The sequence below is a fragment of the Lontra canadensis genome, unplaced genomic scaffold, assembly GCF_010015895.1.
Source record: "Lontra canadensis isolate GAN:19392208 unplaced genomic scaffold, GSC_riverotter_1.0 scaffold12, whole genome shotgun sequence".
NCBI classification, from domain to species: domain Eukaryota; kingdom Metazoa; phylum Chordata; class Mammalia; order Carnivora; family Mustelidae; genus Lontra; species Lontra canadensis.
Window position 1 is genome coordinate 15830141 of NW_022631006.1, and position 71203 is coordinate 15901343.

At 42.6% G+C, this 71203-nt stretch overlaps 3 protein-coding genes and 1 pseudogene across 9 annotated transcripts in view; 2 read left to right on the top strand and 2 right to left on the bottom strand.

Annotated features, from left to right (window-relative positions):
* The first annotated feature begins 7823 nt into the window (after window positions 1–7823).
* LOC116867398 lies at window positions 7824–8456 on the top strand (annotated as a pseudogene).
* A 6203-nt stretch (window positions 8457–14659) lies between these two features.
* Window positions 14660–20246, bottom strand: CUNH15orf48 (chromosome unknown C15orf48 homolog). Its single transcript, XM_032856594.1, has 5 exons — window positions 20061–20246; window positions 18281–18342; window positions 18035–18120; window positions 16805–16865; window positions 14660–15068 (listed from the first exon to the last, which is right to left on the bottom strand). The coding sequence occupies exons 1-5, from the start codon at window positions 20128–20130 to the stop codon at window positions 15000–15002; spliced, it is 348 nt and encodes a 115-aa protein (XP_032712485.1). The 5' UTR covers window positions 20131–20246; the 3' UTR covers window positions 14660–14999.
* A 395-nt stretch (window positions 20247–20641) lies between these two features.
* SPATA5L1 (spermatogenesis associated 5 like 1) lies at window positions 20642–44379 on the bottom strand. 7 transcript variants are annotated; one of them, XM_032856600.1, is made up of 9 exons: window positions 43247–44376; window positions 41354–41539; window positions 33616–33774; window positions 31331–31540; window positions 30172–30396; window positions 27883–27886; window positions 25555–25685; window positions 23709–23834; window positions 20642–21049 (listed from the first exon to the last, which is right to left on the bottom strand). In XM_032856600.1, exons 1-9 carry the CDS (start codon window positions 44339–44341, stop codon window positions 20882–20884), a joined length of 2304 nt encoding a protein of 767 aa, XP_032712491.1. In that variant the 5' UTR covers window positions 44342–44376; the 3' UTR covers window positions 20642–20881. The 7 variants fall into 7 exon arrangements, 6 of the variants coding, with proteins under 6 accessions (XP_032712491.1, XP_032712486.1, XP_032712487.1 ...); XM_032856595.1 differs by lacking the exon at window positions 27883–27886 and having other exon boundaries at window positions 30204–30396; XM_032856596.1 differs by lacking the exons at window positions 23709–23834; window positions 27883–27886 and having other exon boundaries at window positions 30204–30396; window positions 43247–44377.
* A 26133-nt stretch (window positions 44380–70512) lies between these two features.
* The window catches only part of GATM (glycine amidinotransferase), a 16133-nt gene continuing 15442 nt past the window's right edge, over window positions 70513–71203 (top strand). The window contains exon 1 of the mRNA XM_032856602.1: window positions 70513–70680. Coding sequence (XP_032712493.1) covers window positions 70612–70680 — 69 coding nt within the window. The 5' untranslated portion in view covers window positions 70513–70611. The remainder of the gene's footprint in view (window positions 70681–71203) is intronic.

A 71203-nucleotide genomic window follows, 5' to 3' on the forward strand; every position in this document is an offset into this window, starting at 1 on the left:
GTGCGGGGCACGGGAATTCTGCAGAGAATATAACGCACACCATCCCCTCTCCTGGAGCTTGTGGTCTAGGGGGGTGGGGGTGGGGGAGAAATGGTAAACAGAGGCAAATATGGATAATTGAATGCAGGAGTTGTGAGGGCAGGAAAAGGAACATCTCCGTGTCAGCTGTCTGCTCCTGCCACAATCAGCATCTCTGGTGCCTGCCTTCTGCCTAGGCTGTTCCTTTTTCTGAACTGCCGCTCTCCCTCAGTTGGCCAAATCTCTCTAGCTGTCCAGGTCTCAGCTCAGGGTCCTCGCCTCATGAATCTTTCCTGAACCTTCCAGATGGTCCCATGGGATCCCGCTCTCACTCCCGTGAGAAGGCAGAGCCCAGAGTGAGCACGGGACCCAGTCCTGTCAACTCTCAGGCAGTGTTTGCTGTGTGAACGCCTGCCAGGTCTTTTCATCCACTCACATCTAAAAAGGTGTTTGCAATTTTAAAAAGTAATTATAAAATTTATCTTAGTATCTATCATATATTCAGAAAAATGGTAGCATTTTGTGCCAATAAAGGTATAAGGAAATATTTCTCAAAACAAGGATAGGTGAGAACCTGAGGACTCCACGATGACTATGACTAAGCAGGAGGCAAGGGCTGGTCCCAGGGAGGCCCAGTGAGGTGTCCCGAGGCCCAGCCTTGCTTTCCTCAGGCTCTCTCGCCTAGGGGCCCCGGCTGACGTTCCACCTCTCTGCCCCCTTGGAGCCTGGTATCTGCCCCTGGGCTTAACCCCCTGAGCTACACTTTGCTGGGGGACCAAAGGGCAGCTGAGAAAGGAGGGAACCCCCCATGGGGGCTGGAGCAGCTGGACCCCAGCTGCATTCTTGCACTTTACCCTAGGCAGTCTCACCAAGGCGTCTGGACTTCTGTCTGCTGGGCCTGGCCGTGAACTCCACTCCCTCACATCCAGTCCAGGCCTTGGGGCCAAGCCCAGGTCTCCCAGCCACTCTCAAAAGCCTCCTGCCCCTCCAGGAGGCCTCGTTCTGTCTGAAAGCCCCCACCTGCAGCTGCTTATCCTTCCAGTCCCAAGCAGCTCTCCTGTGCTTCCTCTTTCTCTGGAATCAGAGTTGGGAGATCAACTGGTCCATGGCCTGTGTTTTACAGCTGATGAAACTGAAGGGCATCGAGGGTTCAAGGTCCCAGAGCCGGCAAGGGCAGAGTCATGCTTTAAAACAAACAGTAAAGGCAGCGTCCTGACTCCCCAGCCACCCCAGGGTCCCTTCCACAAGGCCGCCCCAGCTTTTTCAGCAGGTCTGAACTCAAAAGTTTGCCTCCACCAAATAGAAACTCTCAGGAATCATCGCTGCCCCCACCCTACACTGTCTTGCACACCCACTCTCCTTCATCTGACCTTCTGACCCAGAAGTGGGGGAAAGCTTGCCTCCACCTGGCAGGCCTCTCTCAGGCTGGGACCAGGAGGAGGGGCAACAGGGACACCCAGCCTCAGGACTCACTGGAGGAAGGAGTGGCTACTGAATGGGTTTATGGAAGGAAACAAGCACAGGTGTGCTCTGTTTACCTCCCTGGCTCACAAACATGACTGGGTCCTCTCTTCCTGATGGGGTAAATCTCCGTGTCCTCTGAGCCCAGCCCTCAAGCCCTTGCCATTCGGGCCACAACCTGCTTGTCCAGCCTCATCTCCCACCACTCCCAACCCCAAGCTCTCTCCTCTCATAGCAAACCATCCTTAGACTGCACCACATCCTCCGGGCCTCTGGCTTTGTTGATGCTGTTCCCTCTGCCTGTAATGCTCTTCCCTGCATCTCCATAGAGCAAGCTCCTCCTTAGACCCAGCTCAAAGGTCCCCTCCCTGCCTCTGTGTGCTGGGAGTGCTTCTGTGTCACCTTCATAGCATAATAAAGAAAATACAAGGTCATGAATCTGTGTCCTCACTAGACTCTCAACTGCTCAGTGACAGCACTTGTGTCTTTATCTTCAAATTCTTAGAGGCTGGCACATAGTACACATGCAAAAAAAGGTGGAATAAGTGGCTAAACAAAATCTGTGTATGGATCCTGGATCTATTCCAGAGCTATATGAGGAAGCACGTCTCAATGCAAAACAAGAATCCCCCTTCCAGCTCACTGATTTATATTTATTGAGGACCGTTATGTGCAAAGCACTGAACAAAGTACTAGAAACTCAAAAGCTGGAGTAGGCTCAGGAATTTACAGTTTGGGGGTACAGAAAGGCAGAGCAGAGGACTAGTTGGAAGGAAATGACTGACCCGCTGGTGTAAGCTGGTGCATGCATTTATTCCTATGCCAGCCTACGACGTAGGCACTTTTATTATTATGCCCACTTTACAGATGAGGAGATTGAGGCTTTCATGAGCAGGGAGACTTGCGACGGCATAACTGATAAGCCATGGGGGAAGGATCTGAACCCAAACACCACATGCCCAAGCAGAAAGCTCTGGTACAAGTGTTTTATTTCCTTAATTCATGACCCTCAACACCGTCTGCATCCCACAAGCGCCTGGAGAGCTTTAAAGAGCACGGGTGCCCACCCTGGCTCCACCCAGAGATTGCGATGTAATTGCTGTGGGGTGCAGCCTGGGCACCGGGGGTTCTGGTGTGCAGCCAGGGCTGGGAATCCCTGATGAGATGAGGGAGTGCAGTGTCCAATGTGTAAGGGGAGACCCACCTGCAGCAGAGATGCTCCCGGTCGGGGTCAGGGTCCTGTGCGTCCAAACACAGAGCTTTCTTGTCTCCTTGGGAGGAGCCCCAGATGGTGCAGGCAGAGCTAGCACTTCCTCCCTGGCATTCTCTGACCTTCCTGTAGCATCGGAATTGCCAAAGACAATTTGCTGGGGAAATTCCATGTTTCCATGCAAAGGCGGCGGGGGGTGGGGGGGCGGTGCGTGGGTTCTCCAGGCCACTGGTCACCTGGCTTTCAGGATGGAGGAGCCAAGATCTGGCTCAAAGCCAGTGAAGACAGCTGATGGGAGCACGCTGGATGAATGGTGTGTGGGCTGCAGGCCAGAGGGATGGAAACACACCCTGACATGTCCCAGGAGATTGGGGAGAGGGCTCCTGGGCCCACTGTCTAGCGACTGTCAGACTCAGCAGCCACTGGATGCCCTGCACTTGTAGGCTCTGAGGGGCCGTGAGGATCCCCATGGCCAGTGTTGCCAGGTCATGTGGCTGCAAGCAGCAAGCCTGGGTTTTCCCTTCTCAAGCCCGTGACTCAGGGAATAGATACAAAAAGCAGACAGTGACCTCGGCATCCTTGCCCAATGGGAGCGTGACCTTGCCCCAGAACCCTCTTAGGAGCCCAGGGCCCAGTGGGATGGAAATTGGCAGCATGGTGTAGGTGTATGGAGTCCCCAGGACACTGTCCTCATTTGTTGGGTGCCCTGAGCCCCTTGTTCATCACAGAGGTGCTGGGAGCATAATTTCATCGATCTGCCCCATAGCAGTTGGGGTGCGGCTTTCAATGCAGTGAGCTTGGGACTTCCTGGAACCACACAGTGCCTTGGCCATCAGTGCTGGGCTCCTACCTGGAGGCTCCTGGGAGAATGGACTTAGACCATCTCTCCCGATGCCGAACTTTCGGCCTCTCTGGTTCTAAGTCATGATTCACGACGGCCTGACCATGAAAAGCCATCTCTTAGTGTCTGTTCTTCCAATCTTGGGGGCTAGAATGGGTCTCGTGGCTTCACCCCACTGTGACCACATGGGAAATAGCTTTCTGGACAGGAGAACAACAGAGGGAAGGCTCAGAGCCGCCACAGGATAAGGTAGGTCTCCCCACCCAGGCTGCAATTATTCTTAAGGGTAGAGATCCTGTTTTCTTCACGCTTGTGTAAGCGCCCTCCTCCTATTACCTAGCACAGGACACGGCACGTGGCAGATAAATACAAAAACCTCCTCAAAGGTTTTCCGAATGACAAAACCCAGTGATGAATCTTTTTGCAAAGACTCACGCCACAGTTGACCTCTGGCATACTTAACCTCAGGCATTTTAAAGTATTCATTTATTCAACAAGAATGTATTCAATGAGTTGCCTGCTGTGAGCCAGGCACACACCAGCTGCTAGCGATCCAATGGTAAGCCAAAAAAAAAAAAAAGCTCCTCATGGAGCTTTGTGTTTGTGGGGAAGGAATTTCGTTTCCCAAATCCACATAAAATGACACTGTGATAGTGTCATTTAATGACACTATTTAAAGGAAAGGGTCACAGGACTGTGGAAGTACAGGGAAGAGGGCCTGCAGAGGACTCAGAGAAGGTCTAAGGAAGAGGTTTGCACAATGATCCACCAACCATGATGGACCATGTTCCAGAGTTTGCTTAGCGAGATGCCCAGGCGTCCGGTGGCTGCTTGAGTGATTTCCCAGCCACGGTCCTGAAGAACAAGAGGAGAACCTGAGTCTTCTGACCACCCTGTCCTTACTCAATGCCACCTCAAGCTTTGCCGTTTTCTGGTCAAGAGGAAAGAGGATTTTTGTTTTTTTATGCAAAGCAGCTTAAACTGAAACTGACCTCACCATGGGCGGGCGTCTGAGGTAGTTTTCGGTGACCGAGGAGGAAATGAGCCAACTTTCCAGGAACCTCAGGGCACACCCCGATTGCCTAATAGTGCAGGGCCGTGCAGCCCAGACACCTCCCAGGCCTCTTCTCCAGCCACAGGGCCCTGAGGGGACCCCTGCCTCAGTGCCAGCTCCTCTAGAGCCAAACGTTCACAGGGGGCGACCCCAGACCAAAACTTCCCCAGGGGCAGCACAGGGTGAGGGCAAGGGCAGGTCTGGAGAAGTGACCCTCTCAGACCAGCTAGCGGAAGCTCAGAGGCCAGACTGTCAACCATCAGGAGATGGCTGATGACTCTATTCCCTCTGATGCTTTGCCTCTGAGGCGCTCTCATGCCTATTCAGGGCTCTTAGCTCATGCTTCTGATCCTACTGGCCCTCAAGGTGCTGTCCCGTCAGCAGAGCTTCTTTCTGGCTTTCTGCTCAGCTCGCTTTCTCTCTCCTGACTGGCTTCTCTCCATGTCTACTCCCTCAGTAACATGGGGTGCCATTGGCCCTACGATGGCTGCTCAGTCTCAACTTTTCTCCTCAGGTGTATGCCTCCTGTCTGTCTCAAATCCTTTTAACCTCTGGAGAGGGTCTGACTGACCTCATAAGCCTTTGCAATTCAGGCCCCCTGGGGTCTTTGAGAAGGGGGCTGGGAATACTTTGAGAACTGGGCCCTCGAAGATCTAATCTCACCCCTTCTCATGCTCTCTCCTTTCCACTGATTGAATTGGTTTTCCTTTTGGATGTATAGATAGCTATTACATCTTCACAAATTCTTCCTGACTCCATGGCTTAGAGCACAAGCTCCAGGCTGTTTCTCAAGCTTTGTCCCTCCAAAGAAACCCCCTTTTGTCTCCCAGCATGCTGTGTACATTTGCACCCTGGCTTTCAGGCTGCCGTCTGAACTATGGATTTTTTTAAAAAATTTTTCATCCATTCATTCATTTATTTATTGGGGGAGAAGGGGCAGAGAGAGAAGAAGAGAGAATCTCAAGCAGACTCCTCACTGAGCACAGATCCCAACCCAGGGCTTGATCTCATGCCGCAGAGATCACGACCTGAGCCAAAACCAAGAGGTGAAGGCTTAGCCAGCCTCGCCATCCAGGCGCCCCTCAGCTATGGATTTCGAAGCCTCTTCCTTGAAACTTCTTTCTTCTAGACAAGAACTTCTCTAGCTTTAGCCATGTGTACTAACCTGAAGAGGTTATGTGTTAAAACACAGAATCCTGGGCCTCCCCGACCCCAGATATTCAGAATGACTCGGCCTGGGGCATGGTCCCAGATGATGCCGTTCCTACCAGTGGAACCAACTGCCTGGACAGCGGGAGGGGGGTGTCGCACCTGCAGCCCCCACCCCGAGGTGAGGAATGCTCCCTACTTACTACTGGAGGAAAGTAGGGCAATGAGGAAATAATGCAGGCATGTAATATCACAGCAAATACATTTCTAAATATTAACCCACCCCACAGGCTGCCTCCTGAGATGAATCCTCCTTTGCAAGACAAGGTTCTGAGAAGTTAGGAAACTTGTCCCAGTCATGCAGCTCTTGGCTGGCAGAGCCCGGAGTCAGGTGCTGACCAGTCTCCTTGCTCCTGGCCCACTGTGTCCACTGGGAAGCTGCATTAACGTGTGGCCTGATGGTCCCTCACAGAACCGCTATCATCTGTCCCGATAAGGGTGGTCAGTTGTGTCACCTCTGCAGAGAGAGGAAGACGTTCTCAAGCGCACAAGCATCTACCCACATGCCTGATAAATCACTGCTTCCAGGTTAAGGGGCCCGACCAGGGTGACTGAGCAGGTGGCCCGACTGGGAGAGGCGTTTCTACCCAGGTCCTCAAGGTCTTGTCCAACCTGCTCTCCTGAGAGCAAACGTTCCACGGATGGCTCAGCACCGAGTGGAATTCCCCTCTAGTTACCGAATGTCACAAGGAGCAAAGAGCTTCAACACTATGCTCAGAGTGTGGCGCCCAGACCAGCATCATCAGCCTTGCCTGGGAACAGGTTAGACACCCAGATACTTGGGTCCCACCCCAGATATACCAAAGCAGAAATGTTGGGTTTGGGGCCCGGCAATCCACATTTTAACATGCCTTCCAGAAGGTTCTGAGGTATAGCTGAGAACTACTGTTCTACTGAATTAAGCAGACTGCTAGTGGAGGACTTGACCTGGTGACATGGCGGGTTCCGGGCTCCCTGGGTGAGTTCTCACATACACCAGTGGCAGAGCAGCTGGTAAAGCATATGTTAACCCAGCTGTGAAGTCAACTGTAACTTCTCCTGCTTCACTTGGTGACAGCCTTGCCCTGGAGAGGATTTACTGCTGGCAGAGCCTCGTTGCTATGGTAACTCTTGAACCCAGCCTGGGCCTTCCCTCTGTGGGGGGTAATATTTGTGTCGATTAGACACTAGGTAAACCCAGTGTCCAGACTCTGCTCCCAGGTCTCTGCACACAGGGAAGCCTCTTTGTTGTCACTGCAGCAACAGACTGAACTAGAAGCCCTGGTCCAAGGGACCTCGTTAGCGGGTTTCTTAACAATCTTCAGCAACTTCCAATTTCCTGTTTCCAGAAAAAAAGCAAATCAAGTGTAATATATAAGGTAGGGGATTACTTCATAGAGTGGTTAAAAAAAAAAAGTCAACCTGTCTTATTTCTTGAGGAAAGATCACAGGTAAATGTGGAACAGATTTTTTTTTTTGAAGGGGGCAATAATTCACATATCAAATTCACCCCTTTTAAGTGTACAGTTTGGTGGAGGGTTTCAAAATATTTAAATTATATATATATATAGCGAGAGAGAGAGCGAGCGAGCACGCAAGTGAGTGGAGGGGCAGAGGGAGAGGGAGAGAGAGAATCTCAAGCGACCTCCCTGCTGAACACGGAGCCTGATCCCATAACCTTGAGATCATGACCTAAGCCAAAATCAAGAGTCAGATGCTTTACCGACTGAGCCACCCAGATGCCTCAGTTAGGTGGTTTTTAACTTAAAAAGTGCCACAGGGGCTCCTGGGTGGCTCAGTTGTTAAGCATCTGCCTTTGTCTCAGGTCATGATCCCAGGGTCCCGGGACTGATCTCCACATTGGGCTCCCTGCTTGGCAGAGAGCCCGTTTCTCCCTTTCCCCCTGCTTGTGTTCCCTCTCTCACTGTATCTCTGTCAAATAAATAAATAAAATCTTTTAAAAAATAAACATAAAAAAATAAAACGTGCCACAAAAAAAAAAAAAAGTGCCACAAGAGAGTGGACTGGAAGGGTAACAAGATGGTGTGGAGATGGTGGAGCTCTGTCAGCTGAAGCTTGTTGAACTTAAAGCAGGAATGTCGTGCTCATGGTTTGGAGACCAAGGGAATAAAACAAGATCTCATCAACAGGCTCCAGGCATATCTTGAAGAGGAGGCAAATGAAGATGTACTGGAGAGGAAAACAGAGGAAGAAGAACCTATCAAGGAGGAAGAACCCCCTGAGGAAACTGTGGATGAGGCAGCAGAGAAGAAAGTGGTAAAAATTACTTCTGAGATACCACAGGCAGAGAGAATGTAGAAGAGAGCTGAATGAGTCCATGTATCCATGAGTTTGGAGAGTAAGAAAGCTGCTCAGGCAGCGAGATTTGGCATTTCTTCAGTTCCATCCAAAGGCCTGTCATCTGATGCCAAGACTATGGTTAACCTGGATAAACTAAAGAAAAGAGCTCAAGGATTTGGTATGAATAATCTCCAGAAAGTCTTGAAGATGATGAGAAGCTGATAGAGAGGAAGGAGTGATTTGGGATTGTCACAAGCTCAGCTGCAACGGGAGCCACAGAGGATACAGAGGCCAAGGGCAGAGCACTTTGCGATTGTCCGATGAAAAACTCTTCCTGCTTTCTGTTCTCCAGTGGTTTCCATCTCTCAGACTTGTCTTGGTGATATATACACCTAAATGCACAGTCACGTGCCTGGGTCCTTCCCTTGCAATGAGAGAGCATGGACCCTGGTACATCCAGAAACTTCAGCAGCAATTTGACTCATTGCTGTTCCAACAACTTTAAGGTAGTTGTTCTTATGTTGTTGTTTTTTTTATTATTATTTTGCTTGTAAATAAAAAAAAATAGAAAAGAAAATGATAAATAATACATACATGCATATATACATACAAATAAACAAATAAAAAGTGCCACAAGAGAACTTTCTGGGGTGATAGAAATGTTCAGTAGCTTGTTTTGCATGATGACGTCATGGATATATATATATACTTAACAAAACTCTTCTAACTGAACCATTAAGACCTATTCATTTTATTTTATCTAAACTATACCTTAGTTTAAAAAATAATTCTAAAAGTATATGGTGCCAGGACACCTGGGTGGCTCAGTGGTTAAGCCTCTGCCATTAGCTCAGGTCCTGATCCCGGGGTCCTGGGATCGAGCCCTGCTTCCCTGCTTAGTGGGGAGCCTGCTTCTCCCTCTGCCTGCTGCTCCCCCTGGCTTGTGCTCTCTTTCTGACAAATAAAATCTTAAAAAAAAAAAAAAAGTAAATGGTGCGACTTCAAAAAAATCTGGAACACTTAAAATCTGAGAAATGTTCAGTGGTTGACTCAATGAACTTGTCTCCAAACAAGAGGCAAAAACAGGTCACATTTCCCTTGTGGTACAGATCCATTTCTCGTTTGTTGATAAGGAAAATTCAGATAAGCTAAGGTATTATAAAATAAGGCTAACTTGCCAGAGGCAATATAGCCTTAACAGACACCAAGGACTAGTATCAACCTCACAATTACATGCAACTATGTAAAGGAAAAATCACATACATTTACTTAATGTAAATACAAAAAATCCAAGTTTAATTTTTTAAACAGCATGCCCACTCCCCAAATAAGCAGCACTTCATTATATATGTATTATAAGTCATGCCAAGGGAATGAGAAAGTAGGTTTTAGCATGTCTGCAAGAGTTTTAAAATTCAGAGTTTTCCTTAATTTTATTCTAATTTTTACTTTAAAGTGTAGTAGTATGCACATGGGCAAATGATGGAATAAAACATCCACAAAACGAAACACAAAAGCTTTAGTTTCTAGAGAAAAATGGCATAATCACCCAAGGCAACTTTCTAAGCATGGGGAAAAGACAATACAAGGGCCGATGACCAGAAAATCGAATTTGATTTTCATAGCTCTCCTGGGTACATGCACTCAGCTTCACCTGCCTTGTTATTCAAATCACATATCGTCACTTCTGAGTGGGAAAATATATGTAATGTACTTGTGTGAATATAGTGATTACTAAAATACACACATTTGTCTCTAAGGATGTGTCTTTATATAAATATTTTTGTTCTTATGTGTTTTCTGGATGTGAGGTCATCTATGTGGGCTTATATGTAGGGGTTTTTATCTCTAGCTAGGTATTTGTGTAGGAGAGAGCCGGGGTGAGATGTATTTATCTATGGGTGTGTTTGTGCTCTCACAAAGGTTTAGAATTGGGGCGTTGTACACTCAAAGTGGACCAGTAACTAGAGGTAGGGATGTGTGAATTTCAAACAGGCAACGTTCCCACTAACGGAAGAATATAATTTTATTATTTTTTTTTAAAGATTTTTATTTATCTGACACAGAGAGAGCACAAGCAGGGGGAGTGACAGAGGGAAAAGCAGGCTCCCTGCTTAGCAGGGAGCGCAATGTGGGGCTCCACCTGAGGACCCTGGGATCATGACCTGAGCTAAAGGCAGATGCTTAACCAACTGAGCCACCCAGGTGCCCCAAGGACACAATTTTAAATACATTAACACCCTTCTACTTTACAGGGAAAATAATTTTTTTAAAAAAGGGAACACTTTTTGAACAACTAGTGCTGTCCACACCCAGCTGGGTACCTTACTATCTCTTGTAATTTTCACAATCAACCTAAGCAGGTACAAATTGACCCAGCTTTATAGTTGAGGAATCTGAGGTTTGTCCAAAGCAACAATAAGTGGCCAAGCAGTCTGATCTCAGAGCCTGTAATTTCTCTTTCTGCCAGAAAGTCTCAGCTAAACTACGAGACAATCTTCTCAAGGAGGAGAAAATGTTGAATGAGTATTTCATTAGACCTCGCACCGGGTTTTAGTGATATGGAATGTGATTTCAACTTTATTCAGAAAAATTTCTTCACTTCTTATTTTCACATGAGAGAATTATAGATGTTTGCTTAAGGCTGAAGGTCATAAAGCTGAAAGGACTCTGGGCTTTAGTTTAATTGTAAACTATAAAGATCTGACCCAGAAGAGCACTCCTACCTCTCTCAACTCCAGGATGCATCTCCTGGGTCTCCTCCCCTAACTGTTTCTCTCAGGCCCCATCAGGGACCAGATCCTCCCCTTCTGCACCCCCCCAGCCCCCGCTTCCTGAGGATGTTCCTTTCTGCACGGTCTTCATCTCACCTCAATGCCCTCTGCCCTCTGTAGGCTGCCTCATCCACGCCCTTGGTCTCACCCGCCCCTGGGCTCACTCCAGCTCACACCCCCTTGCAGTTCTGCAGAAGTAATCTACCTAGATAGCTCACAGGACTTTCAAACCCAGCAATTCCAAAGTCTATCTCATTTTCTTCCTTATCTACCCCTCCCTGGAACATTCCCCTTTTTTCTCCTATATTTACCGTGGCACCACCACCCACCCACCTATCCAGGTGAGAAAGCAGAGAGTCATTTGGGACATCCTCCATCTACATTCAGTAAGCCTTGAGGTCTTCCCATCGACGGCTCTCAAATACATCCTCCTTTTCTCTATTCCCTCTGCCGTTGCTTTGGTTAGTTATGACCCTCACTACCTGTTCCCTGGACCACCCCCACAGCAGCTGGGCTCTGGCCTCCAAAAAGTCCCTGCCAGTATGCATGTCCTACCCTATTTGCTGTAGCCAACAGGAAACCAGATTCCCTTCTGCCATAACTTAAACCCTTTTCTGGTTCCTTTGTACCTGCAAGCTAACAGCATAAGAGGCCCTACTGAATACTTGACATACGTGATCAGATCTACATTTCAATATTCCAATCTATACTCCAACATTAAACTCCATGGTTTTTTTTTTTTTAAGATTTTGAGAGAGGGAGGGAGGGAGCACACGCAGGGGGAGAGGGAGAAGTAGGCTCCCCGTCGAGCAGGGGGCCTGATGCAGACTCCATCCCAGGACCCCGGGATCATTACCTGAGTCAAAGGCAGGCACCCAACTGAGCCACCCAGGTGCCCCTAAATTCCATGTATTAAACGACTTAAAGTTTCCAGAAGATACGCTATTTTAGCCCTCTATGCCCTGGCAAGTATGTACTTCTACCTCAATTGAACGGATTTCCAATTATTGGTTTTTCAAGAATCCACCTTCTTTGGGAAGTTTTTATACCTTGTGCTTATCTCTCTTCTAGCTCTATCATCTCTGTATTGCTCTGATTTGTTCATTGGTGCATCTGCCTTTCCTACGTCAGATTCTTGAAGACAGCACAATGCCTACCACATGGTGAGTGCTCTGTAATGGTACAATTTCTTAAATATTAAGTTATGAGATCTCAAATTTTAAAAATTCAAAGGCCACACCCAAGAGACTCTTATCCAGCTCGAACTCCATTGGGATAGCAGTTCTACACAAGCTCCTTCCAAGTCATGCTGATGACCACATATTTGTCAAGTATTCAGTACAGCAACCTAGCAACCAAATACAACAAGGGGCTCTTGGAATAGAAGTACAGCTATAAAGGACATTAATATTAGAGAGAATGGAAATGGGTTGTATGGCAGGTGATATTATTGAATTGTTAATCTTTTTAGGAATGATGGTATTACAATCGGCTACAATGTCCTTTCCCTAGGCATAAACTTTATGAGGTCTGTACTTAAGTTTGTATTTATTTTTGAGAGAGAACAAGTGAGCGAGCATGTGCACATGAGGGCTGATACAGGGGGCAGAGAGGAAGAGGGAGCAAGAGAATCTCAACCAAGCTCCATGCCCAGCATGGAGACTGACAAGGGCTTGATCTCATGATCCGTGCCAGAGTTGGGCACTTGAACCAACTGAGTCACCCAGGTGCCCCTCAAAGAGTTCATTTTAAAAGGAGCAAAATAATATAGAGAGCAAATGCAGCAAAATTTTCAATAAAAAGTAGTATTCTTTGTACTAATTTGCCAACTTCTCTGCATATCTGAAAGTTCTCAAAACACATTTGGGGCAAATGCTAAGAACATAACCAAAAATAAAATCTGTCTTTTGAAATTTAAGTATTAATACTGCTCTTGGGGTTTCTCCTGCCCAAACCCACTGCCTGGTACCTTCTATTGCCATGTTCACCCCTTAAAACCACTGCATTTCCATAATTTTGTGTTTTTAAGGTTGCAAGGTACAGCTACCCCTCACAAAACACTCGAGTTTGCTCTCCTAGTTGGCCAACCGTCGCAAGACCGTTTATTTCCCTAAACGGCAGCATATTGCATTTTATAAACCTAAGCAAATGAAACTGTGCTTTCTCACTGGTCCATGTACTATCTTGACATCAACTACTGGAGCTTTTCATACGGGAAGACTTGAGGTGATTAAGGAAATCACGTCTGAGGGATTAAAGTCTGGCAAGAGCTAGTTATTTCCAGGAGGGGAGAGGATAGCCCTTCTCTTAAATTTCTACTACATTCAGACCAGTTTTTAAAAGGCATTTATCACCTTTCTCTAAGAGTTGAATTTAGATATATGCCCCAAAGAAATGAAAATATATGGTTCCACAGAAACTTGGGACATGGTGGTCCCAGCGCTATTATTCATGTAACAGCCTAAGTGGAAACAGTCCAAATGTCCATCAAATGATGGGTAAGCAAAATGTGGAATATCCATACAGTGGAAAATTAATCATAAAAAGGAATAAAATATGCTTACGTGGCACATGGATGAATCTTGAAAACAATCAATGGAGCTCATACAAAGGTTATGTAACATTTCATTTATATGGAATATCCAGAATGGAAAATTAGTAAGACTAAGTTTATTAGTGTCTGACTGGGGCAGAGAACAGAGGGGTCAGGATGGGAGAATGACTGCCAAAGGTATGGGGGCGGGGGGGGGGGGATAGAAATATTCTGGAGTCAGATGGAGATGGTTGTAAAACTGTTGTGTGAATATACTAAAAACCAATGAAATGTGCACTGCACATCAATGAATACTATGGTATCTAGGTTATATTTCAATTTTTTTTAAAGGTAATGGAGGGGCACCTGGGTGGCTCAGTGGGTTGAGCCGCTGCTTTCCACTCAGGTCATGATCTCAGGGTCCTGGGATCGAGTTCCACATCGGGCTCTCTGCTCTGCAGGGAGCCTGCTTCCCTCTCTACTTGTGATCTTTGTTAAATAAAAAAAGTCTTAAAAAAAAAAAATGTAATGGAAAGCAGTACCTACTCAGTCCCATTTTTAAGAACAGTCAAGGGGGGAGCCCAGGGCATGCTGGGTTTGGTTGCCCTTTCAGTCTTCCAAGTCACCACTGGCCAGAGTGAAGTGTCCCCATCCTGCGAAGTGTGGCCAAAGCTCCCCATCACCCCCCCCAACCCTTGCAGGGTACCTATGTTAGCTTTGGTACCTGAAGGGCCCATCTGGGCATGCCCCACATTCCTACTCACCACTGTAATCCCAGCGCTTCCTTCCAAGACCAATTGTCATGGTGGTCTCATTCCCTTATCTTCATTTTCCTCATTGTGCTCACCATTTTTTATTCATCTTCTTCCTAAATTTGGTTTTGTTCATTGCTTTATCTCACCTGCACAAGCATGGTGTGCAGCTAACAGCAGTGGCTCAATAGTATAATTTCTGGTGAATGAGTACACTTGTCAAAAGCATTTACACAAAAATTCGCACCGTGTATTTTTTTTTTTTAAAGATTTTGACAGAGAAATCACACGTAAGCAGAGAGGCAGGCAGACAGGGGGGGAAGCAGGCTCCCTACTGAGCAGAGAGCCCAATGCGGGCCTTGATCCCAACATCTTGCCAATCATGACCTGAGCTATGGCAGAGCCAAGGCAGAGGCTTAACCCACTGAGCGACCCAGGTGCCCTGCACTATGTATTAATTTAAAAATGAAGCTCTATGCTGCAAAATGTGTTTTTCTCCCATAAAAGGACATTCTCCTTCATTTAAATATGTATCTTTAAAAAATCTCACACAAGTAGTATTTTATTATAGACAATTTAGGTTATAAATCTTTACACGCTTTTAGGAAAACATTCAGGCATCATAAACATAAAAACCTCAATATGCAAATTAAATTTACAACGAGAAAACAAACACAAACTTATTTTTGAACTACGTGGCTATTGCTACACTACCCTTATAACTCCTATCCAGAGTCCAAAAATGTAGTCAAGCCCTAAAAATGTAGCAGAAGCATTTCCGCACACTGGTATCCATAATCTAGTTTGTGCAGCAATGTTTCCACTAGATTCATAGAGTATTTTTTGGAAGAAAGAAGCAAAAGCTGGTCATTTGGTGGCTTTTCTGACTTTCTGCAATTCTTCAATGGGTTTCCACTCTTGGTTGATGGTTAGAAGCTTGGGAAAAAAAAAAAAAGAAAGAAAAAAGGAAATTTTTTATTTTATTTATTTTTTTTATTATTTTATGATCTGTCCTTCATCCTCCTGTCCCTTTTTTGGGATTCTCCACACTCCCTTGGAAAAAGCATCACCATAATAGGTATAAAAAAGAACCATCTCTAAAGACATACACAAAACAGTAATGTGGGCCCTAAAGAACTTGTGGGTTCCCAAGTACCATAGGATCAGAAAGAAACGTCATATATATTTTCCCACTTTCACGTAACAGGTTCTAGGTTTTTGAGTTCCCCATGGCTTTATGTGAACTCTTCTAAGTTCAAAAAGTTTGTCTACCCCCGGTGAGTGGCCGTAGAATGCTCCAGCACAGGGGCGTGGCACATAGCAGGCTCTTAACCAAACTTCCTCACTGTAACTCCGCAACAAAAGGTACAAATGATCTAAGTTAAGCAATAAGGGAAAAGGGGCAGAGCTGTGGACAGTCCTTGACTTCCAAAAAGCTCAAATTCAGAGGTTCTCATTTATCCTCACATGTTTTCTAATGCTACAGGATCCAGGAGATATAGGTAGGTTTTTTTGTTTTGGCTTTTTTAAATTTTAAACTGAATTCCAGTTATCATTAACATATAATGCTTGATTCAGGCATACGACAATTCTCTACATTACTCGAAGCTCATGATTCAATAACTCTATGCATTACTCAGCACTCATGGCAAGTTCACTTAATCCCCATCACCTACTTCCCCCATCCCCCACCCAGCTCCCTCTGGTAACCCCTTGTTTTTTCTCTACAGTTAAGAGTCCGTTTCTTGGTTTGCCTTTTTCCCCCTTTGCTCATTTGTTTCTTAAATTCCACGAATGAGTGAAATCATACGGTATTTGTCTTGCTCTGACTTATTTTGCTTAGAGATGCAGGTAGTTTTGAAGATTCTAAATGTCCTTCATTAGGTCAAACTCTGCTATTTCAGTGTTTTGTTAAAAAAAAAAATTTCCTGACTGACATTAAGTAGTGTTAGTTTCAACAGACTCAGTATTTCTTATTTCCAAAATATTCAAAATGTTACAAAATTTTTGCTAGTCTTCAAAGAATGAGTGCCTGTTAGTTGATTTTGCTTGAAGAAAAGGCCACTCCTGTTTCCCACAGCTCATTATTTTTCCCAACAGACCTTATACTAACTTTAGATAAATGATACCATGAGATAAAATATCACAATAATGATTAAAGTTAACATTTGAGTAGGTACTCTGGGCCAGCCACTATGCTAAAGGTTTTTATGTATTTTACATTCTTTAATCCTCTTAACTCTGAGGTACAGCCCTATTATTGAGCCCACTTTAGAGATTCTGAGAGCCTCAAAAAGGCCATGTTGTCCAAAATCACCTGTGAATAATGGAACAAGGGCTTGATAGATCTCTACAACTCCATAGCACTCCCCTTACCACTACACTAAACAGGACTCTAAATGTGAAAAGTTATTAAATCCATTTTGCTGACAAGGGTGTTAAAGCTCAGGCTAAATGTAAATCACCTTAAAAAAAAAATTTATCTCAGAGCACAAGCTGGAGGAGGGGCAGAGGGGCAGAACCTCAAGCGTACTCCGTTTTGAGTGCAGAGCCCAACATGGGGGCTTGATCCCATGACCCTGGTATCATGACCTGAGTGAAATCAAAAGTCAGACAGTTAACCAGCTGAGCCACCCAGGCATCCCGTAAACCACTTTATAATACAGCAATACCTTTCTGGGTACACTAGGGTCCACAGTTTCCCAAGGTTCTGGATTTCTTTTCCGATCAATGCTAAAAATAAAAGGAAGCTGATTAAACACTAAAGTAGGTGAATTTATACATTTTTATTTATTTTTTGTTTTTTAAAAGATTTTATTTGGCAGAGAGAAAGAGAGGAGAAGGGAGGGAGAGCGAGCGAGCACACAAGCAGGGGCAGCAGGAGGCCGAGCAGGCAGAGGGAGAAGCAGGCTCCCTGCTGAGCAAGGAGCCAGATGCACTACTCAATCCCAAGACCTAAGCTGAAGGCAGGACCTTAACCAGCTGAGCCACCCAGGTATCCCTAAATGTAAGTGAATTTAAATAAACTCTGACACTGGGTCTGTAAACAAGCTGGGACATTATAGAACAGATCCAGACTGATAAACAGGCATTAGTCAGTTAGTTCACTGAAACTGATGGAAGGTTGAGTAAGGGAGCCTCAGGATTTGGCTCAAATGTTGAGGTCCAGTTCCTCTGAGGGTAGAAGCTCTGTGTTCCCTTTGTTGGGCGGGATGGGAGAATATTCCCATAAGCTGAAGAGCAGCAGTCAGGGTTTGGAAGTGTTAGGCTAAGAGCAATAAAAAAAAAAACAAAAACAGTATTCTCGCTCTGGTTTCTGAGACAGGCAGAAGGGCTGGGGTTGAACTCCGTATAAGTGGTGAACTGCATGGTGCAAGTCCCCTCTGCCAGGACCTGGCTTTATTTATCCCCCTTTCAGTCCTGCTCTGGGTCAAGATCAGTTTCCAATTTTTCTCTTCTTCATATTCCAGGTCCCGTGGTATCTGATCTTACACAGAGCTGAGATTAGGTTCACTGTAGACAACTCAATCTATATACTCTACCACATTAAGATACTCTACCACATTAGGAAAGATCTAATAAACTGTGATATTAAAATAATGATTTAAGTTTGATGATAAATAACCCAAAAGACCATTTAATAACTTTAAATTTCACAACTTAAAAAAAAATCACACTTTACTTCACTGCACAAGTGGAAGAGGGCCAATGGATGAAAGGGTATACAAGGAACAAACTAATTTTATCAGCATAATTTAACAGTCTCCTGGTTATCAGAAAGCTTTCTAGTCCCATGTTTGACATTCTTATCCTAGAGGTAAAGCTAGGAAACGGATACCACGCATTTCATTACTAAGGTCAACTTAACACTGCTAAAAACGTTTTTATAAATGCCTACTTACATCACATCAGTTTTTTGAAGGGAATATACAGCAAAAGACAAAGCTCCACCCGCTGCTGTGGTCATGATCAGCACCAAAGGAATAAGCTAACAGAGAACAGGTGGAGGATAAATATTCTGATGTTTCAATGTGAAACACGTGAAATTTAACACAACTAAATATCACTTAATACTTTCTTCAAAATCTGCACCTTTATCTTTAAAAAGTAGTTTTAAGTCAAGAATTTCAATGGTCTTAAAAACTTACTTCCTTCTTTTTCCTCAGGAGTTGGAGAAAGTTCATGATGACTTCAGCGTACAACGCCAAATCTAGAATTTAAAAGATAAGAGAAAATTCAAGATACTGATCAAAACTTCAGCCACTCCGACCCAACCTGGGGAAGGCCAACTGGCCAACGTCCTCCCCACAACGTCCTCCTGAAGTCACCGGCAGCTCACCTGGGAGGCGGGGCTGCTACACTCGCGCGGACGATGCAACCGCCCCAGACGGAATTGGGTCCCTGAGTCCGCCCTTATATACTGATCACCAAGGATGGGCCGGGCTAAGGCACTCTAATCACGCGGACCCGGCTGGGGGTGTGCGGGGCTGACTCTTTCCCCGCTGTGCGTCCGACTGTCGGGCGCCCCCTGTAGGACATCCTCCCCGCGGACGCGACGCAGCCAAAAGCGGGCACTGGCGCCCTCTGCTGCCAGGCGTGGTCCTTCCCCGTCGCCCGGCGAGCGCAGAGGCTCCGCGTTTTCGGTGCCTGGGACCCGGCCCAGCGCCTGCAAGGAAGTGGGCCCTGAGAACAAGCGGAGCTCGGATGGCCAAGGCCTGGGTGAAAAGCGGGACCTCTAAAAGGCAACCCGGAAAAGGAGCCGCGGAGCTGGGGGCGGGGGTACGGTGGGGCTCCCAGGTGCAGGCAGGTAAATTAAAATCAATCCAATCACATTAAAAGCTCCGGCATGTGATGCAGCGCACATATGGAGATAATTAAATTGTAATATCCATTTCAGAAGAACTCCCATGGTGTTGATTTGTTCCATTAAAATTTTTAAATTTCCACTCCCCTCCTTCCCCCATTTCTTTAAATGGAAAAAATCAGGAGGTGAGGGAGAAGAAACAGAACCAGCTTTGGAAACATTTCCATCTCGGAAACGACAGTCTTTGCTTTCGTCGAGATCTCCTTTTAACTCGCCCCTAAACTACCAGCCTTGCCTTGCACAGAGCATGCAGGAGGTTGCAAAACACGGAAATGCTAACCCTTCCGTTAAACCAAGGCCTAGTGCCAGACTCTGGATCTGAATCTTTCTGGCGTTTTTGCAAGGCGGTTATGTTATTTAGACTCAGAGAGACTCGAGTCACGTAGCCAGTTAGTGGCGGGCATGTAATCAGAACCCAGGTGAGTCTGGCACCCAACACCGGCGGTGCTTTCGGCACCACGCTCTCAGCTCCTGCAGTTAAGCCAAGAGCCACTAGCTCGGTTATTTTAAAACAATTATTTTAAAGCTCTTTGAAGTTCAAGCTATGGGTTAACCTTAAAATGGAAACATCTGGGATGCAGCTCAGGTTGTGGATCAAGACCTCCATCAGCCCCTTGCTCAGTGGGGAAGCTGCTTCTCTGTCTGCCTGCAACTTCCCCTGCTTTGTGCTGTTTCTCTGACCTAGATTAAAAAATCTTAAAAAAGAACAAACCTCTTTATGTCCTCTGGAAAGGGCCAGGGCCAGATCTGTTTCATCCCATTTTAGTTCTAGGCATAGGCTTTGCAGTGAAACAGACATGAACTTGGAGCCCACCCTGCCACACTTTATCAGCTGAATGACTTCGAGGAAACTACTTAACTTTATTGAGTCTCGACTTATAAATCTGTAAAATGGGGACAAACCTAGCATAAGAGAAGGTTGGAAAAACTGTTAGAAGGTATGTTAAGTGCATGGCATTCTGCCTTGCTTGTAGTAGGCATTTAATAACTAGTAATTATTATTCGCAAGGATTTGTTTTGTTTTATACAGGGCAGGTGATAAACATAGCTTCACACCCACTTATTCTGATAAGGGTTTTTACTGTGTGACCTCAGCACTGTAACTGGAGACATTTTCTGGTCGGTTAGGTTCATTATTCAGTTCAAAGAAAACTCAACACTAATTCTCTGTGGTTTGTATTATATACAATCAAAGGAGCCTTTTAATACTCCTTCTGCAGGATTTCTAAAATTACTTTTGTCAGAAGTTTCTTAAAAAGCCCCATTTTTTAATAATTAAAGATAAGTGCTTCCAGGAAGGAAAGGAAGAAAAAATGAAGGGGGAGAGAAGGGGAAGGAGGAAGGGAGAAAGAAATTTTACATGAAATCTATCATGTCCCCAGATTAAAATTATAGTGTGTAGCCCTTGACCACTCACGACTTTAAACTCAGAGCCCTGTTTTGCCAATGTCCTTTCTTTTAACAATGCAGTATAGTTTTGTGACAGTCTAGGCATTAACCTAGAGACAGGGGCACAGTAAACTTAGAAGATTAATAAGATGAGGGGTGCCTGGGTAATTCAGTCCTTAAGTGTCTGTCTTTGGCTCAGGTTGTGATCCTAGTGTCCTGGGATAGAGCCCCACATGGGGCTCCCTGCTCAGTGGAGAGCGCCTACTTCTCTCTCTGCCTGCCACTCCCCATGGTTGTGCTCTCTCTGACAAGTAAAATCTTTTCTAAAAAAGGTCAACATACATATACTTTCTTCCCAAGTTATGGTATTTAATATACTTTTTAGCTTATTAGGTATAAAGTCTTTTATTTACAGGAAATTACACAAACTCTAAAAGTGCGAAGTTGCAAACTATAGGGCAAGTTTACAGTTAATCCTTGGTCAGGGATATAATGGTCATACACCCTCTAAGTTAGAAAATCCTTGTTTCTGAAATAAGTTTTCATATAAAGTCAAGTCCTCATGACTTAAGGATGGCTTTACAGTCCTCAGTGATTTTAGAAAGTGCTCTTGCTTCACTGTGGTTGCTTCTAATCCATTTTCTTGCAGAGCCAGCAAGGCAGCCTGTAAGAAACAAACAACAGGAAATAATTAATGTGCTTCTTTAAAAAAATTTTTTTTAAAGATTTTTAAAATTTTAGAGAGAGAACACAAAGGAGGGGCAGATGGAGAGGGAAAAGCAGCCCACCCCCCCCCAACCTGCTGAGCAGGGAGCCCGATGTGGGGCTCGATCCAGGACCCTGGGATCATGACCTGAGCCAAAGACAGCTGCTTAACTGATGGAGCCACCCAGGTGCCCCACAATTTATGGTAATAATTCAAAATCTGAGGGTAAAAACCTCAGTCCCACTTCTTAGAATTCCCATATTCATGACACTATAAAATTAAAAAGTTAAGGTAATTTTAATAAAATTAAAAGTTTCATTAAAAATAAAATTAAAAGTTGTCTTAACAGACCATAATTTCTTCTACATTAAATTCTACCCTTAAATGGGAAAAAAGAAATAGCAAGTTGCAGCAAAATATACACAGTATGAGCCCATTTATATATTTAAGGATGAGAGACTATACTCCTAGCCTTATAGTAGGAGTTTCTGAACAGGACACAGCACTGATCACAAAGCACAAGACCAAACACATGCTCTATAACTCTGCAATTCTCTTTGTAGGTTTATACATATATATATAACAGAGGTAAGTACACATATGTACTAACAGACATGTACAAGATTGTTCATAGCTGAATTTGTAACAAAAAAAGTAGTTTGGGTTACTTTTTTGCTATAAATTCTGCTATGAACAATATTCCAAAAAGATAGATGAATGTTGCAGTATATTCCTAAACTAGAATATTACAAAGTGATGTAAATGCGCGAACTACCCCATATGCAAAACCACAGATGAATTTCACAAACATGATCTTTTTTTTTTTTTTTTTAAGATTTTATGTATTTATTTGACACACAGAGAGATAGACAGTGAAGGAATACAAGCAGGGGGAGTGGGAGAGGAAGAAGCAGGCTTCCTGCTGATTAGGGAGCCCGATGGGAGGCTCCATCCCAGGATCCCGGGATCATGACCTGAGCGGAAGGCAGACGCTTAACTGAGTTACCTAGGCGCCCCTTCACAAACATAATCTTGAGTTAAAAAAGCAAATATAGAAGTATATATAGTCCTATTTATATAAAGTTCAAAAGCAGACAAAACTAATCTCCAGTGCTGTAAATCAGGAGTGTGGTTCCCTTTTGGAAGGAAGATTGGGAAAGCCCCAAGAGGAGCCTCCAGGGCACTGATAACGTTCTCTCTCTAGTTAAGAAAGTGTGTTCATTTTATGTTAATTCAATTAACTATGCCCTGATGATCTGTGCTTTTTCTGAATAGCATTTAATAAAAGTTTATGGAAAGGGAAACACCTATGATGGATTCTTTTGGTTTCAAAACAAAGTGTAAATCTCTTAAAATGGCTTACAAGGACCTGTGTGATTTGGCCACTGTCCAGCTCTGAAGTGTCATGTTCTCTCTCACTCGAGTCACCTGCACATTTTGTTCCCTCTGCCTCAATGCCACCCCCAGTTCCCTCCCTTAGCCTACCTCTCTCATCATCCTTCCAATTTCCCCTTACACATGCCTTCTCTCAGAAAGCCTTCTCTGATGCCCCCAAGTCTGGTTCCATGTCCTTCCCAGGTGCTCCCGCAACACCCTAAACTTCCTGATTCACTACATATTTTTTTTTAATATTATTTATTTATTTATTTATTTGACAGACAGAGATCACAGCTAGGCAGAGAGGCAGGCAGAGAGAGAGGAAGGGAAGCAGGCTCCCTGCTGAGCAGAGAGCCCGACGCGGGGCTCGATCCCAGGACCCCGGGACCATGACGTGAGCCCAGGGCAGAGGCTTTAACCCACTGAACCACCCAGGCGCCCCTCACTACATATTTTCAACTGCCAATGCAGTATGACAATTTGCCTCTCTGCAACCTGCCACAAACCTGTAAGCTTGGGAAGGGAAAGAAAGGGTCCCTATCTGTCCGTTTCACCTTACACAGTGCTTGCCACATAGGAGGTCTTTCAGTAAATGCTGCCAAGTGAATGAATGCAATCGTCCCTCAGAATAATATGCTGCTCAAAATATAACTTTAATAACTAATGAGGAATTGTACTGGTCACGTAAGCTTAAGGATGACCTTGAGAAAAACATGTACTAGCAACAGGCCTCTGGTGGAGGGGATGATACTCGCCCTTGAAGCCAAGCAGCTGGGGATGCCCGGCCAGCTCAGGGCGGGACATCCCTGCTTCCCTTTTTCCTTGTCTCCTGTACCTCAGAGAAAGCCTGCTGTTAAGGTAATCCCTTTAAGTGTGCTAGCACAACTACAAATCCAAGCTGCTGGACCAGACACGCCTTACTCTTCTTCTTGTTTACCTCGTTTACCTCTAAAACTTGTGACCAACATCTGACTCACATTCCTTCTTGTTTACGTACTAGACCTATGGTTATTGTATAACCTTCTTTTCTTCTCCTTTGTTGGTACCTTGTATCTAATAAATACTGGACTGAGGAGTTGTTTGGGTGACAGTCCTTCCAGCTGTTGTCCCCTGCTCCCTCTCACAGCTGACTTGTTTGTGCCTCATTCTTCTCCCGTGCGTAGTTAGGAAAGTGGCAAATGAAGATCTGAATAAGTGAAGAAATGCTGTCAACCATACATTCCCTCACTAATTAACTTACTTCTTTGCAAAGATTTCCAAGATCAGCACCAGAGAAAAAACAGGTTTCTGCTGCTAGGTTTTCTAAGGAAACATCAGGCCCCACTGGCATGTTTTTTGTATAGACTTTCAAAATAGAAAGCCTACCCTGGAAAAAAAAAATTAAGAACAATATGTTTATAATCTTACAACATTTATATTAGACACAAATCTATATTAAAACATTTTAAGTTAGTGTTTCCTGTCATACTGCACCAGAAGTATATATATTTATTTAATAAACAAAATCACTTCTGAAGAGGTAAGAAAGAGTAACTCATCAATGGCTCATATGATAATGGCAAAAATTACATGATAAATTTTAGTATTTTTAAAAATTTTTTTTAAAGATTTTTATTTATTTGTGTGTGTGTGTGAGAGAGAGAGAGAGAGAGAGCATAAGCAGGCAGAGTGGTAGGCAGAGGCAGAGAGAGAAGCAGGCTCCCCACTGAGCAAGGAGCCCGACGCGGGACTCGATCCCAGGATCCTGGGATCATGACCTGAGCCACCCAGGCGTCCCAATATTTTAAAAAAATTTTTAGCGGCGCCTGGGTGGCTCAGTGGGTTAAAGCTTCTGCCTTCGGCTCGGGTCATGATCCCGGGGTCTTGGGATCGAGCCCCCGTTGGGCTCTCTGCTCAGCAGGGAGCCTGCTTCCTCCTCTCTCTCTCTGCCTGCCTCTCTGCCTACCTGTGATCTCTGTCAGATAAATAAAATCTTTAAAAAATTTTTTTCTTTTAAATAGACAATTGTAGATAAATTTCTTTTAGAAACATTAAGTCCCTATTTTGGGTACAAATAGTGTTATCAGACATGACTTAAGAAGCAAAAACATGGGGCGCCTGGGTGGCTCAGTGGGTTAAGCCGCTGCCTTCGGCTCGGGTCATGATCTCAGGGTCCTGGGATCAAGCCCCGCATCAGGCTCCTTGCTCAGTGGGGAGCCTGCTTCTCTCTCTGCCTCTGCCTTCCTCTCTGCCTGCTTGTGCTCGCTCTCTCTCTCTCTCTCTCTCTCTCTGTCAAATAAATAAATAAATAAATAAAATCTTAAAAAAAAAAAGGCAGCAAAAACATGAATTATATAGACATGATTTAAAAATAAATAATATTGGGCGTCTGGGTGGCTCAGTGGGTTAAAGCCTCTGCCTTCGGCTCAGGTCATGATCTCAGGGTCCTGGAATCGAGCCCCGGATCAGGCTCTCTGCTCAGCAGGGAGCCTGCTTCCCTTCCTGTCTCTCCGCCTGCCTCTCTGCCTACTTGTGATCTCTGTCTGTCTGTCGGATAAATAGATAAAATCTTAAAAATAAATAGTATTTAATTTTTAAAATTTTATTTATTTATTTATTTTTTTTTAGGAAGGAATGAAAAAGTTCATCTTTGTTTTTAACCATTCCCTGACAGTGGCTGTGGATGTTAAGGGCAAAGATTTACTGATTCTTATATGGATACATTGTATAATCTCTCTAATCTCAGACTTTCCCACTGTAAAATAAGGATACTGATGCAAATCATCTCCAAAATGCTTTTAACACTTTGGGATTCCTCCATTCTTGTTGTAACAAGCTTGGTATTTTGAGTCTGCCACACAATGAAATAAGGTAATACTTTACTTATAGGCATATGTTTCTCTGAAAATACGCCTAGAGTATCCAGCAAAAGCAGATCAAAATTGTGATTTTATGAAGGACCACCAGGCAAGGGAAGACTGCAGAACCCAGTGTAAGATACATACATATATATTTAGCTTGGAATTCAATTCTGTTAGGCTCCTTAAAGCTCAGATATTGATCTGTTCAGAATCCACACACAAAGATTAAACATACACAGTGATTACCTTTTCATCTGGAGGTGGAATATAAATAATCTTATCTAATCTTCCAGGTCGTAACAAGGCATCATCTAACACATCAGGTCTATTTGTTGCAGCAACAATCATGACACTTCTGTTAAAAACTTCTTGAAACTCTGAGGAAAAACACCAACCCAAAGTAATGTCAGTAAGCTGGCCAAATTATAAATCAAATGGTCGATTTATTTTTAAATAAGCATATTCTTTTCTTGGGACTGAAGTGCTTATACCTCCTATCCAGACCACCTTCTTGATATCAATATATGCTAAAACAAATTATTAATCAAAGAACTACTGTGTGTGTGGTGAAGGGACTGGCCATTCCTTAGGGACATCTGTCCACATGAGAACCAATGGAAAATCTTATACCACCACAGCAGAGAACACCTACTGAACGCACCTGAGCCCCAAAGAATGATTACAACCTAAGTGGATGATTTGAAAAGACAAAGCATATGACTAACAGGTGGAGATGTATGGCTATGAATCACTCTGGCTCTTATGTCCTGCAAGAGAGAGATTTACTTTGCTTTTTATTTATTTTTCTCTCGAAAGGCAGAAATATGACAACATAAGCTGCAAATATGACAACTAGATAAAGGTAAGAAATATAGAAAAGCAGCCAGAGCAAAGCCATACACCCACTGAGCATTCAAAATTATTGAACTCCCAACAAATAAAAGTTCAGAACCAGATGGCGTCTAGGTGAATTCTACCAAACATTTACAGAAGAGTTAAGACCTATTCTCAAACTATTGCAAAAAACAGAAGAGGAAGGAAAACTTCCAAAATCATTCTACGAGGCCAGCATTACCCTGATACCAAAAACAGATAAAGATACCACAAAAAAAGAGAACTAAAGGCCAGTATCTCTAATGAACATTAGATGCAAATATCCTCAACAAAATACTAGTAAACCAAATTCAACAATACATTAAAAAAAAAATGATGCATCATGATCAAATGGATTTATTCCTAGAATGAAAGGGGGGTTCAATATTTACAGATCAATCAACATGATACATCAGTAAGAAAAAGGTTGACAACCATATGATCACTTCAAAAGATGCAGGAAAAGCACCTGACAAAGCACAACATCCATTCATGATAAAAACCCTTAACAAAGTGTAGGTTTAGAGGGAACAGACCTCAACATAATAGAGGCCATATAAAAAAACCCCACAGCTAACATCATAGTCAATGGTTAAAAACTGAGAGCTTTTTCCTAAGGTCAAGAATAAGACAAGGATGTCCACTCCACCACTTTTATTCAACACAGTGCTTGAAGTCCTAGCCACAGCACTCAGACAACAAAAAGAAATAAAGACATCCAGAATGGCAAGAAGAAATCAAACTTCCACTATTTGCAGATGAGATGATACTATATACAGAAAACCCTAAAGACTCCACCAAAAACCCACCAGAACAAACAAATGAATTCTGTAATGTCACAGGATACAAAATCAATGTACAGAAATCTGTTGCATTTCTATACATTAGTAATGAGGCAGCAGAAAGAGAAATTAAGAAAAGAATCCCGTTTACAATTATATCAAAAATAATAAAATACCTAGGACTAAACTCAACCAAAGAGGTAAAAGATCTGTATTGTGAAAACTATAAACAGCAATGAGAGAAATCAAAGATGACATAAACAAATGGAAAGACCATCCATGCTCATGGATTTGAAGAACAAATATTGTTAACATGCCCATACTACCCAAAGCAATCTACAGATTTAACGCAATCCATATAAAAATATCAACAGCCTTTTCCACAGAACTAGAAAAAACAATCCTAAAATTTGTATGGAACCACAGAAGACCCTGAGTAGCCAAAGCACCTTGAAAAAGAAAAAAAAAGTTGGAGGCATTACAATTCCAGATTTCAAATTGTATTACAAAGCGGTCGTCATCAAAACAGTGTGGTACTAACACAAAAAGAGACACATAGATCTATAGAACAGAACAGAAAGACCAAAAATCAGCTCAGAAATGAGCCTACAATTATACAGCCAACAAATCTTTGACAAAGGAGTTAAGAATATGCAATGAGAAAAAGACAGGCACTTCAACAAATGGTGTTGGGAAAACCAGACAGCAACAACGCAAAAGAATGAAACTTTCTTGCCTTTAAAAAAAAAAAGATTAATGTATTTATTTGAGAGAGAGAGCATGTGAATGGGTAGAGAGGCAGAGGGAAAGGGAGAAGGAAAGAATCTTTTCAGATTCCCCACAGAGCTCAGAGCCCCACACAGGGCTCAATATCATGACCTGAACATCATAACCTGAGCTAAAATCAAGAGCTGGATGCCTAACTGACTGAGCCACCCAGTAACCCTGAAACTGGACCACTTTCCTTCCTTTTTTTTTTTTTAAATTTTAATTTTTTTGTTTATTTGCCAGAGAGAGAGAGAGAGAGAGAGCATACACAAGCAGGCAGAGTGTCAGGCAGAGGCGGAGAGCGAAGCGGGCTTCCTGCTGAGCAAGGAGCCGGATGTGGGACTCGATCCCAGGACTCTGGGAGCATGACCTGAGCCGAAGGCAGCAGCTTAACCCACTGAGCCACCGAGGAATCCCCTGGATCACTTTCCTAAACCACACACAAAAAACCCCAAAATGGGTTAAGGATCTAAATGTGAGACCTGAAACCATAAAAATCCCTTGAGAGCGCACAGGTAGTAATTTCTCTGACATGAGCCATAGCAACATCTTTTTTGTCTCCTGATGCAAGGGAAACAAAAGCAAAAATAAACTACTGGGAGACTACATCAAAATAAAAACCTTCTACACAGCAAAGAAAATAATCAACAAACTAAAAGACAACCTACTGAAGGCAGAGATATTTACAAATGACATATCCAATAAAGGATTAGTACCCAAAATATATAAATAACTTATATAACTCCACACACAATAATCCAATTTAAATATGGGCAAAAGACATGAACAGACATCTCTCCAAAGACATACAGATGGCTAACAGATACATGAAAAGAAGCTCAGTATCACTCATCATCAGGGAACTGCAAATCAAAACCGCAATGACATATCACCTCACACCTGTCAGAATACCTAAAATAAAAAACACAAGGAACAACAAGTGTTGGTGAGGTTGTAGAGAAAAAGGAACTCTTTTGCATTGCTAGTGGAAATGCAAACTGGTACAGCCACTTTGGATAACAGTATGGAATCTCCTAAAAAAAATTAAAAACAGAAGTACCCTATGATCCAGTAAATTGCACTACTGGGTATTTACCCAAAGACTATGAAAATACTAATTCGAAGGGATATATGCACCCCGATGTTTACTGCAGCATTATTCACAAGAGTCAAATTATGGATGCAGCCCAAGTGTCCATCAATAGATGAATGGATAAAGAAAATATGGTGCGTGCGTGTGCGCACGCACACACACACACACACACACACACTGATATTACTCAGCCATAAAAAAGAATGAACTCCTGCCATTTGCATCATGGATGGCTCTAGAGTATAGTATAATGCTAAGTGAAATAAGCTATTCAGAGAAAGACAAATACCATATGATCTCACTTATATGTGGAATTTAAGAAACAAAACAAAGGAAGAAAGAGTGAGAGACAAACCAAAAAAACACACTCTTAACTATAGAGGACAAACAGAGAGGAGGGGAGGTGGTGGGGAAGTAGGTGATGGGGATTAAAGAGTACCCTGATCTTGATAAGCACTGAATAATATATGAATTGTGGAATCACTATACTGTACACTTGAAACTAATATAATACTGTATGTTAACTACAATGGAATTTTTAAAAAATTTCTTTTAAATTGAACTGAATACCAGAGTGGTTCCCCAGTAATGTGATCTCTTGAAGTAGTGAATTCCCTGTATCTGCAAGTATTTTAGCAGAGGCTGACTAATCACTGGTCAGATACTGTAGAAGGAATTCCTGAATTATGACAAAATTTGATTAGAAAACCTTAGGGACTCTTCAAATTCTAGTGTTCTGTGATCTTAAGAAGCTGTAAGATTCTTCTTCCATGGAATGATTTTTCAAATGGCAAACAAGATTAAAAACGAGGAAAGAATAAAAGAAAAATTATCCACTGGAAAACTTAAGGATATCAAATTCTATCTAGAAAGAGACTCAGAAGGGAGGCAGGGACTTCCAAAAGTTTAATTTCATTATAGTTTAATTTCATTATAACTAAGGAAACCCATTCCTCAAGAAAATTAGAAGTTTTAAATTACTAAGATCTGGTAATAACAATGTTTTGTTTTGTTTCATATAAAAATTTTTAGAAAGGGATGAACACTGGTTCTACAGGAAATAAAATTAAGAATCAACTCCCTTTTCTATTAGCAATATGTATAAAATTATTTTTCTAAATCTTAGGAAAAATGAAATTCATTCATATATATTTAAGATAACTTACTATAAAATTTACCTCCTTCCTAGTCAAATCACAGTTTTTAGGTCTATAGATATCCAAATATAGTCAAACTGAAATTATGCTAGTTTCTTCTATGAGATGAATCCAGCATAGGAAAAGCTAGTGTATATGCACTGTATTTAATGCTGGCCTGGGTTTTGGGCATTTTCTGGCTAATAAATACCTCTTCTTTTTTTTTCAGCTCCTTGTATTTACCCTGTTGATCTGATTTACTTCCTCTTCTCTCTGTAGTCTTTAGTCCCACACCATCTAATTCATTCAGAAGAACAGAAAGAACACGTTCTTGAACATTACATTCTGTTTTGCTGACGGATCGAGCGCCCAAGATTGAATCAATTTCATCCAAAAACACAACTGCTGGAGTATTTGCTCTTGCTTGTTGGAATACCTTTGGTTAGGAAAATAAAAATTATTGAAAAGCCACACATTATTTAATATTCCAGTGAATATATGCTTTCTGCATTACTACTTGTAATTTTTAAAATATAAAGAGAGAAAGCTGCTAAATGTCCCAGAAGTAGGGAATGAATAAATAGAACAAGAAACAATGCAATATTACATACAGGTTAAAAATCATATTTTCAAACAATATTTAATACTATGGGGTTTTAAAAGTGATAATGATTGGGGCGCCTGGGTGGCTCAGTGGGTTAAAGCCTCTGCCTTCAGCTCAGGTCATGATCCCAGGGTCCTGGGATGGAGCCCCACATCGAGCTCTCTGCTCAGCGGGGAGCCTGCTTCCTCCTCTCTCTCTGCCTGCTTCTCTGCCTGCTTGTGATCTCCGTCTGTCAAATAAATAAATAAATAAAATATTTAAAAAAAATAAAAGTGATGATTAAAAAACCATGATAAAGATATAACCTAACCTCAATTTTATTTTATTTTTTAATAAAGATTTTATTTACTTATTTGACAGAGACAGACATAGCAAGGGGAAATACAAGCAGGGGGAGTGGGAGAGAGAAGCAGGCTTCTCAATGAGCAGAGAGCTTGATATGGGGTTCGATCCCAGGACCCTGGGATCATGACCTGAGCTGAAGGCAGACACTTAACTGACTGAGCCACCCAGGCGCCCCATAATCCACCCTCAATTTTAAAAGAAAAACAAAAAAATGAAGCAAACTCACCAAAATGTTAACACTAAGTAGAGAGATTACAAAGGATTTCTTATCTAACACTTTCCTATATTTTCTATAAAAATGTATGTAACTTTTCTAATTATTAAAAAGGCCAGTGTTATTTTTAATAGCTAAGGTTTATCCTTAAGGCATGCCAAGAAAATTCAAAAGGACACTTAACTACATGGAGGAAAATAAACAAACCTGAGACAAGACTTTTTCTGAGTCTCCAACGAAAGGAGAAAAGAGATCAGCACCACTCACTGAAACAAAAGAGCAGTGGCAGCTTGTGGCCAGCGCCCTCACCAGGGTGGTTTTAGCACATCCAGGGGGACCGTACAGGAGAACTCCCTTTGGTTGTGTCAGGCCCATCCGGATAAATTCCCGAGGGAATTTTAGAGGCCACTCGATACTCTGCAGGTACACAAAAAGAGATGGTATACAAAAAGAGACAGTTATTTTAGAATAAAGATTAAACATCACAAATAATTCAGTAAATTCAATTGTTCACTCAACAACTCTTTGGTATCTGTTTTGAGCTGGAAATACAGTACATTCTTCTTGCAGTAACCAGTGCTCTTATAACCTAAGTCAGGTCATATCATATCCTACTTAAAATCCTTCAATGACCTCCCATTAGAATTAGAATAAAATCCAACCCATTCCTACAGTGATTACAAGGCCTTACATAGCCTATTTCCCAAACACCTCAGTCTATTCCTATCTCAGCACCTCTGCTATTCTGTCTGAACACTCCTTCAAGTTCTGTGTGGCCACCCCTCATCATTCAGTCTCAGCTCAAATGTCATTTCCTTGGAGAGGTCTTCCCTAACCACTCTAAAGCAGAACACACTCTTCCTGCCCCCCACCCCACATTCTTCCAGCCACTCTACACTACTGGCCATCTTTTACTTTGGGAGTACTTAATCATTCACTAACTGTAATTACTTTTCCATGCTGAGTTTGTCATTCTGCTTCTGGTAGAACATAAATAAAGTTCACCTCTAAATAGCCACATACAGGGGTGCCTGGGTGGCTCAGTGGGTTAAAGCCTCTGCCTTCAGCTCAGGTCATGATCCCAGGGTCCTGGGATCGAGCCCCGCATCGGGCTCTCTGCTCAGCGGGGAGCCTGCTTCCCTCTCTCTCTCTCTCTGCCTGCCTCTCTGCCTGCTTGTGATCTCTGTCAAATAAATAAATAAAATCTTTAAAAAAAAATAGCCACATACAGAATGTCACCTTCACAAAGCTGGCACTCCACAAATGTTAACTGAATAGTAAACAGGTCTCCTTTATCTCTGAGGTAGGTGATTTTATTTATTTATTTATTTATTTATTTATTTATTTATTTATTTAAGATTTTTTTCTTTCAAAAGAACTATGTGCACCAGATATGAAGATTTCCGAGTTAACAGTTTTTAGGGGACAGCCGAAGCCCTGGATATTAAGATCATGGGCTCACAGAACGCAACAAGAGGCCTCCCAGGAGCTTGGAGCACTAACATTTAAGGTATGGAAAAGAATGTTCAGAAAGGCAGGAAAGCTTAACATCTCGAAGCTGAAGAAAGAGCGTTTACAACAGGAAGGTGTGGCTAATCTCTCCTGTACTTCCTGAAGATTAAGTGAGACAATGTATGTAAAAAATTAGGGAATATCACAAATGCACTGATCCATGGACACAAGGATTCTATGATTCAGTGCAGAAACAGCTTCTAGTTAAGACGAATAAATTATGATACTTCAGTCTTTTGTACATACGGTCAGAGAAACCTAATTCCTTATGGCAGGATCACTTGAAGGTAAATTAACAAGATTAACTTCTGAAACTGAAATGCCAAGTGACAGCATCTGGAGAGTTGTGTCCTTAAGCATCCACAGTGAGAACAGTAGCCACCCAGGTCATACTGTGTATTGTAATTTTGTGCTTTTACCAGTCCCAGGGCAAACTCAGGCCTACAAACTAAAAATCTGTATTTTACTACACACAAACTAAGAACCATTTTTATATTTTTAAATGCTCAAAAAAAAAAAAAAGTCAAAAGAATACTTTGGGACATGTGAAAATAATGTGATTTCAGTGTTCATAAATAAAGTTCCACCAGAACACAAATACTGATTTTGCATTATCTATCACTGGTTCTGTGGCCTTTAGACAGAGCTGGTGGTTGTAATCGGCACTGGATGGCCCACAAAGCCTAAAATATTTACTCTCCAGCCCTCTACAGAGAAGTCTACTGACCCCTTTCTACATGATAAAGCTTTTAAAGCAAAAACAAGCAAAACAAGTATGAGGTAGGAAAGTATGCAAAATGGTATTTGATGCCTAGAGAAGGCCAGTTAAACCAGGACTGAAAAGGGCTCCTTGGATTGTGATGATAGGATGTATGACTGAAGGCAGCAAGATAGTCTCAGCAAGTATCATTTGTCTTCATCATAGAAGTGGTACGTTAAACCCAACCATTCTACTGGCATAAGGGAACTCTCTAGATCACCTGTTTTAACTTCAGTTTGACATCTTCAAGGCCACCAATCTGCTCCCAGCCAACAGGCTTGATGTCCATCAGTCCAATGATACTTCGAAATGATGAGGGTTGAATCTTTTTAAAAGCTTCAAGGAAGTCTGCTTCATCAACAGCTGGGCTGTCCTTGTTCTGAAGAAATATGCCCCAAAAGCAAAATCAGACCAAAAATTACATGGGCATTTTTGTGCTACAGAAGCAAAATTAATTTTTATTTTTATTATTATTATTGTTTAAAGATTTTATTTATTGGGCGCCTGGGGGGCTCAGTCGGTTAAGCAATTGCCTTCAGGTCAGGTTATGATCCTGGAGTTCCAGGATCGAGTTCCACGTCAGGCATCCTGTTCAGCAGGGAGTGTGCTCTCCCTCTGACCTCCCCTCTCATGTTCTCTTTCTGTCTCATTCTCTCTCACTCTCACATAAATAAAATCTTAAAAACAGACACAGTGACAGGGTAACACAAGCAGGGGGAGTGGGAGAAGAAGTAGGTTTCCCGCTAAGCAGGGAGCCCGATGTGGGGCTTGATCCCAGGACTCTGGGATCATAACCTGAGCTGAAGATAGACACTCAATGACTGAGCCACCAAGGTGCCCCCACTTATTTCTTAAAAAACAAACAAACCCCCCCTTCTTTTGAATTTATAAATCTATAAAGATAAATCCTTACAAATATAAATGATCTTATAAAAGATTATCTTAAAAAAGATAAATCTTTTATCATTATAAAAAATTTTTACATATATAAGACAAAAAAATTAAATGTGTCCTCCCCCTGCTTTTCCCACTATTCATCTCTAGAGGATGTCAACTGTTTCCTATGTACTCCAGCAGTACATAGGACATCCTTTCAAACAGATACATAAGCGGGACGCTACTATACAAATTATACACTCTTTTTCACTTATATTAGAAATCTCCTATCAATTTAGTTCAACCTCACTTTTTCTCGACAACTGCAAAAGACACTGGTGTATGAACGTACCGTAATTTAACTGCATCCTTCTGTTGAACACTGGATTGCTTCCAGTCTTGTTATTAAAAACAAAGCTACAGGTGAAAATGTTTGTGCACATGTTCAAGTATTTTTATATTTCCTCCAAGTAGAACGCACATTGACGATTGTGACAAGTATTATCACACTGCCTTCAAAGCTGCACCGCTAATATAAAGCTCTTCTTCCCATACCCTCTTCAGCACGGGGCATTACCAAACTTTTAAATGTTTGCTAGTGTGACAGAGGAAATGGTAGTATTATACTAATTTCTTTAATTAAGAGTGAGGTAGCGGCACTGGGTGGCTCAGTAGGTTAAGTGTCTGCCTTCGGCTCGGGTCATAATCCCGAGGTTCTGAAATCGGGCCCTGTGTCAAGCTCCCTGCTCTGCAGGAGGCCTGCTTCTCCCTCTCCCTCTGCCCCTGCTTGTGTTCCCTCTCTCGCTGTGTCTCTGTCAAATAAATAAATAAAATCTTTAAAAAAAAAAAAGAGTGAGGCAGAGGGAATATGGAATCAGAAAATCATCTTTACAATCACATATAGTAAAGGCTGCTCAGGGCAAGAATCATCCACAAATGTAAAAAGCAAGGGTAGGGGAAGTTTTACAAGAACCATGATCTCAAAGGGTCTCCTCATAGGTTTCTTTTAGTTGCAAAGGGAAAAATAGCAGCTATACAGTGGAAAAATGGGACAAAACCCTGACTGGTTGATCATGTCAATCACCAATTACGGAGAGCACCAAGGATGGGCAGACATCTTGGGTCTTCACATGTGATACCTTAAGAAGGACACCAACATTTATGGAGTATCCCAAACCAGAATGCGTAACCTAAATCTATGAAAAAATATTAGACAAACCCATATTGAGAGACATTTTATAAAATCACGGACCTACATCCTTAAAAACTGTCAATGTAAAATATCTCTTTAAAAAAAAATGGGGGGACGCCTGGGTGGCTCAGTCGTTAGGCATCTGCCTTTGGCTCAGGTCATGGTCTCGAGGTCCTGAGATCGAGCCCCACATCAGGCTCTCTTCTCGTGGGGAGCCTGCTTCCTCCTCTCTCTCTACCTGCTGCTCTGCCTACTTGTGATCTCTGTCAAATAAATAAATAAAATCTTTAAAAATAAAAAATGGGGACACCTGGGTGGCTCAGTTGGTTAAGCATCTGCCTTTGGCTCAGGTCATGATCCCAGGGTCCTAGGATCAAGCCCCCTCATCAGGAGCCTGCTTATCCCTCTGCCTCTGTCTCTCTCTCCCTCTCTAATGAATAAATAAAATCTTTAAAAAAAAAAAAAAAAAGGAAAAAAAAAAAAGCTGGGGCAACTGGGTGGCACAGTCGGTTAAGCTTCCAACTCTTGGTTTCGGCTCAGGTCATGATCTCCATTGTGAGATCAAGCCCTGTGCCAGGTTCTATGCTGGGCATGGAGCCTGCTTAAGATGATCTCTCTCCTGCTCTGCACCTGGCCCCGCATACTTTCTCTCCTTCTTTAAAAAAAAAAAAAGCTAAGGGAGAACTATAGATTAAAAGAAACTAAAAACTAAACATTAATGTTATCGTGAACTAGATCTTCTACTAGAGGAAAAAAAACCCCAAAAAGATAGAGACAACTACCAAAATCAGAGTATGGGCAGTAGAGCTGATGATGTTTTGTATCCGTGTTAAATTTCCTGAATATAATGATGATCCATAGCCATACTGTGGTCTTGTATGAGGACATACTTTTTCTTAGGAAATGGATAATGGGTTATGATGTGTGCAACCCATCCTCAACTGATTCAGAAAAAGCAAGCAATGTGTGTATACACATACATTTAGAGAAGAGAGAGAGAGTGATAAAACTGATTTGGCAAAACGTTAAAAACTGATGAATTTGAATGGAGGGTTTAGCAGGATTTCTCTATTTTGCAACTTTCCCTAAACTTTTTAATTATTTCAAAATAAAGAGTTAAAACTGAAAGAGATTGTTTTAAGATTTATTCATTTAGTGTTCACTTTGGCAGCACATATTTCTAAGATTTATCTATTTTAGAGAGAGAGAGCAAGCGAGCATGTGGGAGAGGGAAGGAGAGAGAATCTCAGGAAGACTCTGCACTGAGCACACCCGAGGAGGGGCTCGATCTTATATCCTGAGATTAGGACCTGAGTCAATACCAAGAGTCAGACAGTCAGGGTAGCCCCTGAAAGGAACTAATTTTTTTTTTGAAGATTTTATTTATTTATTTCAGAGAAAGAGCACAAGCAGCGGGAGGGGCAGAGAAAGGAGGAGAAGCAGGCTCCCTACCGAGCAGGGAGCCCCATGCAGGGCTTGATCTCAGTACCCTAGGATTGTGACCTGAGCTGAAGGCAGCTGCTTAACCAACTGAGCCACCCAGGCACCCCAAGACCAATTTTTAAAGAAAGTAAAGTTGAGAATTTTTCATGTTTGTTTTTTTTAAGATTTTATTTATTTATTTGACAGAGATCACAAGTAGGTAGAGAGGCAGGCAGAGAGAGAGGAGGAAGCAGGCTCCCTGCTGAGCAGAGAGGCGATTAGGGCTCAGTCCCAGAACCCTAGGATCATGACCTGAGCCGAGAAGGCAGAAGCTTTAACCCACTGAGCCACCCAGGCACCCTGAGAATTTTTCATGTTTACTAGCTATTTGTAATCCTTCTACTGTCTACTACCTATTCTTATTTTATTACCCATTTTCTCTTGGATTGTTAGTCTTTTCTTACTGATTTGTGAGAATTCTTTATCAAGGTTACTGGTCCTTTTGTCATGGCCAAAAGTATTTTTTCCAGTCTCTCTTTTATCCTGTCTTTGTTTATTGTTTGGCCATCCCCAAATAACCAAATTAAATCATTTCCTTTTTGACCATTAGGTTTTATGTTATGTCTAGAAAGGCCAGGGACACCTGGGTGGCTCAGTTGGTTAAGCGGCTGCCTTCAGCTCAGGTCATGATCCCAGAGTCCTGGGAATGAGTCCCACATTGGGCTCCTTGCTCACTAGAGAGCCTGCCTCTCCCCATGCTTGTGCTGCCCTCTGACAATAAATAATCTTAAAAACAAAACAAAACAGAAAGGCCATGTTTGGGGTGCCCGGATGGTGCAGTTGGTTAAGCATAGGGCTCCTGGTTTTGGCTCAGGTATTGAAATCAGGTTTGTAAGATTCAGCCCTGCCTTGGGCTCCAAGATCAGCATGAAGTCTGCTTAAGACTCTTTCCCTCTGAACCCCGCACCTCGCACATTCTCTCTCTCTCTAAAATAAACATTTAAAAAGTCATCTTCACTTTAAGATTATATTTTAGAGGATCTTTCTTGTAATTTCTTTGATCATTCTAGTGAAGCAGATTTTTTGTTAAAAACTGCTTATATTTTTATATTTGTATTATATTTAAGATTTACCCTCACATCAAATTCTGAACATTTAGTTGTCAAAAAATTCCCATTTTTTTTTTTAAAGATTTCTCTTATTTATTTGAGAGAGAGCGAGAGAGAACATGGTGAAGGGCAGAGGGAGAAGCAGACTCCCCACCGAGCAGTGAGCCCAGTGTGGGACTTAATCCCGTGATGTGAGCTGAAAGCAGACGCTTAACTGAATGAGCCACCCAGGCGCCCTCCAAAATTCCCATTTCCAACAACAATCTATATTATCCCATTTACCTAAAATTATGTAAGTGCATATATATGTATAGAGCTATTTTGAACAACGTTCCTAAAAATTGTAATCTCTGAGAGGTAGATTTCAGGCAATTTTTATTTTATGTTTTTATCTAGTTTAACTTCTCATAAAGAGCACTATTAAATAATTTTTTAAAATAGTGCTTCCCCCCGCCTCAACTACTAGCAGTATTAGATGTCGGGTACCTAAATACTAATTAATTTTTAAGTAACACTAAGATCACTTACATGTACATTAATTCACTTGACTGTCATAACCCTTCCAGGCAGATAAAATTCCTTCCCCTCTGTGTGTGTATGTGTATGTACTAAACAATATTTCTAATCCTTTAATGGGAATTCACAAAAAGCTGAACAAACTTTAACATACCCCTTGTCTGCCCTGGTAGCAGCAGCAGCCCCTCAGGTATCTGAGGGGCAAAGAAGAAAAAGATGAAGCCAGTACCTTCCCAGGTGCCTGTCCCTTCTTCCTTTTGGCCTTTCTTCCTTCCACTTCCCTTGTTTATGAACTTAGTCATCACTTGTGGTGCCTATGCCTGGGCAGACCCCTCCTGAAGTAGCAGCTGGCTGGTCCACCTAAGCCAGAGTACTTAAGGTTAACCCTGGAACCTCAAAGCACAGGGAATCCTAAATGTAATCTTCCTTCCCAGCCCCTGGTACTCTCCTCCTCCCTTCATAAAGCACAGAGTCTCACACCTCTACACATGAGAAATATCATTCAGTGTTCAAGCAGCTTAGGTTCTAAACCCGCAAGAGAACCTACAAGTTCACCTAACTCCTTCTCCACCTTCTGTATAGGTGTAAAAATAAATGGAAGTGAGAAAGGATGTCAATTAGGTAGGTAAAAAAGTTTCAAAACTTTGGATGATAAATCATCCTTTTATAATTTAAACAAACTCAAATTGGTTTTTAAAAATTCTAAGATCAAAGGACAAGTTTAATGTTATAATAGTTACAACAGAGATTGAAAACTTCGTCTCAAAATCCTCAAGGTACTAAAATTATTTTTTTCTGAAGGGGTTTAGGGATTAAGGATTACTCATTACATATAAGGTGAAGAGATTTTCCAATGCATAGTGTTGAAAATTATTACATTTAAGCTAATATTCTAATATTTTTTTAAAAAGGTAGTCATGAGGGGCGCCTGGGTGGCTCAGTGGGTTAAAGCCTCTGCCTTCAGCTCAGGTCATGATCCCAGGGTCCTGGGATCGAGCCCCGCATCGGGCTCTCTGCTCAGCAGGGAGCCTGCTTCGTCCTCTCTCTCTCTCTCTGCCTGCCTCTCTGCCTACTTGTGATCTCTGTCTGTCAAATAAATAAATAAAATCTTTAAAAAAAATAAAATAAATAAATAAAAGGTAGTCATGAATTAAAGATCTCAATATCAAAGACAAATTTAAAGATTGTATTTATTTATTTGAGAGAGAGACAGCAACAGAGATAGCAAGAGCACGAGCAAGGAGGAAAGGGAGAAGCCTGGGGAGCCTGACACGGGTCTTGATTCCAGGACCCGGAAATCATGACTTGAGCTGAAGGCAGACACTTAAATGACTGAGCCACCCAGGTGCCTCTTAAAGACAAATTTAAATAAAAATTCCAGGTGCCCAATCTTCTTCTGGGTTAGAAAAGGTTATCTTCCCCACAAAATATTTAGTTTTTAACAAGAAACGAAAAACAGATGCAATTAGAACACAGTACTTCTATGATCCTATCACCCAAATGCAAAAGCCAAATCAAACTATGAAAGTATCAGTCAAACCCACACTAAGGAGGAGTCTACAGAATAAATAACCTGTAGTTTTGAAGTTAGCCATACACCTGGGTGGCTCAGACAGTTAAGCAACCAACTCTTGGTTTCAGCTCCGGTCATGAGCTCAGGACTGTGGGATCCAGCCCCACATAGGGCTCTGCACTTAGCAAAGAGTTTGCTCTGTGCTCATCCCTCTCTTTCTGTTCTTCTCCCAGCTCCCACGCTCTCTCTCTCTCTCTCAAATAAATAATAATACATAAAATCCTTAAAAAAATTAAAAATTAGAATTAAAATGTAGCGATAAAAGAAAGATTAAAGAATGGTTCTAGATTAAAGAATACAGGGCAGACTGGGTGGTGCAGTTGGTTAAGCATCTGACTCTTTGTTTCAGCTCAGGTCATGATTTTAGAGTCCTGGAGTTGAGCTCCATGTTGGACTCAGGGATCTGCTTGAGATTCTCTCTCCTCCTCCTCTCTCTGCCCCTCCTGCTCATGCTGTCTCTCTCTCTAAAATAAATAAAATTTTAAAAAGAACAAGAAATCATGATAATTAAAGGCAATGTGTAATCTTGGGTTACTATTTTCTATTTTCCTTTTAAAATTTCTGCTATAAAGGAAATTAATGGGACACAGTGAAACTTGGATAAGGTCTATAGATATTAGGTAAAAGTACTGTGTTAGTGTTCATTTCCTCATTTTGATAATTGTAGTGTGGGTAAAGTCTTTGTTTTTAGAAGATATACACATAAGATTTTAAGGCTAAAGGGCCATCATGGTGGCAGTGTATTCTGAAATGTTTCACACAAAAAAAATATACATACATAAGAGAGATTTATCTATATGTAAAGTTATATAAAAACACAGATAAAGAGAAAAAGATAAAGTAAAACTGGTCAAGTGCTACATTTGTGGAATCTGGGTAAAGTATATACAGAAATTCTTTGTACTATTTTTGCAACTTTTCTCTTGGTCTGAAATTGCTTCAAAATAAAGAAAAATTAAAAAGAAAAATGTTTGACTGTTCTAGGGCCACACTGTCATTTTCCTGGCTGCTCTGGGCTTTGGCACTAGGGAGTTACTGTGGGAATGAGGGCATGCTCCTGGGAGACTCAGTCCTCTATCCCCACCTTCAGTCAAATGCTAGTCCCAGGGAGGTGAGATATAAAAATATATGTAAGGAAAAAAAAAAAAAGGAAGAGCTGTGGAAGTTATCACAAGTTGCAAGAAAATGTACTTACCACTTGTTTTAATCCCTAAATTCATTATAGTAATGAAAAGATCAACATACAGGCTCATACATCATTTCTTCCTACCTTCTCACTATGAAGGAGAGCATGCAGGGCAGCCTCCCTACAGAGTGCAGTCAGGTCTGCACCAACATAGCCAACTGTCATTTCCGCAAGGAGGCTCAAATCGACTTGACTGGAGATGGGCATCTTTGAGGTAATCACTTGGAGTATTGCCTTTCTTTGTTTAAGTGTGGGAGTCCCAATGACAACCTATATGCAAAGGAAAAAAAAATTAAAAAGTTTCCTCAGTTTAGAATATTATGTAGTATTTTTATCCCCTCAAATGTGTTTAACTTGGTAAACAAATTTGAAAGCAGAACTATGTACTCTTAAGAATACCACAGACTCTCAATATATTAAAATCCTAATTTTCCAGAGGAATAACATGGCTAGATAGTTGCATAATGAAAACTACATACAGATCTTCCTGAGCTGAAGATGAGGTTGCATCCCAATAAATCCATTGTTTGTTTGTTTGTTTTTAAGATTTTAAAAATTTATTTATTTGACAGACAGAGATCACACACAGGCAGAGAGGCAGGCGGAGAGAAAGAGAGGAGGAGGCAGGCTCCCCACTGAGCAAAGACCCTGGTGCGGGGCTCGATCCCAGGACTCTGGGATCATGAGCCGAAGGCAGAGGCTTTAACCCACTGAGCCACCCAGGCACCCCCCAATAGATCCATTGTAAGTTGGAATTACAGTAAGTGGATAATGCATTTAATATACCTACCCTACTAAATATCACAACTGAGCCTAGGCAACTTAAATGTGCTCAGAGCATTTACATTAGCCTATGGTTGGGCAAAACCATCTAACACAAGGTCCATTTCATAAAAAAAGTTTTTGACTATTTATAGAATTTATTGAATACTGTACTGAAAGTGAAAAACAATGTTTGCATGGGTATAAAATGGTGGTCAATATGTTCACTGTTTACCCTCATGACCTCATGGCCATCCAGCACCATGAGCGCATTTACTGCGTATCACTAGCCTGGCAAAAGATCAAAATTCAAAATTCAAAAATGTTTTCTACTGAACCCATATGACTTTCAGACCATCGTAAAGCTGAAAAACCACCAAGCTGAACCACTCTAAGTTGGGGGCCCTCTGTAATTCATTTAACATTCTGTTATTTTTTAAAAACCTACCAAGTTCTGCGAGCCAGGGATGCAATATTATAGCAGATAGTCTAGGTCCCTGCCCTTAAGGATTTTATTCAGGAGACAAGTACTAGATGGTACAAAAGAGAAATCTGATCAAGTTCTGCACAGATTAAGCTAAAAGTGTGCAATTATCATCTCCTCAGAATCTTAACACAAAGTTTAAACATCACTTAATCACTATTCAACCTATTTACTAAAGGATCAATTTGGGACTAAAGCTTATAAAATAAAGGACACCTTTGAATACTCAATCCTCCTGGCAACTCAGGGAGCAATTGTGGGTAACTTCTCACCTGTGGGACAGGATGCTAGCGTCCTGACAAGGAATGAATAAATCCGGAAGAGTTATTGCCTGCTTTGTTTTAGTTCTTTCGTGCCTTCTCCCTTTTTATTTCGAAAACTTATTTCTTGAGGCTATCCTACTTTAAATAAATTCTTATTCCAAATCCACAGGAGTTCAACAGCTGACCTAGTTGCATTAAAAACTAACATTACTGATTGTACTCAACTTCAGGTCCTGCACAAAATTAATCTCTAAAGGCTACCTTGCTTCTCCCAACAATCTGACTCTTAGGTAAAACAGGTCCTGGCTCACAGATCGCACAAGGGCAGACAGAGAACGTGTTCTCTGCATTACAAAAAACCCCACTCCAGTCGGAGAGCCAAACCTAAGTGGCCCTCGAGGCACCCAACCCGAGCCAGAGGAGGCCTTGGTTCCAAGGACAAGAGGCTGACAGCCCGGGCCTATTTACCTCTCGGTCAAACCTTCCCGGTCGGCGCAGCGCTGGGTCTAGAGCGTCCGGCCGGTTGGTGGACGCCACCACCACCACCTCGCGGTCCCCACTGATGCCGTCCAGCAGCGTCAACACCTGGGCCACCACGCGGCTCTCGGGCGCTCGGTGTGGGCCGCCCCGCCGGGGACACAGGGCGTCCACCTCGTCCAGGAAGAGGAGGGTGGGTCTGCGGCTGGCCAGCTCCCGCGCGCGCTGGAAGACCTGCCTCACGTTCTCCTCGGTCTCCCCAGGCCGCGCGCCCTGGAGCGCGGGGGCGCTCACTGCCAGCAGCTCCGCGCCCGCTTCCCTGACCACGGCCCGCACTAGCTGAGTCTTGCCCACTCCGGGGGGACCCGCCAGGAGCACCCCGCGAGGCACTGCTAGCCCCAAGGCCGCCAAGGTGCGGGGGTAGCGGAGCGGGAGGAGGAGGAGCTCCCGCAGCGAGTCGGCAGCCTCCGAAAGACCCCCGAGGACCACCTCGGGCTGCCGTTCCGCTTCCGACGGAGGCACCGAGCTGAGACTGATGCGGGTGCGAGGGGTGACCCGCCCGGCCGGATCCGGGCTGGGCGCCCCGCCGACGATGTGAAGCGCGGCCACGGGGCCGGGGGCCCCCAGTGGAGCGGCCACCACGTGGCCCCGGGAGACTGGTCGGTTCCTCAGAAGCTCCTGCGCCGCCTCCAGCACCGCGGCTGGGTTCAAGGTACCGGGTGCGCCCGCCCGCTCCCGCAACACCGGCCACACGGTGAGGAGCCGCAGGGACGGGCAGGTCACTAGGCGGAGGCTGCTAAAGCTGAGACTCCCCCTGAACCTCGAAGCCCCCACAGCCGTCCCAGGGCTCGCACACTGCGGATCCAGTTGCACAAAGCCGTCTGCTCCGTCTCGCCGCAGCCAGGCGGTACAGAGACAGGAGCCGCCGTCAGGCAGAGAGATGTTCACCGCCGAGCCCAAGTGTGCGCCCAAGGCGCGGAAGGCGGCCGGGCCCAGGCGACAGCGCTGGGTGCCCCGGTCCCTAGCGTCTAAGGGTAGCACCTTTAAGAGCGGCTCTTCGGAAAAGGAACCTGAGTCCGGAGCCATTGCACACACAGAGCCAGGCGGAGGAAAGCGAGGCAAGAATTCCACCCGGGGGCGAAAGGCCGGTGCACCGCTCTCCGCGGCCGGAAGCTGGTGACGCGCATGCGCCAGGAATGACTCTCAGTCGATAGCCCAGAAGTGGAGGCTGAAAGGGCCAATCGGAAAGTTAGATGACGCTCTGGCAGTGGGTGTTGTGGTGTCGGATTTGACGAGAGCTAGTGGCCCATTGCAGGGCTGTATGGAAAAGGCCTTAGGTACAGGTGTCTGGGAGGCCTCATAAACTAGCTTCAGGAGGTCATTAAGCATATACGTAGGTGATTTAGAGAGTGCCCGCATAGCATACTCTCCCTGGCCCTCAAACTCGAGCATCACCACCAGCGCTTTGTGAACGAGCCTCAGCTGTCTGTGGGCACAATTTTTTGGAGTGCTGTGGTGCTAATACCTAAGGTGACCTGGAGGAGCTGACAAATACAGCTTTAGCGCCCTCGATGGATCTGGGTTCTAACGTGTTCAGAAGGTCCAGGCATGCCTTTCCTATAGCAAAGCGTCATTGCCTAGAGAAAAGCACAGGGTGGCATTTTCAATCCCAGGGGGAGAGAGAGAAAGAAGGAAAACCAGGCCATCTGACATTTGGTGGCATGCCAATATATTCTGCTCAGAGTCTTTTCTCCTGTAGGGGCCAAGGGCAGGTGGGCCAAACTGTACCACAAGGCATACTGATGATTTTGAATTGAAGCTACCTGGAGAACAGCTAGTTAAAGGGCACTCAGGCTCTACCCTGTCCCCCAAAAGCAAGCAAGAAACCTCCCGTGTGTAAGGTACCCTCTCTGTACTAAGAAGTAAGAAGACATCCTTATCACCAGAGATAGGAATGTTAAAGCTTAGAGTTGTAGAAACCAACCTTGTAACTTTACTAATCTACCACCTCAGCCCAGATTCCACTTTGAATTTCTAATTAAAGCTCCCAAACATTTATTTTATCCAGTCAGTTCCTCACAAATTTATATTTTAGTCTAAAAAGCATAAGAACTGCCTGCCTTGGTCATTTCTTTAGTCTCAATTTCATTATCAGGCCTCTGAGCGCATAATAATAAAATTCTGGGGGTTTCCTCCTATTAATCTGTCTTGTGTAAATTTAATTCCACTCCAGTTGAGAGAACTGAAGGGCAGAGATGGACTTTTTCCTTCCCTACATTTCTCTGAATGTTCTATGACAAAACTTAATCATAATCTCTTCTAGTCATTTGATAAGTGCCTATTGCCTATTTGGTGCACAGCAGTGCTAAGACCTGTATTAGAGGTGATGCCTGTCTACATTATTAAGACTATTGCCTGCTATTCTCTTTCCTCCTTTCTTCACCCTTCCCCACAGGGGATTACTCTTTTTGACTTAAAATTTTTTTTTGTAAATTAATTTTAATTCCAATATAGTTAACATAGTGTTATATTAGTTACAGGTGTACAATACAGTGATTCAACAATTCTATATATTACTCAGTGTTCATCAAGATAAATCTACTCTTAATCCCCCTTCACCTATTTCACCCATCCCCCCACCCACCCCCGCTCTGGTAACCATCTATTCTCTAGGTTAAGAGTTTATATTTTAGGCTTGCCTCTTTTTTTCCCCTTTCTTCATTTGTTTCTTAAATCCCACATATGAATGAAACCATATGGTATCTTTCTTTCTCTGACTGGCTTATGTTGGTTAGCATTATACTCTCTAGCTCCATCCATGTTGTTGCAAATGGCAGGATTTTATTCTCTTTTATGGCTGAATAATATTCCATTGTATATACGCCATATCTTCTTTATCCATCTATTGATAAACACTTGGACACTTGGGTTGGTTCTATAATTTGACTATTGAAAATAATGCTGCATTATTTATAATAATGCATATATCCTTTCAAATTAGTGTTTTCATACTCTTTGGGTAAATACCCAGTAGTGTTATTACTGGATCATAGGGTAGTTTTATTTTAATTTTTTGAGGAACCTCCATGCTGCTTCCCATAGTTGCTGCACCAGTTTGCATTCCCACCAGGAGTGCATGAGGGTTCCTTTTTCTTCACATCCTTGCTAACACTTGTTGTTTCCTGTGTTTTTTATTTTAGCCATTCTGACAGGTATGAGGTGATATCCCACTGTGGTTTTGATTTGCATTTTCCTGATGATGAGTGATATTGAACATCTTCATGTGTCCATCTGTATGTCTTCTTTGGAGAAATGTCTGTTCATGTCTTCTGCCCATTTTTAAATTGGATTATTTGGGTTTTCTGCTGTTCAGTTGTGTAAGTTCTTTATATATTTTCAATACTAACCTTTTATTGGATATGTTACTTGCAAATATTTTCTCCCATTCAGCAGGTTATCTTTTAGGTTGTTTGTTTGTTTTTGTTTTTGTTTTTAGGAGCCTGAGATCATGACCTGAACCAAAGGCAGAGGCTTTAACCCACTGAGCCGCCTTTTAGTTTTGTTAACTGTTTCCTTTGCTGTGCAGAAGCCTTTTTTTTTTTTTTTTTTTTTTTTTTTTAGATTTTATTTATTTGACAGAGAGAGACACAGTGAGAGAGGGAACACAAGCAGGGGGGTGGGAGAGGGAGAAGCAGGCTTCCTGCTGAGCAGGGAGCCCGATGTAGGGCTCAGGCTCCATCCCAGGACCCTGGGATCATGACCTGAGCCCAAGGTGGATGCTTAACAACTGGGCCACCCAGGCACCCCATATGCAGAAGCTTTTTATTTGATGTAGTTCCAGTAGTTTTCATTTTTATTTCCTGTGCCTCAGGAGACATATTTAGAAAGATGTTGTTATGGTGGATGTCAGAGAAATTACTACCTGTGCTCTCTTCAAGGATTTTTATGGTTTTGGGTCTCACATTTAGGTCCCTAATCCATTTTGAGTTTATTTTTGTGTATGGTTTAAGAAAGTGGTCCAGTTTCCCCTACACTATTTGTTGAAGAGACTTCTTCCCATTACATATTCTTGCCTCCTTTGTTGAAGATTAATTGACCAAATAATTGTGAATTTGTTTCTGGGCTTTCTATTCTGTTGATCTATGTGTCTATTTTTGTGCCAGTACTACACTATTTTGATGAGGACAGCTTTGTAATATAACTTGAAATCTGGAATTGTGATACCTCCAGCTTTTTCTTTTTTAAGGTTGCTTTGGCTACTCAGGGTCTTTCGTGGTTCCATGCAAATTTTAGGATTGCTTTTTCTAGTTCTGTGAAAAAATTGCTTTTGGTATTTTGATAGAAATTGCATTAAGTCTCTAGATTGCTTTTGAGTAGTATAGACATTTTAACAATATTTGTGCTAGAGGATTACTCTTTCTCTGTATCAGCTGGAATACATTTCCTATCCTTTTTAATTCTGCTCAGCAAAAAGAGTTCCAGATCTTCAAAGTCAAGAAAATATGCTTTGTTTTTATCTTACTTACATCTCTCTACCTCTATTTTCCCCACTTCACTGCAAACTAAATTTGTGTGATTACAAAGTTATGATTGCAGACAGTGTGCTTAAGTCACTGGGGGCTGGTGGATTTCCTTCTGCTTATGCAAAAAATGTGTTGTGGACTCTATTGGGACCTTAAAACCAGTGCTAGTTCCTCTTACTCTACTCAAACCTCAGGGTAGACACTATGCCTGACCTCTGAATTCCACATTCACTTAATCCAGCACTGGAGCTGGAAAATCTTAAAAGGAATTAGGAAATAGCATAGTAAGGGGAGGTTCTGACCTGCCTAAGTCACCCATTACATACCATTTTCTTCTTTCTCCTAATCTCATTGTCTTCTGTTCTCTTTGGAGAACAAAGACCCCAAATTCAGACTTTCCAAGAAAAGGTTTGTATTTTCTGAAATAAAGAGTCACTATTTTTACTAACCCCTGTAGATGTGAAGAAAATGCCCATCAAGTTATTCTATCATACTGCCTATACCTCATAGATGTTCTTTTATTCTGGTCCAAAGAAGATTTAAGGATCGAAAAAAAAAAATAGGGGTTGGGTGGCAGAAAGATGACTTAATGAGGACATGATAACTGTCTTAAATATGTGAAGGGTTGTCATATAAAAAAGTTGGTAGAATATGAAAAAAAATATATATGTATATATGTACGTATATATACATATATACTATATACTACATATATATGTATATATACATATAAACATATATACATGCATATGTGTATGTATATATATACACATATACATGTATATATGTACCTATGTGTACACACACACACACACACACACACATATATATATATATATATATATATATATATATATATATATATTTTAACAGTGCAGAACTAGCCAGGAAGTGAAAGGTTAATGGAATAAACCTAAGAGTCTCTCCTCATATTCTGACTATTGTTATATGGAAGAGGTAGGAGACTTTTTATAACGTATAGCTGAGGGGCATAACCAAAGCCAACATAAATCAAATTAAATCAATCTGAATTTTCTACATTTAATGTGAAAGAAACTATAGGTTGCTTTGGGCTCCCTAACCTTGTAGGACCCATAGACCCAGAAATATTTACTTCACCCTCTTTTTAAAAGTCTGGTTCTCACCTTAGCTTGCAAACAAAAGCAACCAGGAATCCTGTTTATGGGCCTTTGGCCCTTATCCACACACTCTTAGCAGAACTATAACTAGCTTTTCCAGTCAGCGCATGAAATCCACTGAGTCCCTTTAGGTCAAACCATTTGCAACACTATTATCTCAACTATTTTAATGCCTACATTTATTCTACCATTGATAAATGACAATAGTCTTTTAAAGACTAGTGACATAGTCTTCTCCTTGTGGAAAACCATTCTAATAGTTGTGTGGTTTTTTTGCATATTTGTTTTTAAGGATTTATTTTACTTATTTATTGGGTGGAGGGGACAAAGGCAGAGGGAGAGGATCTCAAGCAGACTCCATATTGAGCATTAAGCCTGACACAGGGCTTGATCCCATGACCCCAAGATCATGACCTGAGTTGAAACCAAGAGTCAGCTGCTCAACCGACTGACCCACCCAGGTCCCCTGCTTATTTGTTTTTAATATGTCCCCAAATTTGATTATTCTATGAACCAGAGTACCAATTAAAGTGCCAAAAGGTTGGACCACTAGAGGGAGTCCAAAACCAAATAAGCCAAAGGCTACAGGATTGTTGATACTGAAGTATTCTAACCTGTGGCTTCTGTTGGATTTCCCAAGAGTAACACCCAGGTGTGTGAAACGGTCTGTTGTCAGTTCCTTATTTTAACATAATTTCTACATGACGCAGGCTATGGAGAATTCATTTCTGAGTTATAACTTAGTTGCCGTATTAAATATCAAAATGATACTCTCCCCAGTTCAAATTTACCAGTGGATCAAAATCCAAACAAAATAAATTTATCTTGCAAGAGCCCAGAAATAATTCTAGCTCTGGGTTGTTTCAAATAGGCTTGCTAAACAAAATCTTTTGTGAGACTTTCCTGAAGAAATGCATTTAACAAATTGTTCCTCTTCATTTTAGTTACTACATTCAAGGTTACAATCGCTCTAATATTGAATTAGCTATAAGCATTCTTCATTAGCCGTAAGTCTAAAATTAAAAAGAAACAGTTGTAACCTGTTTATTTTTAGAATAAGTTTTGCACATTATTTTTGTGTCTTCAGCATCAATATTACATATTAAATAATATTTCAGGATGTGAAACATATTGTAATTGTAAAAAATTTAAAGAAAATGGTTAAGTTAGTAGTAAGTCATGAATGCTAATCTTTCTTTTTTTTTTTTTTTAAGGATTTTATTTATTTATTTGACAGAAAGAGAGATCACAAGTAGGCAGAGAGGCAGGCAGAGAAAGAGGGGAAAGCAAGCTCTCTGCTGAGCAGAGAGCCCAATGCAGGGCTCAATCCCAGAACTCTGAGATCATGACCTGAGCCAAAGGCAAAGGTTTAACCCACTGAGCCACCCAGGCACCCCTAATCTTTCTTTTGTTTCTGTTTTCATGTTACGAACATGTTATGTTCAACCCTAATATATTTGAACAGCAGTAATGATTATGAGTTCTAATAGGTAAGCGTAGACAACCATTTAACCACACTTAAAAGGCATGATTTGCAAATGCTTTCATCTCAACACACTCATCAAGTGACTTATTTCCACAGATACTTAATAAGCCAAACAATTTAAAGCAAATGCAAATGAAAATCCTTTAAAATAGGATATCGTTAAAATTGTTCTTTAAAACTAGATGTCTTTAGTTTTTCTCATAGATCAAGGCTAGAATTATTCTTTGCAAGATACAGAGTCACAAGGTGATCAGAGCCGTCAGAAATCTTGGCTGGACTACAAGTGACCTGCAGACAGTGGTTCACAGAACACCATTCGTAAAGTTGGCTCTTACAAATTTTCCAGAAGCTACTTGTTTCACCATTTTTGAGAAGTCTTTAAAATAATTATCCTCTATGATATTGGTTGAAACTGTTCAACTAGTCAATAAATGCATGCTATTCATGCATTTATTAGACAAATATTTATTGAACATCTACTTCATGCTACATACTGTCCCAGAGGCTTAGTATATGGTGGTTAAAAAAAAAAGGTAATTCTTGCCTTCATGAAATGTATAGTTTAGTAGGGAAGTCAGACATGAAAGAAATCAGTAACTGAATAAATCAGATAAGTAACGAGTGATGAAAATTGCTATTAAAAAAAAACAGAGGGATGCCTAGGTGGCTCAGTCAGTTAAGCATCGGCCTTTGGCTTGGGTCATGATCCCAGGGTCCTGGGGTGGAGTCCCATGTCAAACTCTCTGCTCAGTGGGGAGCCTTCTTCTCCCTCTGCCTGCTGTTCCCCCTGCTTGTGCTCTCTTGCTCTTTCTCTCTCTCTCTCTGAAAAATAAATAAATCTTTTTTTTTTTTAAGAAAAATCTATTTTAAAAACCTTTAAAGTTGATAACTTGAGGTGCCCGGGCTCAGTCAGTTGGGCATTTGCCTTCAGTTCAGGTCATGGTCTCAGGGTCCTGGGATCCAGCCTCATTCCCGGCTCCCAGGGAGCCGGCTTCTCCCTCTCTTCCCTCTGCTGCTCCTCTTGCTTGTGCTCTCTCACTCTCTTTCTGTCAAATAATAAAATCTTTTTAAAAATAAAAAAAAAACAATAAGGGGCGCCTGGCTGGCTCAGTGGGTTAAGCCTCTGCCGTCGGCTCAGGTCATGATCCCAGGGTCCTGGGATCGAGCCCCACATCAGGCTCTCTGCTCAGCAGGGAGCCTGCTTCCTCCTCTCTCTCTGCCTGCCTCTCTGCCTGCTTGTGATCTCTGTCTGTCAAATAAATAAATAAAATCTTAATAAAAAATAAATAAATAAAAATTTAAAAATAATAAAGTTGATGACTTTCTTTGATCCATTCCCTTCTCCACGATAAGTGTTTCTGCTGTGGGCTTCCTCAATAGCCTGTGCATGTCTCTTAGAGTGGTCATCATACAGTATTATAGCTCTGGTTTCCTTGTCTGTCTAAACTCTACTGACAGACAATGGGTCTTGTTCTTCTCTGGATGCTCTGTGCCTACTACTGAGCTTGAAGCATTCACCTGTAAAATAAAGACCTGCTGAATGAGTGAATGAATGAGTAGTAGCAAGGCTAGACTGGTAATATAGGACTCAGTTGGGGAAAGCTTGGAATACCATTTCATTAGTTCATTTTGTACCAGGAAATGTCCTAAGAAATGGGAAGCAATAATACCCAAAGTACTACAAGGGAGGAGACGACAGAGCTAATGGTATGCCCTTCTGCAAATAAATTCTTTACTCCAGTCCATTAATCTATAAATCCTCAATACAAATCTAACTTCTTCCTCCATACTGTGGTTCAAACTCTTCTTGCCTTAGTCTGAGATTCAAGAGCATGACTCATACATTCATGGATCTAGCTGCATTCTGTGTGTCGTTAGGCAATTGTTTATGCAACTTTGTATTCTCTCCTCAGTGAGATCTTCAGGTGATTTGAGATTTGTCCCACTATTTAATAATATTTTATAGTTTTTGCTCCCCATCCCCAACACTGAGCAAAATGCTAGTTGCTTAATAATTAAATATATCTGTTCTTATAATCACTAGAGATTTGGTTTGAATTTAGCAGAATGAGCTTGAAGAATCTCAGAAAATCTGGTTTGAGTATTACACTTGAGATCTATTAGATTGGAGAACTCTAGTCTATCATAATGAATCCTAGAGCTTTCACACTCTCAAACTTGTCTAGGAATTGATCTAGGATCTGGTCTTGGGGACTGAGCCATAAACAAGGCCAGGCTACAGAAAGAGGGAAGACCCTATCTGAAAATGGTTTATTCATAGTGATTCACAGATACATACGTCATTTAAGTTTCCTCCAGTGCTTTGCTATACCCTATCCAAAAATAGAATAAAATATTTCATTTCTATTTTCCAAGCCACGAACATCTGGCAGAGGAGAAGGAATCATCCTCGCTGCACCATGATATCTCCTTGATTGGCAAGACCTTGCTGGAAGAGTATAAGCCCTGAGAGAGGAGAGAGAGACACGCACAGAGAATATCTCATAACCCCTGGGCCTCAAAATGGGAGGACTGACTCCAGAAGAAATTGATCCACTGGGTTCCAAAGTAGCAAAACTACAGATAAAAGGAAGAAGATACACATTCTCAATCCTCTCAAGCAGATAGGGAAATTTCTTTAGAATAATCACATTGTACACATTATCCTTGGTACTGAATACTTCATTTGTCCTTAAAATCAAGGTCACTGTTTCCCTCCTACGTCCAAAAACACGTAGGAGTGGCCATGAATGCCTAGGCATTTTTCAAAGTTTTCTTTGGGCAACTTCTTTCCCTGTTGTTCTGCTACTCCCAGACCTTCAAGCTTTCTGAAGTAAACAATATGCTTCTCTACCATAAAATAGTGTCTGACCTGCCTTGCTGCCACTGTGCTGACTTCTAGGCAAACATACTACCTCCAGAGAGAATTCATTGAGTCTTCCTCTGGCTTTCTTCAGCATGTATCTTGTACCCTTTTTAGCACATGGCTTCATTCTATCCTGAATGAACTAGTTATTTTCTTAGCTATCTTCCATTTCCTTCTGAATTTGAGAGTTAACATTGTGTGTTAGTCATTCTTAATCTTTCATTGTACCTTCTCCAACAGGGGCTACTGGCTTGCTGCTGCAAGATCTTGAGCAATCCATTGAGCCTTTCTGAGCCTGAATCATAAATTAATCTATAAAATGGATTAATGTGAAGATCAAGTGATATGCAATTACAATAACTGTAATTATTATTGCCTATCTTTTCAAGTCATCATGAGACAATTTGTGGAAATTTCTTTTTTTTTTTTTAATTTTATTTACTTATTTGATAGACAGAGATCACAAGTAGGCAGAGAGGCAGGCAGAGAGAGAGGAGGAAGCAGGCTCCCTGCTGAGAAGAGAGCCGTATGCGGGGCTGGATGCTGGGCTGGATGCTGGGCTGGATGCAAGGACCCTAGGATCATGACCCCAGCCAAAGGCAGAGGCCTCAACCCACTGAGCCACCCAGGCGCCCCTGGAAATTTCTTTTGAAGAGTAGCTCTATTGCTGTATAATATAAGGTTCTACTGAACAGTAATAGCTATACTTACAGAGTACCATAGTTCTGAGTGCTCATTTAATCCTCCCACTAACATTGGCAGGTTAGAATTTTTATTTTAATTTACAGATGAAGGAACTGAGGCACATAAAGGTTAAGTAACTTCTCCAAGGTCACAGAGCTAGTGTGTGGCTGAGCTAGGATTCAAAACTAGGTCATCGGGCTGGCTACAAAGTCCTCACTCTGAATTACTACACTATGCTATGCTATAACCACATTTGGGTTTGCAAACTAGGTTCACTAGTTATTTAAGAATTATGTGACCTTAAACAAAGCTTAAAATTCTAAACCTACTTTTCATCATTTGTAAAATAAATAAAAGTAATCAATTCCTACTTCAGATTCATTAACTCAATGATACTTATTGAGCTCCTACTGTTTGCTATGTGCTGGGCATACTGTAGGATCATGATGATCCAATTCACATAAGACATCTACCATATTGCCAGGGTCATATTAAGTGGCCAGTGTCAATTATTATTTCAATTAATTATAATAAGCCAATAACTTCTCTGATACCTATTTCCTATTACTTGGCTAGAGATTATGTTTTTCTCACCATATAGCCATTCTCTAGAATGTCCCCTCATTCTATCTGAAACATTTTTTGTGGCACTGTTATATAGGATATTGCCTTGGTATCATAGCAAAACAAAACACAATACAACTATCTCTCAGGGCTAAATTGAGGAAGTGCTTTAAATGGCCACCTTCTGATACATAGCTCAGGCCAGGCAAGGCAGGCAAACTGGGCTTACTCTGAAGGAATCTGAAGTGCAGTTGGCGAATGTGAAACTGCGAAGATGATCACATACAAGGCTTTCAGGAAATGTAGGATGAGGTCATCTTAGGAAATGAAATAGCCCCACATTGCATCTCTGGGGATATATAAAGAGCCCAGCAACACTCTTTGGACTCTAGACCGAAGTGGATGGCCTGCTGGGTTCTCCCGCGCAGAGCTTTGGCGCTACAGGGTCCACCTATGCTTGCCTTCGCCACAATCCGTGAGACTCAGCAGTATTTGCCAAGTTGTGTAAGGGACTCCACCTCCCTAGACTGCTGATAATCAGATGATATATATGAAGTCACTCTGAAGTACTATACACACATGTGTGCAAATAGTGAAGCACTTTATACAAGAGTGTTACAGTTATGTACAGAGAATACTTAATGTAGGAAGCAGATAGGGAAAGTACTATCTTCCCCACTTATGAAATTGCTCTCAACATCTTTTCTTTTAACACCTTTTTCTTTCCTAATGTGACCAAGCTTGCCTTCCTGTCCCAATTTCACTTCCTGATAATAATGATCACGACAGCTAATTTTGTAGCGAGTGGTATTGTAAGTGCTTTACATGTAAGATCTTCTTCAACTTATGGTGGAGTCACATTCTGATATACCTGCTGTAAGTTGAAAATATCCTAAATAGAAAATGAATTTTAGAGACCTAACCTAACGGACATCATCACTTAGACTTCAATGTGAGAATACTTACATTAGCCTACATTTGGACAAAATCATCTGATACGAAGCCTATTTTTTTTAAAGATTTTATTCATTCATTTGACAGAGAGAGATCACAAGCAGGCAGAGAGAGAGGAGGAAGCAGGCTCCCCGCTGAGCAGAAAGCCCGACGTGGGGCTCGATCCCAGGACCCCGAGATCATGACCCAAGCCGAAGGCAGCGGCCTAACCCACTGAGCCACCCAGGCGCCCCTACGAAGCCTATTTTAAAATAAAGTGCTGATGGGATGCCAGGGTGGCTCAGTGGGTTAAGCCGCTGCCTTCGGCTCAGGTCATGATCCTGGGGTCCTGGGATCAAGCCCTGCATCGGGCTCTTTGCTTGGCGGGGAGCCTGCTTCTCTCTCTGCCGCTCTGCCTGCTTGTGTTCTCCCCCACCTCTCTGATAAATAAATAAATAAATAAATAAATAAATAAAATCCTTAAAATAAAGTGCTGAGTATCTCATGTAATTTACTAAATACCATACTGAAAGTTACACACAGAATGGTTGTGAGTGTGTGGGTTGTCTACCCTTGTGATTATGTGGTTCATGGAGCTGCAGCTCCCTGCCATGCCCAGAATCACGGGGGAGTATTGTACCAAATATTACTAACCTGAGAAAAGATCGAAATTGAAAATATGAAGTGTGGTGTCTACAGAAAGCATACTGCTTTCACATCAGCCACCATCATAATGTTGAAAAATTTTAAGTCCAAACATCCTAAGCTGGGGACCACCTGTATTCATTTAATCATTAAGAACTCTGTGAGTTACATATTTGTATTAAGCCTATTACATTCAGGAAAGTTGAGCTATGGAGGGCTTCAGTAACTTCACAAAGTCACGCAGCTGGTAAGTAGTAGAGTTGGGCTTCAGACCCGGATGTGTAGCTCAGAGCACATGCTCCTAAATGCTACCATGCACTTTCTCCCACTCTGTGGCAGTGCCTGCCACTGCCTTGGACACATATTTACCAAGACAAACTTCTTCAGGCAGTAGTCAGCAGTTTTCCTCTTTACCTTTTATAATCAGGCCCATGAAACCGGAGTCCTTTTTTTTTTTTTTTTCCTAAAATCAACTCTAATAAAACATCTGTTGTGGTTTTTTTTATAAGATTTTATTTTTTTATTTATTTGACAGCAAGCAGGCAGAGAGGCAGGCAGAGAGAGAGAGAGAGAGAGAGAGAGAGAGAGATGGAAGCCGGCTCCCTGCTGAGCACAGAGCCCGATGCGGGGCTCGATCCCAGGACCCCAGGATCATGACCTGAGCCGAAGGCAGAGGCTTTTACCCACTGAGCCACCCAGGTGCCCCTAATATAACATCTGTTAGGATAAATTCAGAATCTTACTAACTGGTAATAATTCACGCTATAAACTTTTATTTTTACTCATTATCTGTGGAAAAGGAGAATTTAGCAATAACTCTATAATATTAACTAAACACTGGCTAGCTCACAACCACAAGTACATCTATTCAAGAAATGAGGTCAAAATCTCAGCTATTTTTCCTCTGATGTTTATGTGATATATGATAACATTCAGGCTGCTGCTTGCTCAAAGGTTAGACACAAAGTTGGCAGAATCAGCTTTCGTAATGGCATTGGGATTAAACAGGGATAAGCATTGTTTTGAAATGCATGCAAAGTATCCTTCTGAGATAGCAGAATGAAGTAGTAAAAAACCAGGACTTGAAAGAAAACTTGAGATTAACTAGTGAGGTCTGGAGAGGTTAAGGGACTTGTTCAAGTAGTCAGTTATCCAAGTGGTTAATTGTTGAGCAGGGGCTATAAGTCAGGTCTCCAGGTCAGCCTGAAATTCCTTGGCACTGTACTTCCGGCTAGAACTACCTCAGACAGGCTGCTGTCACAAGCACAACAACATGAAATAAATTTTCAGAGTCAAGAAACCCTTTATCAGTTGCCCTAATGAGGACACTACACTCAAGAATCACAAATTCATTGTATACTTAAATAAGTAGATTTTGTTTGTCCCATCAACTTAATTTGAAAGCAGCTGAAGGTTGGATGCTGTGGCTTAGAACTTGGAGGCCAGACAAACCTACTTCCTGTTTGTGAGAAAACAATGGAAGCAAACATATAAAATGTATGTGAGTGTTTTACTAAAGCCCTCAAGAGTGACTTTAGGGTAAGAAGCCTCAAGTTCTAGAACTGGAACTTCTTTCCACAAAGCTGATCTCCACATAAAACTAACTTATTATCTTTTTGATGTAGTCTGGGTACTTTTCAATATCAAAGGAACCACAGAGTTGAGGAAATGTTTACTTCAAAAGCACTTTTCTTAAGAAAGACAATTCTTTCCTTCCTTCGGCTTAATTAGAAGATACCCAGATAACTAAGTTTTATTCCTTTAATCACCCAAAGTTTTCATTTTATTTTATTTTTTTAATTAATTTTTTTAAAGATTCTATTTATTTATTTGAGAGTGTGTGAAAGCAAAAAAGATCACAGAGCTCCAGAGAGGGAGAAGCAGACTTCCCACTAAGCAGGGAGCCCGATGTGGGGCTCTATTCCAGGACCCCGGGATCATGACCTGAGCCAAAGGCAGACACTTAACTGACTGAGCCACCCAGAAGCCACAAAATTTTTTTTAATATATGAATTTGTCCCATTCTTATGGCTGCCTTCCTAAGACATATACGCTTTCTTCACCTTCTTGAACAGAATATGCTGAAACACAATTTAACCTTTTTACCAAAGTTGATCATTATACTGAAATTCACAAGAAGGGTGATGGTTGAACTTGATGACCTCTACAGTTTGTTCCAACTCAAGTTAGTAAGTATAAGACAATATTAATGAAGCTATATAACCAAATAACCAAAGACTTGTTTTCAACCTAAGGTTTTTACGTCAGGGTGGGGGTATAATAGCTGCAGCCTTACTTCCTAGATCAGAGATAAGCAATAGGTGTTCACACAAAAGCATTCAGGATTGCGCATACAAATCACGCACGGAGCTTGTTAGAAGGATGATTGATTCAGACCCGAGATTCTACATTTCTTTTCTTTTCAAGATTTATTTATTTGAGAGAGAGAAAGAGGGCACGGGGTGAGAGGGAAAGGGGAAGAGAATCCACTGAGCGCAGGGCCATCCATCTCACAATCCTGAGATCCTGACCTGAACTGAAATCAGGAGTCCAGCAGGGGTGCCTGGTTGGCTCAGTCGCTTAAGTGTTTGCCTTCTGCTCAGGTCACGATCCCAGAATCCTGGGATCAAGACCCCATGGGTCTCCCTGCTCAGCAGGAAGGCTTTTCCCTCTCCCTCTGCTGCTCCCCCTGCTTGTGCTTGCTCTCTGTGTCAAATAAATAAAATTTTTAAAAGAAAAAGAAGAGCCGGACACTTAACCACCTGAGCCATCTAGGTGACACTGACATTCTACATTTCTAACAACCTCTCATGTGATGACAATGCTGCTAGTCCATAGATCACTCTTGGGGAAGCAAGGACCCAGGGAACCCCACAGAGCAAACTTTGTAGTCTGGCTGTCGACAGGGCTTTCTGAGGTCAGGAAGTTCCTGGGACAGGGCAGAGCTTTCCTCTCCGGCTGCAAAGAGCATTGACTAGATACGGATTATTCACAAAGTAAAGTCAAACCTTTACAGTAGAAGGAGGAGCTAAAATGAACATTTTTATTAGGCAATTAATTCCACAAATATTTATTAAGTGTCAAGCACTGTGCCAGGTGTAAGGGCTGCCTGCCCTCCAGAGGTTCGAGTCTGGTGAAGGAGACAGATCTGCATGCAAGCTGTTTTTGTGTGTGTGTATGTGTGTGTGTGTGTGTGTGTGTGTGTGTGTGTGTGTGTTTAAGATTTTACTTATTTATTTATTTGTCAGGGAGAGAGCGAGAGAGCGAGAGAGAGAGAGAGAGAGCATGCGCACACACAAGCCGGCAGAGGCGAGAGAAGCAGGCTCCCTCCGAGCGAGGAGCCCAATGTGGGACTTGATCCCAGGACTCAGAGCCGAAGGTAGAAGCTCAACTGACTGAGCTACCCAGGCATCCCTGCATACAAGCTGTTAACAGCCTCAAGCGCAGGGAGGAAACACTTCTCTCTGCCTCTGCAGGCCAGAGAAAACATGGGACCTAGCAACAAGGAAGACCGGAAGACTGTCAATCATTACTACATGATCTAACCAGAGCCAGTGAGGAATCAGTCCTACACTAAACCTTGATGTTAACTGGCTGTGCATGAACATTTGGGACTACTGGATTTTCCCAGCCATAAATTGGCTGCCGCATGAGAAATCTGGTTGCTGAAGAGCTGGGCCAGAAACGCACACATATCTCATATTAGCAGATTCACTCTCTTGGGAATGCAGTTTGATATGCATGAAATCTGCCCCCTGAGGTGCCTTAACTGCTGTCACATGAACATAACTTTCTAGAAAATACCATATGTTGGCTGTCATATTCTGTCATTTCTAAATCAGGCCTTCATAAAAAGTTCATGCCTCTGAGAGCATTCCACTTCTATCTTACCACTGCATACTTGTGGCTCAGGCCTTGCAAGCCTGTCCGAGCACAGGGTTCCCCCACCATCTGAAAGCACAGCGGCCCCATAAGACATTTTCATAAGGCAAAGGGTGTAAAACAAAAAGAAGTGATTACCTTTTCCTAAAAAGGGAAAATCCTTTTTGGATTTCTTTCTGTTAATGAAAATGGGTACTAATGTAGCAGGTCTTTTGTGAAAGCAAAGTGGTATCATGCAAACCTTGGGACAGCAGGGGAAGCCTGTATATAGTTGGCCTTTTAAATTCTGAACAGCACATTGGGGAGCCTGGGTGGCTCAGTGGGTTAAAGCCTCTGCCTTCAGCTCAGGTCATGATCCCAAGGTCCTCAGATGGAGCCCCCACCCCCACCCCAGTCCAGCTCTCTGCTCAGCAGGGAGCCCGCTTCCTCCTCTCTCTCTGCCTGCCTCTCTGCCTACTTGTGATCTGTCAAATAAATAAATAAATAAAATCTTTAAAAAAAAATTCTGAACAGCATGGTGGAAACAGAAATTTAGGGTTCCAAAGCAAAAGTTCAAAACTGGCTCCCACTCTGACTCTAAGCTTGCAAATTCTGAATTTTCTACCTCAGCAGATACTTCTTTAGTGAGGATAACATGTCTGTGGGGCACATTTTGTCACTTACATGGTCTGGAGGAGAGGCAGTAAGTGCTTTCTGCTGGGATGTTGCCTAAGCTAAGAACGATTACTGCAGCCCAGTACAGAAAACCAGCAAACTTGTGTTCTTTTTCCCAGGGCCCAAATGGACAAGTGCCTTTTGCTGGGAGCCATAATTTTGGAAAACTCTTTATCAGCAACAAGTGAGACAGATAGGAGTGAAAAAACAAGTACAGACCTGAGAGAGACGGGCAAAGTGCACGACAGACAGAAGTGCCTTCCCACGCTAATCTCCCTGTCCTGCCAGATCCTGCGGGTTACACATGAGAGGAGCCAGGTGGCTGTGGGAGGTTTTCTCCCAGAACAGTGTCTACAGTTTCCTCAGGGCAGAGCCTCAAGGGAAAACATCTGTGACAATAACAGTTCTTTCTGGGTATACACAGAACCCTTTGCTTCTTTAAAAAACAAAAACAAAAAATGGCATTTATGCTTTTTTTTTCTGATTATAAAGTAATAATGGCTTATAGAGAAAACTGCATAAGTTGCAGAAAAGTAGAAAGAAGAATATAAAGAACACCCACTATCACTCTGTCCAAAGATGGTCACCATTTAGTGAGTTTCTTTCCAGGATCTCATGTGCATAGATATTCAACATGGTTAAGAGAATCCTGTACAGACAATCTCATATTCTATTCTTTTTCTCTTAATGTTATGATGTAAGAATTGTTCTAGGTTATTACAACCCTTTGTAGGGGCACCTGGGTGGCTCAGTCAGTTAAACATCTGCCTTCAGCTTGGGTCATGATCTCAGGGTCCTGAGATTTGAGTCCTGAATCAGGCATCTTGCTCAGTAAGGAGTCTCCTTCTCCCTCTGACCTTCCTCCCCACTTGCATGCACTCTCTCTCTCTGTCTCAAATAAATACATAAATGTTAAAAAAAAAAACAAACCAAAACTCTTTGTAAACTTTCTTCTTAGTGGCTGCATCTATCATCATCCTATGATAAAATTTATATATTCTAAGTCCTAAATGTATTTATCATTTAAGAATATTCATTAAGAAAAATGTACTTAATCATTTAAGAACCAAATGCTGAATGTGTTGCAATTTCTTTAATCATTCTCTAGTTTTTGTCATTCAATCTGTTTCTTATTTCATAGTGTTTTGTTTTGGGTTTTGTTTTGTTTTGAGGATATAGACCAGAAATGACAATAGGGAGTTAGATTGAAGAAGAGGGTTGAAAAAATACTGGGAGAGGAATCTGGGCTGGAAGAATGAGATAAGGGAGAGGGTCCAGTGACAACTGCGTGCATGCAAAGCATACTTTCTGCAAAACCAGTAATTGTCGGTGGGCAAAGGAATCTTTGTGGCTCTGATACTATGTAACATAGTGTCAGATTCATTAACTTCTGCATCATTTCTGGAATTGGCCTGTATGCATTCCTCCCTATTAGGTGCCGATGGGCTGTGGCCACTCCTGGCCAGTGCTGCCAGTGCTACTGGCTGTTGGGTTCAGAAAGAGAAATGCCAACTTAGGGGGAAAGGTAAGGCACAGTTTTTCTCAGCAGGGTGAGTGGAGCTATTTTAGCCCCTGCTAAAAGTTTTTTTTTTTTTTCCTTTTAAGATTTTATTTATTTACTTGAAAGCACACAGAGAGGGAGGGAGAAGCAGGCAGACCCTTGCTGAGCAGGGAGCTGGATGAGGGGCTCCATCCCAGGACCCCAGGATCATGACCTGAGCTGAAGGCAGACACTTAACTGACTGAGCCACCCAGGTGCCCCAGCCCATGCTAAAAGTCTTAAGGTTGGACTCAAGTAAGGATGAAGCCTATTTCCAGAACCATCCCAATAGGATAGAGCCTTCTGGAGTGTCTTCCCCTTCCTTGGCTGCAGAGTAGGAGGCGACAGCTACACCCATGCTCACACACCCTCTCCTCTCCAGCCTCCATGGAGCTCTGGAGGAAGCCTCAGGGCTATTTCTGCACTTCTTTAGAAGGCTCCACCTATGTTCAATTTGTCAAAGATTCATCGCCAAACGATCTTTATAGGTACAGCGTTATCCCAAGAAGAGCAATTACCTGGTAAATAGCTCCCAGACAAAATACTCAGAGACATCCTGAAGCATAAATGGGAGCATGTGATACCTGACGCTCACAGGACAGTATCTAATACTGGAAGTAGCTGGACTACATATGTAACTTGTGTTATGGAACAGATACTCCCTGGGGGTTGTGAGGAAGCCAAGAGGTATAAAAGTTAAGGGCACAGGCTTCTAAGTCTGAGAGGCCTGGGCTTGAGTCTGGCTCTGTCAGAAACTGAGCAGCTGTTTCACTGACTTTGGCTCAGTTTCTTCCTCTACATGAGATTATTATAAGAATACCTCCTCGTAGATGAGTCAATGAGATAACACAGATGAAGCTCTTTTCCGGCACATGGTAAGCACTCAGTAAATAGTAGCTATGATGGTTAAGTAGAGTGAGAGTCATCGTAAAATTAATTAATTGAGCACAATTAGGGGCACGGCAGTATGAGAGACCCCTCCCATGCACATATAGTTTATCTTTTAGTAGACTGAGTTTCTCTATATGGGTTCATTTATATTAAAATAGCTTTACCTTTTTCAAAACAGTAGATCTGTTGCATTATCTACTAACTTCTAAGAAAGTCTCAAATGCTCCTCCAAAAGATAGTAATATTGGTGATAATGTCTCTTTCAAGCCTATTTAATTTTTTAGGAGGGAACTGTATTTACTGCTTATTTATCTACTCTAAAAATGAAATTTCCTCTTAGTCATTTAGCTCTAAGGTTATCTTCCATAATTTTTTTAAAGATAAGGGGTGTTTTTAACCCCAGTCTTATACAATGTATTTATTTATGTATTCTTAAGACTTTATTTGTCAGAGAGAGCACACAAAGTGGGAGCAGCAGACAGAGGGAGAAGCAAGATCCCTGCTGAGCAAGGAGCCCAATGTGGGACTAGAGCCTAGGACCCTGGGATCAAGACCTGACTGAAGACAGATTCTTAACCAACTGAGCCACCCAGGCGTCCTTCATAGAATGTATTTAAAGAAGTATTTTTTCTTTGTATTTGTAAGCAACTATTAATTTTGCCTCATTTGAAGGAAGGATGTTAGTTCCTGTAAATGGGCATCAGTTCCACCCTAAATAAAGGTATTTCAGTTTTTACCTGTTCTAAGACAGGTGTTTCCAAGACATACAAATGGCCAATAAGGACATAAAAAGATTATCAACATCATTAGTCATTAGGGAAATACAAATTAAGCCCACAATGAGATACTCCATCATACCCACTAGGATGGACATAAGCCAAAAGCTGGACCAATTTAAGTGTTGGTGAAGAGAAATTGCAACCCTCCCCATACTGCTGCTAGGAATGCAAAACCAACACAGCTACTTCGGAAAACGGTTTGCCCGTTCCTCAGAATGTTAAACATAGAGGTACCAGTAATGAAGTATGAAGTAATATCCACAAGACACAAAAACCTATATCCATATGAAAATGTGTACATGAATAACAGCATTATTCATAATAGCCAAAAACAAAACAAATTGTCTGTCAACTGATGAACAGATAAACAAAATGTGGTATAGCCATATAATGGAATATTACTTGGCCTTAAAAAAGAATGAAGCACTGATACATGCTACAACAGATGAAACTTCAAAATATTATTCTAAGTGAAAGAAGCCAGACACAGAAGACCACATATTGTTTGGCTCCACGTATATCAAATGCTCAGAATAGGCCCATCAACATATTAAAAAGTAGATTTGTGTTTGCCAGGAGTTGGGAGGGGTAAGAAGGAGAAGTGTCTGCTAATGGGGACAGGACTTCGCGTTGGAACAACTGAAGAATACTGGACTTAGCAGTGATAGGTGCACAACTCTGGGAATATATGAAAAACCACTGACCTTGTACTCTTCTCTTTTTTTAAAAAAAATATTTTATTTGACAGAGACAGCAAGCAAGAGAGAGACAGAGAGCAAGCACAAGCAGGGGGAATGGCAGGCAGAGGAGAAGCAGGCTCCCCAAATGAGCAGAGAGCCCGATGCGGGACTGGATCCCAGGACCCTGAGATCATGACCTGAGCCCAAGGTAGAGGCTTAACCCACTGAGCCACCCAGGCGTCTGTGACCTTGTATTCTTTGAAAGAGTGAACTTTATGCTCTATGAATTATATCTCAACAGAGCTGTTATTTTTTTTAAAGACTGGGGTGAGGGGCACTTGAGTGGCTCCATCGGTTAGGCATCTACCTTCGGCTTGGGCCATGATCCTGGGGTCCTGGGATAGAGCCCCGGCACTGGGCTCCCTGCTTGGTGGGGAGCCTGCTTCTTCCAGTCTCCCTCCCCTCTCCCTTCTGCTCGTTCTCTCTCTCTCTTAAATAAATAAATAAAAGACTGGGATGAGAATGGAGCAGATGCAGTTGTTTTTCCATTAATAATAGTTGCCTGCCATATACTTATGGTATCAAGACATGACCAGATGGTGATGACCTTTGCATTTTAGTTTAAGTTTAGTTAGGACCTAAAAGCGAATAGTGTTTACTTCTTTTAAGTTCCAGAAAGCTATCAAAGGACTGAAGTGAAAGAAAAAAGAAGATTCTCTGGAGCAGACTCTGGGTGTTTCTTCTTTAATATTCTTAAAGCCAGATGGGTTTGAGTGCTGACTTAAACTGGGATTATTTTAAATACTTGGTTGGGGGGGGGGAATGCTGGATTTAACTTAGTATGTGCTATTATTTTGCAACTGTTTTCTAATTAAAGAATCCATCTCTGAGACGTGCGGGCCAGTAACGACCCAGATGTTGACAATAAAAATCCTAAAAGGCTCTGTAAGAGGACCGTGCAGAAGAGGCCTTCATAAGATTCTGCAGCTCAGCAGATATGGAGGACTAGAGTATGGGGAGGAGGCAAAGATGTCTAGAGAGTTTCAAGCCTAACTGACTTGGAATTCTGGTGTGGATTCCTCCTGGAAGAGGATAGAATTCTTTCTAGGAGGAAGGGCTGGTGTGAGTTCCACTGCCGGAGATGGAGGTTGAGGTGCTGATAAAATCCCAGGGTAGAAACACAGCAGTTTTAGAGCTGGAAGGGACCACAGAGATTATCTAGTAACCAGGGCCTTTAATTTCAGAGGAGAAATCCCGGGCTAAGCAAAGAGGAGTGACTTGTCCATCTATAGCTGCAAATTGGTATCAGAGCTCCTGGGCCAACATTCTGACCTGAGGGTACTGGACAACATAGGTCAGCCACCCAGGACAAAAAGTGGTACTAGAACTACTGGAAATCATCTGAATCGTGGGAAGAGTTAAAGTTATGTGAGAGGAGTTCCAGAGACATAAAGGATGTTGAAATCGAAGACTGCAAGATAGACAGCAAAGACAAAGGTTCAGTTATTCAACTCCAGACTTCCAGGGCAGCACCTCCTTCACTGAGATTGGAGGACCTGTGTAGTGACAGGCCCCTCAGGATGCAGCTGCAGATGAAACCGGCTTTCTCTGCCTTTTGGGAGCCAACAGCCCAGCAAGAGACAAACAGAGAAACAGGCAGTTCCACAGCAGTGTGACAGGTGCTGAGCGTTAGGAGAACATGGTATTGTGGGAGCGTGAGCCAGTCTCACATAATTTCAGGCCCAGAAACCAGATTTCATCAGTAAACCTACAATTTACTAGGAAGACAGGAAAGGGAGAACATTAAAAAGGGAAATATACTTTGAGAGCAAGGACTGAGCTCTACCTACCAAACTCACCAGACTCTGAAGGATAAACTAGAATATTGATGTAGAAGTCTACAATGGGGGCTCCACCTTTCCAGCTCTAACTTTCACTTGTGCTTGGCCTGAAGTGTGAACCCTTCCCCATGTCAAGGTTTCCAGAAATGATAAGGTTGCTTAGTGAACTCAGAAGCTGGGGGAGGTGAATATTCTAGAAGGATATTCCATCAAAACCCATGAAATTATTCTTGTCCTCAATAGATATAAGCTTTTCAGGGACCAGAATATCCTGATTCCAACCTTACACAGAGCAGGATGAACAGAGGCTGACAAACTGTGCACGCTGGCTTCCTTTTTAAAAACTCCATTTTGACAATCATACCTCTGTAAATGCAGCCTTTTAACTATTTATTTGCTTAACAGGCAACTCATTTAAATGTTCAAAATTTAAAAGTACAAGAGGGTATGCAGTGAAAAATCTCCCTCTGGCCCCTGTCCTACAGTTACCCAGGTCCTTGCCCCAGGCACAACCTCTGTTTTAACTGTCTTGTGTATCCTTCCAGAGACATTTTATTAATGCAATACAAATCATACTTTTTTTTTAAACTTAAATCGAAAGTAGTTTTGTTTGTTTGTTTGTTATTTTTTTTTCCAGTGGGTGGGAGTGCCTAGGTGGTTCAGCTGGTTGAGTATCTGGCTCTTGATTTCAGCTCAGGTCATGAGCTGAAGACCGGCTGTCAGGTTCCATGCTAGGCATGGAGCCTGCTAAGATTCTCTCTCTCCCTGCCCCCTCTCTCCCTCCTCCTCCTTAAAAAAAAAGAGTTTTCAAATTAATCTCTATACCTCATGTGGGGCTCAAACTCACAACCCCAAGATCAAGAGTTACATACTCTACTGACTGAGCCAGATAGGTGACCCCAAATAATACTTTTTAAAAATTGCATCTTTCTGGGGCACCTGGGTGGCTCAGTGGATTAAGCCTCTGCCTTCAGCTCAGGTCATGATCTCAGGGTTCTGGGATGGAGCCCCACAACTGGGCTCTCTGCTCAGCAGGGAGCCTGTTTCCCCTCTCTCTCTGCCTGCCTCTCTGCCCACTTGTGATCTCTGTCTAACAAACAAATAAATATATAAAATCTTTTTTAAAAAATTGCATCTTTCTTTATTTTCTTTTAAGATTTTACTTATTCATTTGACAGAGAGAGAGATCACAAGTAGGCAGAGAGGCAGAGAGAGGTGGGGAGGGAAGCAGGCTCCCCGCTGAGCAGAGAGCCTGAAGTGGGGCTCAATCCTAGGACCCTGAGATCGTGACCTGAGCCAAAGGCAGAGGCTTAACCCACTGAGCCACCCAGGCACCCCCCCCAAAATTGCATCTTTCTTTAATTACATTCTAGTCATGAAAATATACTGTAGTCACTCTGTTTGAACTTGAATAATACCATCTTTTTCTGATTTGAAAGCTATCCTGTCCCCTAAGGTATAAGTACAAATGTCTCTTAGACAAGATAGCTAATTCCATCCACTGTGTATCTGTATCTGTACAGATACAGAGTTTCTGTATCTCTTAAGTTCTAGGAACACATTACTCTTGCTTCCTATGCACAGATTCTGACGTCAACCATGATAGTCAAATAAATGAATTCTTACAATAGGCTCTCTTGTTGTTCATTGTGTTGACCCAAAGACTTTACTAGCTTTTGGGGTTTCTTTAGTCTCAGAACACATTTCACAAACTCTGTACTTTGTTGGGGGGAACCAGGTAAAGTTGAACATGTCCCCAAAGCAACAGTGATGAGGGAGAAATCGGAAAGTGGAATAATTTGCCATGCTTCTGATGAGTTTTCTATTCCTTGTGCTTTTACCCCCACATGACCCTAAATTATGTTCCTAGATTAACCCATAAGAGTATACTACTATTAGACATGAATATGCATAATCATTAATTATGGGACCACCAAGATCCTAAAATCATTGGTTTGATAAAGTTATTGGTGTTACATTAACCTATTGCCAATGAGGGAGAACAAGGCAAGAGTCACAGTCTATTCCACTTCTTCTGAAAAAAAAAGCAGCATAAACACCAAGGAGTTTCCAGGTATCACTGTAGACACTTTGCAGAGTCAGACAGAAGTATAAGACAAATCAGTAGGGAAGGCTTGTGCTTTGAATTGATGAAGTCAATCTAAAAAGTGTTACAGATATTTTTCAAGAACAATACATATATCCATACACAAGAAAGAAAAAGGGAGTGAGGAAAGAGCTTTGATTTGCTTTTATAGCAATAGGACTGTTTTGGGTGGCTCTATCCACACACTTTCCCCTGGGTTCCAGAAGATAAGGGTATGTTCTATGGCTATAACATGAATCTTTATGTAAAATTTAATGACACCCTGGCCTCATTATTTCCAAGCACTTCCAATTCTTACATCTGGAAAATTAAAATTAAAAGTGTCTTGGGGCGCCTGGGTGGCTCAGTGGGTTAAAGCCTCTGCCTTCGGCTCAGGTCATGATCCTGGTGTCCTGGGATCGAGCCCCACATCGGGCTCTCTGCTCCGCGGGAAGCCTGCTTCCTCCTCTCTCTCTCTGCCTGCCTCTCTCTGCCTACTTGTGATCTCTGTCTGTCAAATGAATAAATAAAATCTTTAAAAAAAAAATTAAAAGTGTCTTTAATGAATGATATGAGGGTGTCCTCAGATCTCAGACAGAAATGGTACAAAGTAATGTCAATACCATTTGTTAGGTATACTTACTGTATTCTTAAATTCCTTTATGGAGGAGTATAGCTTTGGCCGCCCTAAGTACGTTAGAAAATTAGACCCTCAAGGTGGTTGCATTTAATTCTTGGGAGAGGTACTTTATAAATTTTGAGAAATATTAGCCAAAACCTTAATTAATAGTGTGATGCCTTCATTAGAAAGGAAGAGGAATTTGATTCCAGGTCACAAAGCAAGTTAGTAGCAGAGCTAAGACATGGACCTAGACTTTCTGACTCCTTTCACCCTATTATTATATTTGGAGGCCCCTTACTGTAAGACCTGGTAAAATATTACCTCATATTCATATAGCTTTTAGTGCCACACCACGTGCAGCAAGTACAATCTCTCCTTTTGGCCCCTCAACGACCCTGTGTGCTAGAGACAATAAATGCAAGTGTTCTCTCTTTGAGGATAAGGTTGCAACTCAAGAAGACACATAGTAGTCTATAAGAGTCAAAACTAGCACCCAGTTCTCCCAGTTCCCTCTCCGGGGCTCTTTCTACCATGCCATCCTGCTCGTCTGGTCCCTTCTATCAGTGAACTTTGGTTTGAGACACCAGAATTTAAAACAACAGCTCATTTTTTAAAATTACCTATTTTGTAGGTACAAAATGAAATATTTAAATCTCTCTGCCCCCTTTCCTCCGAGGTACTTAAATGTTAAACTGAGTTCTCTAGTTTTGCACTGTTCGGGAACTTTTCTAGGGAACTACCCTAATTAAGTTGAAACAAAAATTTAAATACATGAAATAGAAGGGAAGATGGGTCTGCAGTCCTCCCTTATTTCTGGCCTACATCTGTCTCCATTGCCATGGTTGAGTTTCTCAAGCCAGGGCACATGGCCAACGACTATTTGAAACGTCTGGTATTCCCCCAAACACCTAACAGGTTAGTAGTAGGTGGAAAGTGCAGGACCCGGGGGGAGAGATGACCTGAATTCTAGACAGGCTTCTCCAGTCTCAAACCCGGTGTTGCCTTAAGAAGCCACCTAAACTTTAGGTGGTTCCGTTCACTGCAAAATGAGGGGACTGAGTCAGTGCATACCGATAAACGTAACCGTGTAACTGTACTTACGCTTTACCCACGTCATCCAACAATGTACATTTAATGTACTATTGAGTTTCCTTCGTCAGAAGTCGCGCGCTCCTCCCCGCCCCGAAGCACGGGTGGGCCTCCCGCGGCGGACGGAGGCTGGGCTTGGTAGCCGAAGCCAGTCGGCCTGCTGACAAACTAAAAAAAAGGCAAACACCGGCGGCTGGACCCCGGGCCACTCGCTGTGCCCTAACGGTTCCTAATTCGGGGCGGCGGGGCGCGCTGGCCTGCGCTCCCCCGGCCCCGCCACCTGTTCCCAGCAGCCAATGGGGCGCGCGAGGAAGGCGGCGGGGCGGGGCGAGCCTACAAAAGCCGGGGGGCGCGCGCCGCGACATCGCCTGCTGGCGCGCCCTCGGGAGGCTCGGACGGACGCTGCCGAGCACCTGGAACATTCCGCTCGCGGACAAGCCGGGCGCGGGGCGATGCTGCGGGTGCGGTGTCTGCGCGGCGGGAGCCGCGGCGCCGAGGCGGTGCACTACATCGGCTCTCGGGTGCGTGCGCCTCCCGCCTCGGCTGGCGGCCGCGCGCGCTCCCCCTCGCCTTCCCTCGCTTTCCGCAGACAGCATTGCATGACAGTGTCCCTCGGGCACCCCTTGGAAGCTCAGCTTCAGGAGCCTTTGCTGGCTGCTGGGAGCTCGGCGGGTTCCGGGGAAAGCGGGGCAGGCATTGGGGCCACACCCCGTGGGCCGCCGGGGCCATCACTGCAGGGGGCGCCGCCCTCCCCTCCCGACCCTGATTTGCTCCAAGAGGCTTCCGGCCCCGGGGTGAGGGTGTGGGACCGACGAGTGACACTTCCTAATACAAGGATGGAATTACTGGGCTTCAGTACAGGGGGTGGGCATAGAGGTTGGGGAGCCTTCGGGCAAATTCGTGTGGTGTGGATGGACGGGAGAGGAGGGAAACAGCGAATCTGGGATGGAGAGGGAGCAAGCAGGCCCACTCCAAGAATAACATGCAGTCCCGAGACCAGAGAGGAGTTGGAGCTAGTTCAGGCTGTACCCAGACTTTCTGCTG

Excerpts from the sequence above, each read along its gene's own strand:
- CUNH15orf48 (XM_032856594.1), bottom strand. The coding sequence starts at position 20,130 with ATGAACCTAACCGACCAGAAAATGTCTCCAGTTACAGTGCTGAGGTCA. Across the intron at positions 18,343-20,060 it reads CAGTAAAAACCCTTATCAGA|ATTTGGCGTTGTACGCTGAA; the intron begins ATAAGTGGGTGT and ends TTTAAATTCTAG. Across the intron at positions 18,121-18,280 it reads TCCTGAGGAAAAAGAAGGAA|CTTATTCCTTTGGTGCTGAT; the intron begins GTAAGTTTTTAA and ends GTTCTCTGTTAG.
- SPATA5L1 (XM_032856600.1), bottom strand. The coding sequence starts at position 44,341 with ATGGCTCCGGACTCAGGTTCCTTTTCCGAAGAGCCGCTCTTAAAGGTG. Across the intron at positions 41,540-43,246 it reads CGGGAAGGTTTGACCGAGAG|GTTGTCATTGGGACTCCCAC; the intron begins GTAAATAGGCCC and ends CTTTGCATATAG. Across the intron at positions 23,835-25,554 it reads TTCCACCTCCAGATGAAAAG|GGTAGGCTTTCTATTTTGAA; the intron begins GTAATCACTGTG and ends TTTTTTTTCCAG.